The following is a 72,089-nucleotide window of genomic DNA, read 5'->3' on the forward strand; positions in this document are numbered from 1 at the left end:
AGAGCGAGACTCCGTCTCAAAACAAAAACAAAAACAAAAACAAACAAATAAATAAAAACACAGTAATATAAGCATGGGAGTAATATCCTGTCATATGCACAGTTTCCACCCCAACTCAATGGAAGGGGACTCGAAAATTTAAGGGTCAATGGGAGTCATCATAGAATGCTGACTACCACACAATCCAAGTATATATGCAACAGAAATCCATAAGCATCTTCTCCATAAGTCATGAATGAAGACATTCTCAGCATCATCACTGAAGAGACACAACCAGGAAACAATCTGAAGGTCTCATCACAGTTGAATCGATCAATAGATTGTGATATATTCATACAACAGACCATTATACAACAATAACACAAGCAAACATCTCTACATGCACCAGCACGGGTAGACCTCAAAATAAGAGTATTAAGCAGCAAAACAAGCCAGGCATAAAAATGCCCATGATATATAATTCTGTTTGTGTAGGGTTTTAAAACAGACAAAAAAATAACCACACTGACAGAGATCAGAAACCTGGATACTTTCAGGGGTGATGACTAGATAGGAATATAATACAAGTTTCTGGGGTGCCACCAATGTTCTATATACTACTACACATCTAAAATCCCGAATGTTGTGTAAATCAATTATTTTTCCTGACTCGTTTGTCCATAAAACATGACCTGAGCTGATATGATGTTGTTTGTGGTCTTTTGGGGTCTTATACTTCTGGGTAAAAATATCTACATTTCTCAGTGGAAATATTGTTTTATCAGGTTCAGCTCGCTAGTCCAGACCCTGCCATGGTTCTTATGTAAAGTATGGTTTATGAATTCCAAAACATCTGGTCCCAAGACTTTCAGGTAAGGGATTGTGGATAGGTGGTATTAGAGGATTTTAACGTAATTCTGCCAACCAAAGACAGATTTAGTAGACAAGAGCTAAGAAAGACTGAACAGACCTTATCGAAGACAGACTGAATTTTAGCCTGTTTTTTTCTTTTTTTTCCAGCAACATTTCAGATGATATGTTTTTTCTCCTTGGACCTATCAATATAATGGACTAACAATATATTTCTAAATATGACATCATCTTCTCATGAGTAAAAAACCTACCAGATGTGTGGTAGGTTTTCTACATATCATCGCTATTTATCCACTGAAACTTTATGGATACAAAATGAAATTTATTAGTGATAGATTTCATAAGTGATATAGATCCATATTTTTATCTGCGTGTACATGCCTGTGAGTGTGTGTGTGTGTGTGTGTGTGTGTGTGTGCGTGTGTGCCTGTGCGCACCTGGGGTCCCTTGTGCATGTACTGTCTTTTCCAGATTTTGGTATCAGGCTACTTTCAGTAAATAAATTTGGAAGATTTTTATCTTTGTTTCCAGCTTCTAAGTCAATTTAATGAGGCTTATGGGTTTGTCTTTTCTAAAAGGTATCAGATGATTGTATTCATCTCTACTTGTGTATTTGTGAGTACTTTTTTTCCAAGCTCAGATGAAAAGAAAACAAAAAAAAAAGAACACCGTTATCCGATAAAGGTGTGACAATTCAAAATGCTGCCCACCCTTGGATAGGCAGATAAGTATACCAGAAAGGACATGGGTGCTGATGTCAGACACAGCTTGGGAGACTGTCCCAGCTCCACCACTTACTTAGTGCATGACTTTCAGCAAGTTACCTAGTCTCTTTTAGCCTTAGTTTCTCCATTTGTGAAATGGGGATAAGGTCCCCTTCTACGTCATTGCCTCCTCATGATTTGGCAGAGGCCGATTTTCACATCATCGCCCTGGCCAATTAGTGCGCAAAGCTGCTGTGATCCTAGGCAATGCATGCATAGTGAGGAGGTAATACTGACAACTGACATCAACCAGCAAGCAAGAGGTAATAACAGTTTTAGTAATTGTATGCATTTGAGGGCATTTATTTAATCTTCAAATTATGTTTACAATTTCTGTGCATTCTTTCACGCAAAATTTCTAGACAATTTCTACATAAAATGCATTGTCCATTATTTAATTTTCTCAAATCATATATATATATATATATATATATATAGGATTTTAAGAGTTAAACAGTCACACCTTTTAGTAATTACATTACTAAATAATGTAATAGTAATTTGCATTCAATGAAAACAGAAGTCATTTGGTTCTGAAAACCTCCCACCCCCACCACACACACCTACTTCTCCTGCTGGCTCCCTGCGACAACTATTTTCAACTCTCATCGGCTTCTCCTAGTACTTGGCAAGATATTTGCAAACCATAGACTTATTCTGATTGTGACATGTTTAAAAAATGGCCACAAATGAGACTTCCACTTTCAGCTCTACGTGTAAATAGACAAATGACCAATCCCATCCTTACAACAAGAAAACGCTGGAAAACAGATTCAGGTATCTTTTGGACTCATCAGAGAACCAAGAGGGGACAGCAAGACACCACCCTGGAATCTTGAGAGACTGTCAAATCCAGTGTCACAGCTGAGATCTGCTTACCTGAATCAGCAGCTTCTGCAGACAGAAGCCTGTAGGAGTGCTTCAGTAGTAAGTACGATGAAGTGCTTGAGGCTGTGTGTGGACTAGCATTAGTGTGAGAATACATGGGGGCCCACAGTCTCAGGGGCATCCACATGTTCATGGCCTTTGGCTCAACACATGGGTTTTCATGGTGAAGATCTGAAAAAGACGCCGTGGTTTTTCTGGCTGGGAGAGAGGAAGAGTAATCATTGTCAAATACTCCCAGTGCCTTCTCCAAGATAAAGGCCCAGTCTTCAGAGCAAAAGACTTGACCAAAGCCTTATCTTAGGTGCAGGAAGGGTATTCCTCCAACCTCTGCCCCTCCAGGCTTCCAGTGTCACCTGTAGGGGAAAAACAAATCAAGAGGGCTCAAGTGTGTAAAGGTATTATTTGGGAATGCTGAAGCCAGGGAAAGGACCGCGGACATGGGGAGAGGGTAAAACCACTGGAGAAACACTTGTCAAGGTCACAGCCCAGAGACACAGTCCCACTGAAAGAGAGAGATCCAGTCATAAAGCTGTGGAATGCTTTCCTGCCCCTACACCTTACCACCACTACAACCAGGCTCCAGGGAAATAACGGCGGGTTACAGCTGAACGTGCTGCAAGACACAGGCTCTCCCTGAGCAGGAGCACTCTGTGAGCCTCAGATTCAAGTGGGAGGACAAAGGGAGAGAGAGATGGGAATTCTGAGAAAGAATTAAAAGGAAATACTAGAAATCAAAAACACTAACAGAAATGACGAATGTCTTCCAGAAGCTCATCAGTAGAGTCAGCACAACAAAGGTAAGAATTGGAAAGCATGCAGAAAGGTCAGAGGACAACAGACACTTTCTAAAACGGAATGCAAAGAGGAAAAAGAGGGGAAGAAATGGAATTGAACATCTTACTGTGTGAAAATTGCAAAAGGTTTGACCTATTAATCTGAATCCCAGACAGAGAAAGAAGACAGAGAGAACAGAGCAGAATAAACGTTGGAAGCAATAAGGGCCTAGCACTGTCAAAATTAATAACAGACACCAAAGCACAGAGTCAGGAATCTCTCAGCATATATCAAGGAGCATATATGCCAAATACACACACACACACACACACACACACACACACACGCACACACACAAAACACAAACTAACGTCTAGACATAGTGAAACTGCAGAAAACTAAAGAGGAAGAGAAAGTCTGAAAACCTCAATAAAAACACCTTACTGGTAGAGGAACATGGAAGAGAATTATGGCCAACTTCTCGTCAGAACCCATGAAAAAAGAAGAGCGTAGACTGAAATATTAAAGTGTTGAGTGAAGAAAAATATCACCATTAACAAGTGAACAGGAAAGAAAGACTTTCTCAGACAAATTAAAATCAAGCAAATTAACCTTCAGAAACTCTGTTCTGGGAGAAATGTTAAAAGACAGAAGGAAAATAAGATAGATGAGACACTTGAATCTACATAAAGGCAGGGCCAGAATCAGTGAAGGAACAAGTGGAGGCAAAATCGCACCTTTTCTGTTGCTTATTCTTGCAAGGTCTAAAGGAATACGGTTTGTTTAAAATAATACTGACAATGTATTTTGTGACTATATAGCATATGGATAAGTTCATGAGGGGTTAATTGGGAATTCTGTCGGGTTAGGTACCTGCACTACACATTAAGCGATGTACCGTTACTAGACGGTGGACTGGGATAGGTAAATATGTATATTGTAAAGCCTAGGGCAAAAAGCAGTTCTAAAAGCCATATGATCCATATGCTAAGAGAGGCTACCAATGCCCAAGTAAAACCTGAAGAGACAACAACATAAAGAAAGAGGGACTTTTTACCTACAGGGGATATGGTTATCTATGTAGAAAACTCCAAAGAATTGCAACAAACTGCTGAATTAATACATGAGGTTCTCAAGGTCACAGGACACAATCAATATATTGATGATGACTCTTTAGCTGTATATGACCAGTGAACAATGAGAATTTGATTTTTTTAAAGGGCAACTTAAGTACCTATTAAGTACTTAGGTCTAAATCTAAATGTCAGGCATAGGATCTGCTTGCAGAGACTACAAATATTGATGAGAAAAAAAACAAAAAAAACAAAGAATATCTGAATAAGTGGAGAGAGACGTCATATATCTGGACTGGAAGATTTGTAATTCTTAGAAGATTTCAAATCCTCAGGGACTGATCTATTGTAACATCAGAATCCCAATCAAAATTACAGCACTCACTTTGTAGATATCAACATGTTGACTCGAAATTTCGTATTGAAGCACAAATATGCTAGAATAGAAAAGCCATTCTAAAAACAGGAGAACGGAGTTGCAAAAGTCACAAGATGCGATTCTAAGACCTACTATAAAACTACAGTAATCAAGACAGGGTGGCATTTACTAAGAATACACACACAGTTCAATGCAACAGACTAGCAAGCCCAATAATCGAACTGCAGAAATATTTCTCAACTGATCCTTGAGAAAGGCACGTGCACAATACAATGGGAAAAGGATAGTCTTTTCAATAAATGGTGGTGGGAGATTTTGGGCCCATATGGAAAAAACATTAACCTAGACCAAGAACTTACACTTTAACAAAAATTAACTCAAAAAGGACCAAAGTCCCGTATGTAAAATTCAAATTATAAAGCACAGGAAATATAAAAATATAAAATATAGGCCGGGCGCGGTGGCTCACGCCTGTAATCCCAGCACTTTGGGAGGCTGAGGCGGGTGGATCACGAGGTCAATCATTCGAGACCAACCTGGCCAACATAGTGAAACCCCGTCTCTACTAAAAATACAAAAAAAAAATTAGCCGGGCATGGTGGCAGACGCCTGTAATCCCAGCTTCTCGGGAGGCTGAGGCAGGAGAATCGCTTGAACCTGGGAGTCAGAGGTTGCAGTGAGCCGAGATCGCGCCACCGCACTCCAGCCTGGACGACAGAACGAGACTCCGTCTCAAAACAAAACAAAACAAGCAAACAAACAATATATATATAATATAAAAAGAAATATAGAAATATAAAACACAGGGAAGAAAACACAGGGAAAACATCAACATGTCTTTGTGTTTCCTGATGGGGTTTTAGTCACAAACCCTACCACAGAGTCTGTGAACAAAAAGCAATAATTTGGAGTTTGTTAAAACTTAAAACTTCTGCTGTGTGGAAGACATTACTGTTAAGGAAGAAAGATAACCTAAGGACTGAAAGAAAATATTTTCAAAGAGATAGTTGAGGAAAGACTTAATTCCAAATATTCAAAAAACTGTGGACATTCAAAAACCAAACAACCACAAATAACCCAATTTAAAAATGAGCTAAAGGTCTGAGCAGACACCTCACCAAAGATTTGGAAGTGATAAATGAGCATGTGAAAGAATGCTTACTCTTATTTGGCATTGATAGATAAATGCAAATTCAAATAATAATTACATGACACTACACATCTAACAGAACGGCCAAGACCCCCAAACTGACAAACCAACTGCTGCCAAGGATGCAGAACAGGAACGTCCATTCATGTAAAGTGGGAAGTCTCTATCTTCCAGCAAATTTGGAAGGCAGTCTGCTTGGTCCTTAACAAGGCTCGATAGTCTTGCCACACCGGTGGTCCAGCATTCTCGCTATTAAGTATTTGCCCAGTCTGCTTCAAAACGTATGTGTTGTCAAACAAAATACCAATCCAGGATTAGTAAAGAGAAACTTTATTCAAAAGGATGAGTAGAAGGAGGCAAGGTATGTGGAGGGGACTTTTGCAGGAGGACATGAGTAGGTAAAGCACAGGTAATGCTTTAGGGCCGTGAAACTATCATGTGCGTTATAGACGGAATGTTTGCTTCCCGCCCAAATTCACGTGTTGAAGTCCCGACTCCCGGTGTGATGGTATTTGCAAGTGAGGCCTCTGGGAGGTAATGGGGTTTGAGGTTATGAGGTGATGAGGGTGGAGTCTTTATGATAGGGTTCGTGTCCTCCGAAGAAGAGGAAATAAAAATAGCTCTCTCTGTGTGAGGACAGGGTATCTCAATACCCTAATGGTGGTTGTATGAGACAAAGCATTTGTCAGAATCCGTGGAAACTGACAGGATACAGAACGAAACTCAACGTGTTTAATCTTTTAAAACATCATTAGGGAGGTAGGGAACTATCAGGCTGAAATGCAGAATGTGACAAAAGGTTCTAACCTTACCAATGGATGAAAAGCTTCCCTGAAGGCTGTGAAGTACAAAGTGCCGATCTAAGCAACTTTGGAAACGAAAGAAGTGTTTAAGGCTAAGGACAAAGGGAGTTGTACATATGCAGCATACTCGACTAGACAAACCTGTTGCCGGTATGGACACAGGTTGAAAAATCTGACACCGTTCTCCATGTGTACTGGAACCGAACAATTAGTAAATGGATGGTGGAGGGTGAGAGGCAGGTTTTTCACTGCTGGAGAGGGAGGTGCAGATCATAATGTGGCAGTGGCAAGAATGATTCGTGCTGCAATGGAATAGAGTTGCAGACATGGGTAGGAACTCATATTCAGCTTATTATAGATCCTCATGGTCATGTATCAAAATATTTATAGAAATGTGTACATACATGGGTTAGTATACATACATACGTATTTCCTTTCTGTTTCAGCAGAGAGGGCCTAGAAACCACTAGACTCTGGTAGCTACGAGCACACCTAGTTGCCAGACGTTGGTCTCTGATACCATTTTCTAATAAAAGGAAACAGAAATCCTTGGAGAATTGGCTGATCCTAGGAGCTAGTAAATAGGCCAGACCAGCCTAGAACGTATGCAAGACAGAAGTTGCAGGATGAGCCACAAAGCAAGGAATTACACAAAATGGAACCCCAAATAATGGGAGCATACCACCGGGACCTAGGGGTGAACTGAACGTGCACCCAGTGGCCACAACTGCAAAAATGATAATAATGAAAAAGAAATAGCAAAGTATTGGATTATAATCTAAAGTATCAAGTAAATATCCATGAAAGTATCATGATATACGTAAATGATTGAATAAGGAAATAAATGCAGGAGCATAGATAGCTGTGCCATGAAGGAGAATTCCAAAGACTGTATGTAGATACTCCGCCTCAAAGAAAGGATTTAAAGCTTAGCACCAGTTAGGTGTGAACTTCGCTTAATGACTTCCTTCCAAAGAGTAGCATGTGGACAGGGGTTAAAAGAGCAACTTTTCATGGGAGCACTCTGTCCAACACTGCTTCTGCCAGGTGACCAAGGTCAACTTACACAATCAAAACTGATGTTGATATTATGTACCCTTGATGCAATCAGACGAAAACAGCTCTTTACCTTTGTGGTGATTCTCTGGTAGCTCACAACATCAGTCTAATCATGAGACAAGCATTAGAAAAACTTGAGTTGAAAAATATTCTAGGGAGGCCGGTGCAGGCAGATCACTTGAGTCCAGGAGTTCGAGACCAGCCTGGGCAACATGGCCAAACCTTGTCTCTATAAAACACACACACTCACACACACACACACACACACACACACACACACACACAGAAATCACAAATTAGCCGGGCATGGTGGTGCATGCCTGTAGTCCCTTGTACTTTGGGAGGCTGAGGGAGGAGGATCGTTTGAACCTGGGATGTGGAGGTTGCAGTGAGCTGAGATCCCACTATTGCCGTTGCATACTCCAGCCTGGGTGACAAAGCAGGGAACCCTGTATTAAAAAATAAAAATAAAAAAAAGAAAGAAAGAAAGAAAGAAAAAGAAAAAAAAAAAAAAGATATTCTAGAAAATACCTCACCAGTGACCCTGAAAACTCTCAAGGTCATGGAAACAAGCAAAGTCTGAGAAGTTGTCCCAGCCAAGAGGAACCTAAGGCAGCATGATGATTAAATGTAGTGTGGTAGGCTGCATGGTATCTTGGAACAGAAAAAAAAAAATGATATTAGGTAGGAAGTAGGAAATCTGGAATAAAGTGTGGACTTTAGTTTTTTCTGCCTCTCAGATGCCACCAGTAGGGAGCAGTTGGGGCTGCTGTGTCGGCAGGTAAGCCAAACACACAAAAATAGCATCGCAAATGCTCTGAAAATAAACTTTTTAAAAATCCCAGAACCTAAAAATGGACACCAGAATCTACATGCTAAACCTAAAGAAAGTAGCTGACTTCTAACATCAAATATTTGTCTCCTGTCCAGAGACTCCTAAAGTAACAAGCAAAATACATTGTATGCCGTAGAGCATAGCCCACCATGTCAAGAACCAGGAATAACACAGCTTGAATGAGGAAACAGAATCCAGTGGTACCAACATACAGACGTCGCAGATGTTGCCATTATCTGACAAACATTTTACAGCAACCATCATAAAAATGCTTCATTATGTAATTGCAAATAGTCTGGAACCAGACTAGAAAATGGAAAAATCTCAGCAATGAGTAGAAGATGTATAAAAAAGAAATGATGGAACAAAAAACGAAAACAATAACAGAATTTGGAAACATTGCTGGATGCACTCGGTAAGAGACCTGTGATGACAAAAGATACCATCATCGTAATGGAGGCCCAATCAATAAGATTGACGGCCGGGCATGGTGGCTTACACCTGTGATCCCAGCACTTTGGGAGGCCGAGGCGGGCAGATCACCACGGGCCAACGTGGGGAAACCCCGTCTCTACTAAAAATACAAAAATTAGCTTGACGTGGTGGCGGGCACCTGTAATCCCAGCTACTTGGGAGGCTGAGGCAGGAGAATCGTTTGAACCCGGGAGGCAGAGGTTGCAGTGAACGGATATTGCGCCATTGCACTCCAACCTAGGTGACAGAGCGAGACTCTTCCTCAAGAAACAAAACAAACAAACAGAAAATAGTATTGACTACGCCTGAGCGAGAGGGAGAGATCGTGGACTGATTAAAAGCTGAATGGATCCTCAGCGAAGTTAGGACAATAACAAAGTTCCAATATCCCTACGACTGGAGTACCAAAAGTAGAGAGTGGACTGAAAGAGGAGTGTAAGAAAAGAAGGCTGAAAATATCCAAATTTTAGTGAAAACCATAAACCCATAGATTCTGGAAAACGAGCAAACTTCAGATAAGACAACCACAAAGCAATTCACACCAACACACACATCATAGTCAGTTTTTGAAGCTGATAAAATCACTGAAAGCAGCAAGACCGAAGTGGTTCATTGATTATAGGAGAACACCAGTTTTAATGAGGGCAAATGTCTCCTCTGACCAGTGGGGGTCATCAGGAAGTGTCCTGAAAAGTTTCAGATGTTGAACAAAAGTCCTGTCAGCTGTGAATTTTGTATCCAGTGATACCATCCTTCATGGATGAAGGGGAAATCAAGACATTCTCAGGTAAAGGAAAGCATTTTGTCTCGAGCAGACCCACGGTGAAAGAATGGCTAGAGTAGGTGCTTGAAACAAAAGAGGAAAGAATAAAAGGTGGCCTCTGGAAGTATCTATCAGAAAGGAGTCAAGACCAGAAGAAAAAACACCCTTAGGGGACAAACACTAAGCCACCGTTTTCCTTGTGAATTGTGGAAGTCATGTTTGATGATTAAAGCAAAAACTATGAAACCATCCCATACTCCAGACAACGTTGTCTATAAGCAGGAAGGCAGAGGGGCTAAAAGGGGCTGATGCTTCTACACTTCAATGGAAGTGATGAGAACTGGATACCAGGAGCCTGTGGTAAGTCACATATGCACATTGAAAATCCCAGAGCAACCACTGAGACAATTTTACAAAGCCAAACACTCGAAAACACTTTCGGAAATCAGCATAAATCCTGCAAAGTGTACACGTAAGCCACAGAAGGGCAAAAAAAGGAGGTCTTGGTTAGCCGAGACACGGAGGAAACAAAAGAAAACAAACAATAAATCTGTGGACTTAAACACTAGCCCAGAGATCATGGAAATGAACTAGAAACATGTATGAAAAGGTAGATATTGGCAGAGTCAGTGAGAAACACGGTCTGACTATCCCATGTTTATATGAAACTCAGTTCCACTTCGGTTGCCCTGGGTAAATGAAAAGGATACAACGGGTGGGAAAAGTCACATCAGATAAACATTAATTAAAACAGCAGAAGTAGGTATGTCAACATTAGGTAAAGAGGACTTCATCGCAACGAAAATTACGAGAAAAATAAAACGCTACAGCCGAATAAAAGAATCAAGCCCCCAAGAAGACTTTAGAAGAGTCTTTCCGTGCCCCTCCCACACGCCCCTCCAATTACAGTGTGTGGGCGTTCCTCTCTGTTCCCAGAGCCCCTGGTTCTTATTTCTGTCAGAGCAAAGTGTCCCAAGGTGTTGGGGACTGTATTTGCATACACCTGATCCTAAATGAATGTGAGTGCTTTGGAAAGCCTGACGCATCTCCACATCCCAGCGCCCAGGTGGGGTATCTGGTGCCCGGCAGGTGTTTGTTGAATGCCTCATGACTGCCTTTCAGGCCAGCGAAGGCTGTTGTGATAGGGTCAAGGGAAGGGTCTCTTTACACCGCATTCAACAAGGGGCCAATCCTACTGGCGCAGGCAAGGAGGCTGCTCAGCGACTGACGGGGAAATGAGGGTGGGGTGTGGGCACGCGCTCCGGAGGCTGCAGGCGCCATGGGCAGAGTGAGGAACCGCGCCACTGCTCAGCGGCGGAGGCGAAAGCGGCCCGGGGATCCTCCCGCCGCCTGCGCGGCCATCGCGGTCACGGGCGCCAGCCGCGCGCAGTACCCCCGGGTCCAAGTCGGGGTCGGGAGCCACGCGGCGGCCAAGAGGTGGCTGGGTAGGTGGCGACGGAAGCGCCGCTGGCGGCGGGTCCGGAAGGCGGGCCCCAGAGACCTGCTGCCCTCCGCGCCACCCCCGGACCCGCCGGGGCCCGCCCCGTCCCCCAAGGATCTGGACCTGGGCGCACAGCGGGAGCGCTGGGAGACGTTCAGGAAGCTGCGGGGCCTCAGCTGCGAGGGCGCCGCCAAGGTCCTGCTGGACACCTTCGAGTACCCGGGCCTCGTGCATCACACCGGGGGCTGCCACTGCGGCGCGGTCCGCTTTGCGGTCTGGGCCCCTGCAGATCTGCGCGTCGTGGATTGCAGCTGCAGGCTGTGCAGGAAGAAGCAGCACCGCCACTTCGTCGTCCCGGCCTCGCGCTTCACGCTGCTCCAGGGCGCAGAAAGCATCGTCACCTATCGGTCCAACACGCACCCGGCGCTGCACAGCTTCTGCAGCAGGTGCGGGGTGCAGAGTTTCCACGCAGCTGTCTCTGACCCCCGCGTGTACGGCGTCGCCCCGCACTGCCTGGACGAGGGCACCGTGCGCAGCGTGGTCATCGAGGAGGTCGGCGGTGGCGACCCGGGGGAGGAGGCCGCCGAGGAGCACAAGGCCATCCACAAGACGTCCTCCCAGTCAGCCCCTGCCTGTCGCCGCGAACAGGAGCAGTGACTGGGGCCGCAAGCCCGCCTGAAACCGGCCCGGGCGGCCCTGCGGGGAGCGTCCGAGTACCTGCACAGATCCCATGCTGTGAAAGAGGTGTTTCTGGCCTGGTCAAACCGTGGATTCCCTTCCAGTATTTGCCCTTCCCCTCCGCTAGTTTTCAGTGAACTCGCTTACGATCCAAATCTTGAACACACTTTTGTCTGTGTAGTACAACGTTAATCTTGCAATTCGATAAGGAAGAAGAGTGTCTCTGATTTTTCAAACCATCCATTGTATCTCTCGCTTTTACTGTTCTGCCTACAGTTGTCACAAATCACCTGCAGATGATTCCTGTGTACTGTACCTTCCTGGTGCTATTGTGAACAGGCTTGCTGTTTTCAGCGCTTTGCGTCTGGTGTGTAGGACGGCAACACACAACCAGTTTGTAAACATGTGCTAGGACGCCTTCCATTGATTATGGTGTGCGTGCGCTCCCGCACCTGTGAGTTTTAGGTAGACGTTCATATTTTCACTGCTTAGATTCGAGTTACGCTATTTACTGGTTTTTTAATGATATATTTCAAGATTTGGTCGTGTTACATACCTCATTACTCTTAATCACCAAAAGCTGTTACTATTTCGCTTGTTGTTTGGAAAGTGTCTCTGGGTAAGGAAATGGGGATACAGGAATGAGAAAGACATCTGTGCACACAGGAATGAGAAAGACATCTGCGCACTGTATGCCCTCTTTAATCTTTTGAAATACCTGTCTTGTACATGTGTTAAGTATATAGAAATCAGTAAATACCTTCTAGGAAACTATGTGTGTTGGTGTGTCTATAAAGTCCGGCTTGGCTATGGCAAGGCTTGGTTTTTGAAGCTACTTGGTCTCAGATTACTTCAGAAGGTGGTGGTGACTCTGGCTTTTGTAGTAGAGAAAACTTCCCCAGGGTCCCCTACCTTTTGATGAGGGGAATTAGCAGAGGGTTTACACGTTTGGCCTCTGGGGACACACTACCTGTGTTTGAATCCTGGACCTGCTGCCTGCTCGCTGTATAACCGGTATCGAGTAGATTAAACCCGATTCCTCAACTTGCTCTTTCCTCAAGAATGTTAACAGCTAACAGAGTGTTTGTTCTCAGGGTAAACACAGTGCCTTGCCTTGACTACCTGATCCATGAATGCTTGTTTTCTCAATTTCAGGCCCCCAAAACTCCTCCTATCAAGGCACCCAGACAATATGAAACTGCATTGTTTAGGGGCGTCCATACACATGGGAAAACCATGAAGAATTGGCAGTGAAATAATTTAAGCCAGCATCAGATTAGGGTTTAACTCTATGGAGAAGGAATGGCTTTGAGTGGGGGTGGGGGGAGGGGAGGGTGTCCTGCATTCCTGTTCCTCTTGCTGTGTAACAAATGGCCCCCCAGTGAGTCCATAAAATGACGAGCGTCGTATCATATGCATGGAATTTCAGAGGCAGGAATTCAGAAAGGGCACGGTGGATATGGCCAGCTTCACATGAGTCTGGGACCTCAGCTGCAGAAACCTGACTGGCTGGGGACTGGAACCATCTGAAGGCTCATTCACTGACATCCCTGGTGCCCGCACGGAGAGGACTGGAAGACTAGGCCTGGCGAGTGGAGGGCCTCCGTATTACCACTCCATGGCCTTTGGCTTCCTCACAGCAGGGTGGGCCTCCCAGTAGTCAGGCTTCCGACCTCATGACTCAGGCTCCAAGCAGCACTTTTCCGTATCCAAGGTGAATGTTGCATCACCTCTCACAGGCAAGACTCAGAAGTCATGTTGAGTCAACTGTGTCATACTCTATTGATTAGAGGTGAGTCACAGCCTTTTCAGATTCAAGCGTGGGAGGGAGATTAAATCTCAGGTCTCGGTGTGAACGGGGCAACTTTCATCACAGCACGAGAGATGGGAGATATTGTTGTGGCCATACAGTCTGGCACAGTGGGCTCCTAGGGAGCTGGTTATGTTTCATTCCGTTCTCCCACATGGTGGCCACTCAGATGTGTTTAACGGGTCACATATTGTTTGTGTACAGCTGTGTATGATTGAAGACATAATAAGGAAACAAAATAGGTGACTGACTCCTATATCTGAGCAAGACCAAGAGCAGACTAAATGAATGACTGGAGGTATGGAGGGAAGACGACAGTCAGAAGGGGGCTGGCTGGTTAGTCCTGGAGCCGACCTTGGCCATGCCCACGCACACACACCCCAGGGTAGAAGTCTTATTATCTTCGGGACCACAGGTGTTTCTGACCCCACCAGAAATCGTTAACTTCCTGCTAGTTGCATATGCTGGATTGCCTTAGCCCCATGCCACTGACTGCCCCTTCCCCTATCCTTTTTAAGCCCTTTGTTCACTTGTTCATCCATTCCACAAGCATTTACAGTGGGTTTGGAATGTGTCAAACAGAATGTAAGAAGGACTTAAGGCTATGGACAAAAAGTGGAGTTGGGTAAAGATGCTCAAGCAAGGTTCTTAGAATGCAGCTCAGCTCTTCCATAGAATACCACAGGGAAGGGAATGGAAACATCCCCCTCTCAGTAGAATGGAAGAGCACATCTGGCACCGATCCACAAAGGCCGCTTGTTTGTATGCTGGCTCTTCAGACGACATCTTAGGATGAACTCCAGACTAGAAGGTGAGTTTCCTTTCTGACAAGCGTCAAGGAAAGACTTGGAAATGTGTTTAAAAGGAAAATTCCCATCATGAAACCAAATGGAAGACAATATCACTGGTCATAAAACATAACTAGAAATAGATGTAATGAAAATGTTTATTATTATACATAATTTCTACTATTTTGTTTTATTTTTTGAGACAGATATTCACTCTGGTGCCCAGGCTGGAGTGCAGTGGCTCCATCTCGGCTCACTACAGCCCCCACCTCCCCTGCTCAAGTGATCCTTTCACCTCAGCCTCCCAAGCAGCTGGGATTACAGGCACGTGCCACCACAGCCCGCTAATCTCTTGTATTATTTGTAGAGACGCGGTTTCGCCATGTGAACCAGGCTGGTCTCAAACTCCTTAGCTCAAGCTTCCCGACTGCCTCGGCCTCCCAGAGTGCTGAGATTACAGGTGTGACACATAATTTGTACATGTACCTTTGAAAATGAAAAACATGAAAGAGACCTAAGGACTCTGTCTCTCTCACAAATACTTCACGTGTGTTCCTTTATTTACTTCTCACTAAAATCCTTCAGAACACCTATTGTTAATCTCAACTGGTGGAGGAAGAAACTGAGACGCTGATAATGGAAGGACCAAGCCCATGGATGCCAAGGGGGCAGGTGGCAGGAAGAAGTTGGAAAGCCAGGGTGATTGGATACCATGGTCAGTAAGGACTGGGGAAAAAGTAGCTCTCAGGCACTTCTGCCCCATTCATCCTGGCCCCTCTCTGTTTTCATTCATCCAACTCTGTACGCATTTCACCCTATCTCCTCCTCACATCAAAAGCAGCTCTTCGTCCCTGGCCGAGATCCTGTGGCCAGCTGCCCAGTGCACGCCACCATGATGCGGGCCTCCTGTAAAAATCTGAAACGACCGCAGATTAGATGTTCTGCTATTTCATGAGCCCCCACGTTGTTTCTTTATGTGCCAATACACTTGTGCCTATGGCCACAAACGACCTGCATATCACAGTTTGGAAAACACTTATTTTGAGGACAGAGGCTTTGAACGGATATCCACCTGGGCTTGTGTCCCAACTCTGCTACTTGTTCCTGCCTGAAATGGCAACAAGTTTTAAAAGTTGCATTCACCTTCTCTGTGAGGCTTCAGTGAGAGCATGCCCATGAAGGAATGATGGAGCCTAGCCTATATAAGCACTTACTGCATATGAGCCCTTTTTATTCTTCTTGTTGTTGTTTGAGCAAAAATCCAAATGCAGCTTTTGTCTTAACTGCACACAGCCTGAGGTGTAGGCAGTACTTCCAGGACCACTATCTCAGGAGCCGACATCCACATTTCTCTGATGTAAAAACTGAGCATAAAAGCAATTCAGCTACAAAAAAAGTAGGAGGAGGGAAGAACATAGGCCTTCCAGTTCCTTATTAAGTTCCAACTTTCCCTGGACACTGTCATCTCCCAATGTATGGCGTGAGGAACAGAGATAGCCTTTTCCATTCAAAACTGTGTGACGGGGGCACAGGTCAGCAAAGTACACGGTCCTGCAGGAGCACAGCGATAGGGCACCCTTTGTCAGACAAGTCAGTATACTGTTCTGGGCCTTGGTTTCCTCATCTGTACAACGGCGACAGAACTACATATATCTTAATTTACTGAGTATTTTAAGTGAAGTGCTGGAAGGAGAATATAGAGCTCCATGCCCTGATGCGTCAAATTGTCAAGAAATGTCACCCACTGTTCCTAATATAACTTATGTTATTATACCCCGATATTTGGACCAAAGGGACCTAGACCCTATCACTTTTGCCTGGGACTCCGCAGTAAATGCCTCAATGAGTTACCCTAATACCTTTCCCCTCCTCCATTATGACCAGGATCAAGGTTTTTCTGGGAATGGCACCACAATTTCTGTGACTCCACCACAATTCCTGACACTTGACTCTGAGCCACTATCACAGTCTGCATGCTCTTCCCAATGTGAGGTGTGCGGTTGGTGGGGTTGATGCCATCACTGTCTCTCACTTAAATAGTAGACTTGAAGTGAGTGAAGGCCATTCTCATGGGTCAGGCTGTAAAAGATGCAAGCAACAGTGACTTCGGACCCACGAGTGGACATTGGAGAAATTGTTAACAGCTGGGAGGAGCTGCAGATACCAGCTGGGGAAAACCAAATTATAGCCGCATGGTCTCTGAGATAAACTCTCATCATCACAAGGTGGCAAATTCCTGCCTCTAGAAGACCCAGGGAGCTTGCTCCCGGCATCCCGGAGATAGTTGGTTAGCATTCGCATCTCTAAACTAAGTGTTTCCAGTATCACATGCAGGCACAAGGGTGTCCACCGGAAAACCCGTCTGGCCTGAGTATATCTTCTTGCACATTGGAAAATCTTTCCTAGAGACACTTTGACGAACATTCTCTTTCCCATTTTCTTTCTGCCAACCTGAATAAGATCTTGCTAAATATGGGATATTAAAAATTATGTTTCAGGAGATTGCATTTCTGGCTACATTGGAGGAAAAAACACCACATTGATCCTTCCCCTGCAAAGCAACGAAAGAACCGAGATGACAATGGTTTCCAAGATATTGGACCTAATGCAATGGAAGAGAGCTATCTGCAAGACAGAAGAAAGAGACATGTCGAGCCACACGCCTGTCTCAGCCTACTGGCAGGAGGAGGAACTCAGGCGGAGCCTCGTTGTCTCCCCGAGTTGTGGGGTACGTGGTAGGAACATGAGTCCTCCTTAAAAAGGAAAGAAATCCTGCCATTTGTGGTAACATGAATGAACCGGAGCATGTTAGGTCAAGTGAAATAAGCCAGGCACAGAGAGACAAATAGCAAGTGATCTCACTTATATGTGGAGTCTCAAAATTGGAACTCACAGAAGCAGAGAGTACAGATGGTGGCTACCGGAGGTTAAGGGTTGGGGGGCATAGGGAGTGTTGGCAATGGATAGAAAATTTCTGTTAGACAGGGGGAATAAGTTCAAGGGAGCTATTATAAGTCATAGTGGTTATACTCAATAGCAATAGATTGGTTATTTGAAAATTCGTGAGACAGTAGCTTTTAGGTCTTTCTACCCACAAAAAAAAAAAAAAAAAAAAAAAAACTAATAAATATGTGAAGGGTGGAATACGTTAATTAGTTTGATTTGGCCATTCCACAACATATACAGATATCAAGCATCCTGAGGTACACCATAAATATATACAATGTTTACTTGTCAATTGAAAAAGAAAGAAAGAAAGTAATTTCACAAAATGATGAGGGACCGCTAGACACAAAAGAATGGATTGGACCTTACCTCACACTACATACAAAAGTTAACTCAAAGCAGATCGGAGACCTAAATATAAGAGCTACAGTGATAAAACTCTTATAAGGAAATATAAGACTAAATCTTACGTTTCTCTTCCGTAAGTCTTACGTTGTGACCTTCCTTTAGGCAAAGGCTTTTGTGTGTGTCTGCATTCAACACCAAAGTACAAGCAACAAAACAAAAAAGTAGATAATGTGGACTTTTAGACAACCCGTAGAAAATACATCTGATGGTAGATGTATCCAGGATATATAAAGAACTCTGATGAATCAACAGTCAAATGATGACCTAATTCAAAAAGGAGCAAAGAATCTGAATAGACATTTTGCCGAAGAAAGTATACAAATGGCCAATAGGCACACGAAAAGCCACCTACCATCATCATTAGCCAGTAGGGGAATGCAAATCAAAACCACAATGAGCTACCACTTCACACTCAGTAGGATGACAAGAATAAAAAAGACAGGCGATAACAACTGCTGACAAGGATGTGGAGAGATTGGAGTCCTCATACATTGCTAGTGGGACTATAACATAGGGCAGCCTGGTTTGAAAGAATTTGGCTGTTCCTCAGTACCAGAAACAGAATTTCCATATGGCCCAGGAGGTCCACTCTTAGCTTTCTACAAAAGAGAAATGAAACTCTATGTCCAAACAAAAACCTGTACACAGACATACACGGTATCATTATTCCTAGTGGTCAAAGATTGTGAGTGGCGCAGGCGTCCATCAGTTGATGAACTGACGGATGGAATTTAGTTTCTCCATTCAGGGGAGTGTGGCTTGGCAACAACAAGGGATGAAATACTGATACATGCCATAACACGCATGAGCCTAGAACATGTGATGCCCCATGAAAGAAAATCACGAAAGACCACATATTATGTGATTCCATTTGGAAAAACGTCCAGTATATGTAAACTTACGGGCTAAGAAATTTGATTTCCATTTGCTTGGAGAAGGAGAACAGGGTGGGAAGTGACTGTTAATGTGTATGGGGCTTCTTTCCAAGGTGATTATAAGGTTCTAAAATGAGATTGTGGTGATGGTTGCAGAACCTTGTGAATATGCAGAATGAAAAAAAAAAAAAAAAAAACCACCTGAATTGTACACTTGAAATGGGTGAAGTTTATGGCATGTGGATTATATGCCAACAAAGTCTTTTTTCAAAACTACCATTTATCGTCCACTTTATGTACACTTACCTCTATTTATTTCCAAATGTACATGAGTAACATTCATGTCCACTAATTGGTTGAGACTTTTGACAAGCACTGATAACCTGATGTATTTTTGGGAGATGAGAAGCAGAAATCAATGGTTAACGGGTAGTTTGGCAAGAGCTGTGACCACTGTGAAACTTCATTTCCTCATCTTCGAGGTAATTACTTCTACTTTGACATGACATCGTGGGAATGAAATAACAATGAATATGAAACATTCAACTGAGTGCCTGGGATTAACAGACACTCCAGGAAGGGTGAAACACATATTACTTACTAGAGTACGGGGAGGATTCTTTAAGAAGGTAAATGTTTAAACAATGTACTGAGTCTAGTATGTCAATTTCTTTTTTTTTTTTTTTTCTTCCAAGAAAGAACAAGGTTCGAGGTATCTGTGACAAGTTACCCTGGTGAGTGCAACCATTTTGGAGTTATAACTGTGTTCAAGTCCCGGATCCCACTTACTAGCTGTGTGACCACAGGCAAGTGACTGAAATTCTCCCTTGCAGTTGTCTCACCTCTGCCAACTGCATCGCTGCCACAGCGATACTACTACCTTCCCTGGAGGGTTGCTCTGAGAATAAGAGATTAGAATGATAAAAATGGAGTTTGTCACTCCTGTGTTTTCACTTTCTCCCTTTTTAAGGTCTCCTTCTCCTGATTCTAAAAATGTATTCAAGTATCCTTCAACCTAAATAACCTTCCTTTGTCTTCCGCTCTACCTACCAAACTCTTCCTCATTTCCTTTTAAATGAAGTACCCTGGACTTCTCTTCCTCACTCTTCAATTTCATGTAGTCTGTCTTCATTCATGTGGGCCCCCGAGCTGTCCCAACTGATAGGTATCCATAAGGTAACAAGGATGTCCTAACTAATGAATCCCAATGGACTCCTCTCTCCCTTATGATCTGGCCTTACATCTCCACAGCATCACCCTCCCTCCTTCCTTCACGTCTGTGGTTCTACTTTTTCTCCTAGTTACTATCCTGTTCCTCAGAGATTTCGTTCTCCATCTCCTTCCTGGACTTCTGTTTCCCTGTGTTCTTCAGTGTTCCTATTCCCTAGGTTTGGTCCTCGGCCAGCTCTTTACAGGCTATCTTGCCTACATCCTGGGGTGAATTAACTCACACTCATGGCTTCGTCTGACTGATTGTTGAGAGGATTCACAAACGTGTATTCCTGGTCTGAAAGTAATTGCTGAGCACCACACTGAAACATCCAGTTGCCTTCTGTACATCCTGGATGTCTTCACAAGCACCTCAAATGCAGATCTATCTCAGTGCACTCCCCTCACCTGCAAATGTGTGCACGCCCCTGTATTTAGTGCTTCAACTGAGTACGCTAGCATTGCTCAGTCATCCAACCCAGAAACGTTCCCTTATCAAAGACCGGATGAACTTAGGCCTGAAGTCAAGAAACAGCAGAGGACTGGGGAAAAGTCAGATGAGTCCGGAGACCAGTACCATGGACAATCGTAGACATCAACCCCAACCAAGCCCTATATGGGGGTCAGTTAGTCTACTGTATTTTCCCAACCAGCTCTCTCTCCAACTACCTGTAATGACCGTTTATTATACAACTGTACGACTCTGGAAACCCCTGCTCTCCTTTCCCTCACTCTCAGAAGCTGGCCGCACCTCCTATTTTCCTGAGAAAATCCAAGACCTCAGGAAGGACTCTCTCCATTTCCTACCAGCAATTGTAAACACCTACCTGCATGTACAGGTACAAGTTGTTGCCTTTCCTCCATTTATGACAGAACGTCCCTCCTGCTCTTTCCGGGTAATCCTTCAATGTGTGCTTTGAATCTCACTGTTCCTATCTTCCCAGGAATCTTATAGTATCCATCATACATTTACTCTCCTGATTGCCCCTGTCAACTTCAACCTGTCCTTCCAAATACATCTTTCCAATAGCACTAAATCACGCACTGGTCATGAAAACCTTGTAATGATAAAAATCAACAATCAAACGCTCAAAGCACCCTCCGTCTTCTCCATATTACCCTGCACCCACTACCTTATCTCCTTCCATTCACAATGAAACTTGGAGTTCTCCACACTTGTCATTACTTCATCACCTATTCATCCTAAAACTCATTCTTGTCCCCCAAATCCCAATGAAATGGCTGTCTCAAAGGTCACCATGGTGTTCATAATGTTGAGCACAATGGAATGTTCTCTCCTCATATCATTTTATAGCTCCAACTCTATGAACAGGAGGAAACACTCTTCTTTTTGAGAAACTACCATTGAGTTGTCAGTTCGCAATTTTCCTTTGAATGGGCCATACTTTCAAGTTTCCTTGTAGGCTTTTGGATTCTTTTGTTGCTGCTGAAAACTAGGTCTTTGAATGTGGTAATGTGGTGACACCGAAAATTAGATCCTCTACCTTCTCCAGGATTTGCAGTTGCTGATTTCTGAAAGCTGCAGTCATTGATTTGTCTAGAGGGTTTTCCAAACTCTTTTGGGAGAGCCTGCATTCGTTGTCACGTGTGGCCACTGAACTCTCTGTTCCTTTAGTTTGTTTTCGGCTTGTATTTTGACAGCAATTTCCTTGACAGCCCAGAGCTTAAAAAAAAAAAGCAAAAAGTTCCTCTGTCAGCCTTTGTGGATTCGCTCTGGGCTGCAGCACTCCTTCAAACCTCAGCCAGGCCACTTACCCCTCTGTCTTGGCTGTCACTTCCTGTTTAGACTGAGTCCAGAGATCAGCTGGTGAAAGCTCAGGGTCTTCTCGGGTCTTTTCTGAGCATGCATCCAATCCTGGGCACGCACCTGGCTTTTGACAATCCCCAGGGTACAGGACTGCTTCCGAATGATCTAATTTCCCAAATGGCCTGTCCGCCAGCCTATCCCCCAGGTTTTGGGTTATCTGCTACAGGTTTCAACTGTAGTTTCTGCCTCACGCAGTTGCAGTTTTTTGATTTGCCTTATAAGGTTTTCAGGAGCTGCCCAAGATTTTTCTGCCCTGACTTCCCTGTTAGGTCAAACAGAGAGGAGCATTTTGCTTCTGTCCTTCAGGAAGCCCCTAGACGGGTTAGAACCAATGAAAACCATGATTTTTGAATGAGCTCTGCTCTGCCTCTTCCGGAACCAGGTACCAGGGTTCCACACGGGGGATGCAGGCTGCTGGGTGCAATGCCGCCACCAGGTCAGGGAGAAGGTGGAACAAGGGCAAATGAAAATGCTACAATGTTTTCCTATGATTTTTTTCTTTATGGCAACTTTTTTTATTGTGGTAAAATATGCACACCATGACATTTCGCATTTTAACCCTTTTTAGTTTACATGTCACTGACACATAAGTACATTCACATTGTTGTGCAACCCTCACCATTATCCATTTCCAGAAGTTTTCATCTTCTCGAACAGAAACTTTGTGTCCCTCACACTGTAACTCCCTTTCTCACCTTTCCCACAGCCCCTGGTGATCTCTAGTCTACCTTCCGTCTCTAAGCATTTGCCTCTTCTCAGTACCTCACAGAGGTGAAATCTTACAGTTTATGTACTTTGGAGCCCAGCTCACTTTCCCTAGCATAAAACCTTCGAGGTTCATCCATGTGGTCCCACATGGCAGGGTTTCATTCCTTAAAGCTGCATCATGTGTATGCCACATCTTCTTAATCCATTCATCCAGTGACAGACTATATTTTCTTTTTTCTTTCTTTGTTTCTTTTTTTTTTTTTTTTTTTAAGATAGGGCCAAGTGGGAGTGCAATGGCGTGATCACGGCTTACTGCAACCTCCACCTCCCGGTTTCAAGCGATTCTCGTGCCTCAGCCTCCTGAGTAGCTGGGACTACAGGCGTGCACCACCAAACCTGGCTAATTTTTGTAGTTTTACTAGAGATGGGTGTCGCCATGTTGGCCAGGGTGATCTTGAACTCCAGACCTCAAGTGATCTGCCCTCCTTGGCCTCCTAAATTGCTGGGATTACAGGTATGAGCCATCCGGCCCGGCCCAGTAATAGACATTTAACATGTTTGTATGCCCTGGCTATTGTGAATAGTGCCCTAGAAATGAGCCACTCACAGACAGACAAATACTAGGTGATTCCACTGAAGCGAGGACTATACAACAGTCAGCTCATAGAAGCAGAGAGTAGAATGGTGGTTACCTGCGGCTGAATGGGGTAGGGGAAATGGGGAGTTGCTCATCAGTGGGCGTCAAGTTTCAGTTATGCCAGAAACATAAGCTCTGGAGACTTCCGTACAAGATTGTGCTCACAGTTAACACTGTCTTGTACACTTAAGGGTTTGGTAAGAGGGTAGATCTCACGTTAAGTGTTTTTGCACAATATCGTAAATGACACTCTCCGGGCAGTCTTCTCTGACCCCTCAAACTAGGTCAGGTCGCCATGTTACAGCAGCCTAGGTGCCTTTTCTTCATATCACATGCCACAGTGAAAGAATTCATACGAACACGCAGAAGAGTGTTTGCCACACAGCAAACACTGAATAAATTTAGCTAGTAGTAGAATTTCAACATAAAATTGTGTCATGTTTTCAGCTCTTATTACCTACATTGATTAAAATTTGAGGTGGATGTGAAACAGTTACTTTGTTCATTCATAAAGTTAGCTCTGTTCTGGGTGTTAGAGAAGTGAGAAGGAGACACAAACATAATTTTTGATGAACGTGCATGTCCCCTCAAGGCTATGAGGTAACACGAAGGCAGAGACAGACACTGTTTTCCTGCAGGTCCGCAGAGACCAGCAGAGAGGCTTTGCTTAGGGTGGGCTGAAGGGGCACTGCCAGATCCCTTCCGGAAGGCGCCTTTGACAACAGGAAACCCACCTGCACAGGTGGCTGCACTTCTGTCCAAGGCTCAAAAAGGCCTGGTGCTGGGATTTCAAACAGCGTCCATCCCTCCTGTCCCTGTCACTCTTCTCCTTTGATGTGAGTCCTAGGAGGCAATCTCCCTGTTGTACAAAAGAGTTCCTGTCTGTCCCTGAGCTCAGTGCCTGCTTCTCAGGAGTCAGTCAGAGCAGCCAGAGAAAACATCTAGCCTATCCTGTACTCAGTCTCCAGACAATTGGTCATCGTCCACCCCCACCCCCCGTGCTTGAAAACATGCTGAAGAAAGCCACCCCTACAACTCAACAGAGCCAGAGACAAAGCTCAGGGGTATCCCAGAAGCATTCCCCCACCTTCCCATTCCTGCCTTCAAGAAACTTCCCCTCTCCCTCTAGGAGGCTGGGAAATCTGGTTTGGTTCTGTCAGATGTCGCACACTGAAGGAATCCGGGAGCAGCAGCCAAAACTCAAGGGCAACATGATAGGGTACTGCAGTGGTGAGGTGCCTAGTCTTCCTGTCACACTGGTACGTACCTTGCCACTTAAGTGTAGTCACATAACCTCTCCAACCCTGGGTTTTCATCTGTCGAATGTGGTAATAACCCCATACTGTTGGAATCCTGAGAGGCTTCAATGCCCTAATGGATGTAAAGTGCTGAGCACACAGCCTGGACCCAGAGAAAACTCATAATGTTGAAAATTTAAACTTGGCACGTTATCTTGTTTTCCTTTATTTTTTCGAAAATCACCCTTCCTTTCACTAATGAACTCCTCCACAAAGCGTCTTTTCTCTCTCCGTCCCTTCACGGCCCAGTGTCTTGAAGAATGTGTGGGTGCTCTGCAGCCATTCCTCCACCTCTTTCTCACCTGTCAGCCTGCACCTGACCTTCACTCTGGCACCCACCCCCACGCATTGTCTTTCATTGACTAATATCTCCTGTGACCTCTGGGTTGCTATGCGTAATGAAAATTGTCCAGTCTTCAATTGCATGACCTTCCTTCCTCCTCTGATACCACAGAGTACTGTTTCCTCCTAGAAACACTCTTATCTTTTCAATTCTGTGCCACTGCTTTCCCGATGTTGTTGTCCCTTTCTGGCCATTCATGTAGCTCCTCCATAAGCTCATCCTCCACTACCTGGGCATTGCGTATTTGGCTTCCTCTGGGCTTGGTCCTAGGGCCACTTATTATCAATCTATGCTCTCTCCCTAAGGTGACCCCAATCTGACCCTCACCTTTAACTAGCCATCTATAAGTCACCAAGGATAGTTCTTTATTGGGCCACACCGTCGGCACAGCTCCAGACTAGAATGACCAACTCTCTGTGCAATATATCCGATTGAGTGTGTTAAAGGCAACTCCGACTCCACAGGACCAACGACAAATGTGTGCTCGTCCCCCTGTATTTGGTTCCTTTTCAGTGTTGTCATCCCATTCAATGGAATCAGACTCTATTCAGTGGCACACACCAGCAATTTAAGCATCATCCTTGTCACCCCTTTCTCCCTTACCTGTTGCATGGTATTCTTGCCAACTCTTACAGATTTTTATCCTAGATATCCATCAAACTTCTCCCTTTTTTTCCATCTTCACTACCACTATTCTTGCCCAAGTTCTCATCATGTCATACTTTGACAATTGGAAGTGTTTCCTAACTGGCCATTACCCATATTCACTCTGGCCTCTCTCCAATCCAAATTTGTCCAAATGATATTTACAAGAAGATGATGTCACATACACACACACACATGCACATCCCACTCACTCCAGCTGCTTACAACCGTAAGAGCTCTTCCATGCTCTTAGGGTAAAAGCCAAAATCTTTATCATGGCCTAAGTGTTCTGACCTCTCCCTGAGGTTCAGGACTAGAGTGCGACAAGAGAGGCACTTGGGATGCAAAATTTAAGGGAATGTTCACAACCAAAGTCGTGCCAGTGGAGTGTCAGCAACAGGGAATGGGTGTATGTTGCAGTTTTGCACCCGTGATGCCACTCTTGATTCAGCCCTGCCATCCTAGCCCATCCATTCGTAGTCACAGTAATAACTGCTCACAAGCACTGAATGACTGCCACTGGTCATCAGAGTTGATGGTTCTGTGTGCTTTACAGTCACGATGTCACCAAATTCTCACAAGAACCTTGTAAGGTAGCTTTTTTCGTCCTCCCATGGGATACAGGTAAGGCCCCACGAGGTTCAATTACCTGCCCCCTGTTGCAGAGCTACTCATTGAGAGAGCCTGGGGCCAAATGCAGCCCATCTGATTACATAGACTCAGTTATCAGGCTGAGTGGCCCTCAGCCACTTTCCTTCTTTGCCTCCCCATCTCATACCACTCTCCTACTTGTGCTTTTCACTCGTCACATTAAATCTCTTCAGTTCCTTGGACTTGTTACAGTTATGCTGACCACAAGGCCTTTGTACATGCTGTTGCCCTCAGTCAGGACTGAATGACCATCACTGTTTTTTGTTTTTTGTTTTTTTTTGATACAGGGTCGCTGTCACCCAGGCTGGAGTGCTGTGGCGCGATCTTGGCTCACTGCAACCTCCGCCTCCCGGGTCCAGGAGATTCTCCCGCTTCAGCCTCCAGAGTAGCTGGAATTACAGGCGCCCGCCACCAGGACCTGTTAATTTTTTGTATTTTTAGTAGAAATGGGGTTTTACCATGTAGGCCAGGTTGGTCTCGAACTCGTGACCACAAGTGACCCGGCAGCCTCAGCCTCCCAAAGTGCTAGCATTACACTTGTGAGCCACCACGCCCAGCCTGACCACGGCTTTTTAAGGATGTGCCATTCCTCCTTCAGATTTCAGCTCTGGTGCCACTCAATTGTGCCCCACATCAAGTCTAGGTTAGGGCCCTGTTATTATGACCCCACATAGAAATTTGCTTCTTGTTATCAGGGCACTGTCATTACCGATTGTATGCTCATTAATGTGATGTTTGGTTAATATTATCTCATCTGCAGACCTGTAAGCAAGAGGACAGATAGCACCATGTCTGGTTTTGCTCCTCACTGAATTGCCTGTAACTCACACAGTGCTTGGCACTTGGCAAATGTTAGATGCTTATCGTGGAATAAATTATTTAAGTAGTAAATAAATTGGAGAAATTTCACCCAGGGCAACTGGATGAGGAGAACAGTTTTCTAGGCAGAGGGAACTGTATGTGCAAAGGCTATAGGGCAGTAAAGAAATCGGCATGTTTGATAAACTGAAACAAGGCCAGCATGAGTATTGTCAATGCCTTCCAGTCAAAGAGGACCAGGAATACACAGGCAGTTAAATAAATTGGGTTTATTACTCATTGCAATGAAGGAGAATAGAATGCATGCCATAAGGAAGCCTGGAGCATTTCAGAAATACTGCGTTAAAAAGAACCTATTACAGGATTTGCGTTTTTGTTGGGCAATTGTGTTACTTATGCCCATCAGGAGAACAACATGGACCAGCTGTGGGTGAAAGGCCAGATTCTTAGCAGCGCAGAGGCCTAGTTATAAGTGTGGGCAAGTGTCTGGATGTCTGAGACTAATTTTTCCCCAATCAAAAACAGAGAGTTTGGGACACAATTGGCACAAGAGCCTGGAGAGGTAGGCCAGGCCAGGCTCTGCGGGGCCTGGAAGACCATGAATACCATGTTAGTGGAGTTGTGGGGAAGGGAACATACCCTGGAGTATCTCTGATGAGCAGAGCATGGACAGGGATGATGGCACTGTGGTGAATGAAAAGTAGAGCTACCCAAACCCATGAGGAAGGCAGGGCAGGTAGAGGCAAAGAGGTTGGTGTTCTGGACTGGGGACAGGAAAGATGGCTGGACCTATGAGCCCTGCTGTCCTATGGAAGCATGAAAATGGCACACCAACAGGCATTCTTAGTTTGAAGACAGGGCGTGGGTGTGGTGCAAACCGGACAATACCTAGAAGATAGGCACCAACTCTTCCCACCAACTTTCAGGACTGACCCTTAGGGAAAGCCTCACCCTGCGTTTCCCAAGGGAGATGGATCTCCCTGATAAATTTGGTTGCCTTGGGGACTCAGGCCCTTGACCCCACTTCTGGGAACTACAGGTGCTTCACCGGGACCAACTTCTTCCCAGTTGGATTCATAACGTTCAGATACTTTGTTGTGAACTGGCTGAGACGATCTGCAGGTGGGTGAACAGCTAGCCTAGTTGGACTCTAGGGATGGATAGGACAATTCATAGTTTATATTTCACATGTAACATTCAGTAGTTGTTAATTGATCAAGTAATACCAACCATAGTCTAATTTTCAATTAATAGTGTCGATGAAAAGAGTCAGACTCTGTAAAATATTTGAAGAGTTGTATGCTGAGCCAAATATGAGTGACCATGGCCTGTGACACAGCCCTCAGGAGGGTGGTCGGGATGCAGCTTGGTTTTCTACATTTTAGGGAGACATGAGACCTCAATCAAATACATTTAAGAAATACGTTGGTTTGGTCCAGAAAGGTGGGACAACTCAAATTGGGGGTGGGGGTGGGTTACAGGTTACAGGTTACAGGTAGATTTAAAATTTCCTGGTTGACAACTGGTTGAGTTGAGTTTATTTAACGACGTGAAATCAAGAGAAAGAAAACATATGGGTTAAGATAGAGAACTGTGGAGACCAAAGTTCTTCCTGCACAGAGGAAGCCTTCTGTCAGGTAGCAGGCTTCAGAGAGAATAGACTGTCGATGTTTCTTATCAGACATTAGGTCTCTGTTGATGTGAATGCCAGAGAGGTACAATGAAGCATGTCCGAACCCCACTTCCTGTCATGGCCTGAACTAGTCCTTCAGGTTAAATTTTAAGAGTGTCCTGGCTGAGACGGAAGTCCACTCAGATGGTTGGGAGCCTTAGAATTTTATTTTTGGCTTACAATAATTTTACTTAACATGTCGAGACTTACACCATGCCACACGCTTTGCTAAGTACTTAGCACGTAGTAGGTTATTTGAGTCTTACAAAAACCCTATATGGTTTTTTCAATAGTCATATCACTGATAAGGAAACTGAGGCCACAGAGAAGTTAGGTCATTGCACACAAGTAACATGTGGTAGCAGGGCCAGTTTCACGAAGCTGCAACTAAAGTGGTCCCACATGGCTCCACGCTCAGAATGGGTCCCTGGGCTTGAGGTTTACTGCGGCTGTCTTGAAACTCTTAACTACTTTTTTCCTTGAATTTGTGCTTTGTAGGTGAGGTGTGATGAAACAGTGCAGTGTGTGCTGGGGTCCTGGAGCCTCAGCTGTCATGTGGTCCAGCTTCCACCACCTCCAGGCCTCACTGGGACAGGTTCTCTGCTGCCCAATCACCCACCCACCCTCTCAGACTCCCCTTCCCTCTGCCACCCCAGCGACTGCTGCTGCACTTCGCCCTCAGGAGAGGGCCTGGGTGTGGGTGCAGGGAGGGGCAGGGTGGGAATGCCAAGCCACAAGGCCGGGCTCTGGACACCTGGGAGGATCTCCACTCACCCTATGCGTGTCCCCTTAACTGAGGGAGCACCTCATTAAATTGCAACTACAAAAATCCTGAGAGGTCAAAACAGATTGAGTCAGAAAGGAAAGTGAGATTTTGCTGCTTCTGAACAGTGGACCCCACATGCTCCTTTTATATGAGGTCCCTCCTTATATCGTTTGACCTGCTTAGCAGAGAAGGGTCACAAATTCAGGCTTGCATAGCTCCAAAGCCTGTTATGTTTTTTTTTTCTTTTCTGTTCTTTCCTTTAACAAACATTAAGAAATGGAATAGGTGATACATGCACACTTGGTATAAAATTCCAAAGTTTCTAAACTACATGCAGGCAACGGATTCTTCTCACCTCCATTGCTGAACCATCCAGAACTCTTTCCCAAAGGCCACTCCTCTTTTCCACCAGGCTTTTAGATACCCTTCTGGAGGAGCATCACTGGTATTCAGGCATATACATCATCCAAACTCCTCTTTCTATATTAAGGCGTGTACCAAACGGTGTGTTGACCTGGCATTTTTTCCATCTCGGAACGTATCCTGGAGCTGAGCGCGGTGGCTCACGCCTGTAATCCCAGCACTTTGGGAGGCCGAGGTGGGTGGATCACCTGAGGTCGGGAGTTCGAGACCAGCCTGACCAACATGGAGAAACCCCGTCTCTACTAAAAATACAAAATTAGCCTTGCATGGTGGCACACGCCTGCAATCCCAGCTACTCGGGAGGCTGAGGCAGGAGAATCACTTGAACCCGGGAGGCAGAGGTTGTGGTGACCTGAGATCGTGCCATTGCACTCCATCCTGGGCAACAAGAGCAAAACTCCGTCAAAAAAAAAAAAAAAAAAAGAAAAGAAAAGAAAAAGATTGTATCCTGGAGTACTTTCTGTGCTTAATACAGGCAAAAGTTACAGCGTGCTTGCTATGCCATTGCTGTAAATGCTTCAAATCAATTAAGCACATCCTCACCAAAACCTAGGGAAGTAAGTGCTTTCCTCATTTTGTGCATGAGGAGTGAAGAGCACATGCAATTGACATTACTTGCCATAGGTAATACTTCTAAACGAGGGAAGAACCAGGATTTGCACCCTTGCAGTGGAGCTCCACAGAGGTAAAAGCATTCTGCTCTATGTCATGCCTGCATGGTATCCTTTGATACGGATATATCCTTTTCTTTATTTAGCCAGTGCCCTGTTGACACAGGGGTTTGCCCAGGCTTAGGCTATTACAGACAACACCGCATTGAGTAAACTAACATGTTATATCATTCCATACAAGTGCAAGTACATCCAAAGGACAAATTCATAGCAGCAGGATTTCTGGAGGAGGGGGATAAAGCACACACAATGTGGACAGATATTGCTAAATTGCTTTCTCTAGGTGTTATATCAAGTTACACCCATACTAACAATGCAGGAATGTGACTCTTCCCATACCCTCACCAAATCAGTCTGTTTCAAACATTTGCATATCTGTCCACAGGACAGATCATGGACAGTATTTTATTGTGGTTCAGATACCCATTTCTCTTATTAGGAGTGAGGCTGGGAAGTTTTATATACATTTGGGAGCTTTTTGTGTTTTTCTTTCTGTGAACTGTTCAGGCATACATATACAGAGACTACCTGTCCTCCAAACCTGTTTTCTTTTCCTCCTGGGGTTTCCCAGCCTCCTGGCAGGTAACTGTGGCTGGTGGACTGAGGCCTGGGCAATGGATGGTGGGCCCGAGTGGCAATTCTCCCAAGCATGATTCATAAAAACCTCTTGTGAGATCCTCCTACTCTTTCTTCCCCATCTGCTGGAAAGATGTTGACACCCAGAGCGACCTATGAAGCCAAGTGTTGAAGATGGCAGAGCTTCTGTCAGCCTGGTCCTAGATTGTTTTCAAAAAGAAGAGCCAACCCTCCCAGTCCTGTTTCCTTTGGGAAAAATGTAGGCAAGAAAAATGTTCATAGTGTTAGGCCACTAAGAGGTTGGAGTTCATCTGTTACAGCAGCTAGCGTTATCAATGACGATAGAGTAGGCTTAGTTCCCTTTTTCAAAAAATGAATCCACTGATGGTATTTACTTATTAGGGAAATCAACCCTTTGTCTGCGATATGATTGGCAAGCACTTTTCAAGTTTGCTTCTGGAATTTTAACTTTACTTTAGGTGGATTTAGCTTGCAGTATCTTCTTTTAGTCTTCATGCACTTAAACTTATTACCTTTTCCTAGTAGGAATTCCGGTGTTGTGACATACCTCCAAAGACTGTCAACTGCAACATTGCATCTGAAACTCTCTCGGAGAGGCTCGTAGATTTCGTCATTTCCACAGGTTGTTTCATCATGAATGAATGATGACTTTTACCAAGTTATTTTCTTGTGTCTATTGAGGTGATCACATTTAGTTTTGTTCTTCCCTTTAATCTGTTCAAGTGGTGAATTACATTCATTTCTCTTTTAATGTTAAACCAACCTTGCTTTGCTAGAATAAATATAACTTGGTCATAATATAGCACATTAGTCTGTTCTCACACTGCTACAAAGAAATACCTGAGACTGGGTAATTTCTAAAAGAAAGAGGTTTAACTGGCTCATGGTTTTACAGGCTGTACAAGAAGCATAGGGGCTTCTGTTTCTGGGGACGCCTCAGAAAACTTACAATCATAGCCCAAGGCCAAGAGGAAGCAGGCAACTCTTATAAGGCTGGAGCAGGAGGAAGACAGATTAGGGGGTGGTGCTACACACTTAAAGGACCAGGTCTCCTGATAACTCACTATCAGGAGAAAAGCACCATGGGGATGTTGCTACACCATTTATGAGAACTCGGTCCCCACGATCCAGTCACCTCCCACCAGGCCCCACCTTCACATTGTGGATTACAATTGAACATGAGATTTGGATGGGGACACACATCCAAACCATATCATATACTATCTTTTTTTTAAAAAAAAGGACTTCTGGCTTTTATAGTATCTTTTTAAAAGATATTGCTAGCCTTTTTAACAAGTACGTTGCATGTGATATTTTCATGTATTTTTCTGAGACAAATTGCTTTGAAATTTGCCATTCTCAAATTATCCTTGTCTAGTTTCCATGTCAAGGTTCGCTTAGTAAAACACAAGGGGTATTGTACTTGCTAGCTCTATTCTCTGAAAAAGTTGTGCAGTATTGGAATGATCTCTTACATAAACATTGACAGAACTCATTTGTGAACCATCTGGGACGAGAGATTTTTTGTCAAAATTATTTAATTACTGATTGCATCTATTTCACATTTACATTTCAAATCATGTTTTTACATCTTCTCTCAGGTTTCAGTATTTTAAATATTTTACCGTTTGTCGAATTCCTCTAAATTTTCAATTTATTGGCATGATGGTCTCTAATGGTGTGCCTCCCAGTTTTGATTCCTGATATTACAAATTTGTGTGTTTATTTCTTTTATCTTCACAAGTCTCACCCGTGGTTTATGAGTTTTACAGACTTTTTGTTTTTTGCTTCTTGCTTTTGAGACAGAGTCTTGCCCTGTTGCCCAGGCTGGAATGCAGTGACGCAATCTCAGCTCGCTGCAACATCCGCTTCTGGAGTACAAGCGATTTTCCTATCTTACCCTCCCATGTAGCTGGGACAACAGGCATGTACCACCACACCTGGCTAATTTTTGTGTTTTTAGTAGAGATGGGGTTTCACCAGGTTGACCAGAGATGGGGTTTCACCATGTTGAACTGTGCTCAGGTGAGCCACCCGCCTCAGCATCCCAAAGAACTGGGATTACAGGAGTGAGCCACTGCACCCAGCCGAGTTTTTACAGACTTTTAAAGGACTGGTGAAGCCCTTTGTTAAAACTCTGTATTGAGTATTTGGTTTCTTTCTCATTTATTTCTGTCTTTAATGATTCTTTGTATTTCTTTGTGTTTATTTTGTTGTTATTTTTGTAATTTCTCTAGATGGATGCGTAAGTAATTTTCAGCTGTTCTTCCTTTACAATTATATGCCTTTAAGGATATATGTTTCCACCTAGGTTAACTGTATTCCCTAGCTCTATCTGTGATATTTGCATTGCCATCCAGTTTAATGTATTTTATAATTTGCACACAGGTGATGCAAAGTCAGGCTACAAGTGACAGCTGATTTACTTATGATTTCTTCCTCCTGACTCAGAAAGTGATGGCCATTGGGGTCTCAGCTAAAAGTGAGGAGGTGGTTTACCAGCATCACCACCTTTGCTCAGCTCTGAGATATGGCTTTCATCTCTAGCGGTGTCACCAAAGCACAGCTTAGTTTTACAGCTGTTTCTTTTCAGGTAGGCATTCTGAGTAAAAGCAGTTTGAAGTCCTAGGTTTAATCTGCAGGTCCTGCCTTCCCTTAAGAGATCCTCACTGTCCTCTGAGTACTGTATTTGTTTTTGATTTTTTTTTTTTTTTGAGCCTGTTGCCCAGGCTGGAGTACAGTGGCACAATCTTGGCTCACTGCAACCTCCACCTCCCGGGTTCAAGCAGTTCTCTGCCTCAGCCTCCTGAGTAGCTGGGATTATAGGTGCCCACCACCACGCCCAGCTAATTTTCATATTTTTAGTAGAGACGGGTTTCACCATCTTGGCCAAGCTGGTCTTGAACTCCTGACCTCATGATCCACCCGCCTGGGCCTCCCAAAGTGCTGGGATTACAGGTGTGAGCCACCGTGCCTAGGCTGTTTTTGAATTTTTAAACATGATTTCACCCAGGCTTCGTTCAGTTACTATTGCCGGAACATTGGCCCTTATGACCTACTTCCCATTTATGAGAGTTAAAGCCTGAGATCTTGGTGCAGGTGCAGATTACAATATGGAGCAGTCAGACCTGTCTTATTTGTTATTTATGTAGTTCTATGTTCTTATTAATTGCGTCCCTTTGATCTGAGAGAGCCTATTTAAAATCCTGTATTGCTAATTTATGTCTGTTTTTCCTTGAGTGTTCTGTATCTTTTTCTTTAGGAATGTTGGTGATACGTTGCTGGTGCACAGTAATCATAAGTGTTATATCTCCCTTGGAAATTGTACTCTTTTGCAATAAAATGTGCCCTTCTTTGTCTGTTTTATTGCATTCTAATCTTACTTCATTCTGGTTAGATTTTAAGATTGTGAATCACTTTTAAAAAATTATCTGCACTTGGCCGGGCGCGGTGGCTCAAGCATCTCAAACTCCTGGTTGAGATGGTGAAACCCTGTCTCTACTAAAAATACAAAAAAAAAAAAAAAAAAAAAAATTAGCGGGCATGGTGGCGGGCGCCTGTAGTTCCAGCTACTCAGGAGACTGAGGCAGGAGAATCGCTTGAACCCGGGAGGTGGAGGTTGCAGTGAGCCAAGATCACGCCACTGCACTCCAGCCTGGGCAACAGAGCAAGACTCCATCTAAAAAAAAAAAAGTAATTAATTAATTAATTAACTCTGCCAATCTCTGCCTTTAATTTGTGTATTTAGGCAATTTACATTTAAAGTAAATATTGATATGGTAGGGCCTCAGTCTGCCACTTTATTATTTGTTTTCTGTTCCCTGTGTTTCTCATTCCTGTGCTTCTTTGTTTGCATTTGTTTGGTCTAGTTGAATATGTTTTAAAATTCAATTTTCACTCTTCTGCAATACTTCTGAGCATATCGCCTTGTATATTTTTTTGAACACACCTGTTCTTAAATTTTTGTGGATACGTAGTAGGTGTATTTATTTATGGGTTACATGAGATATTTTGATACAGGCATGCAAAACATAGTAATCACATCAGGGTTAATGGGATATCCATCAAATCAAGCATTTATCCTTTATGTTACAAACAATTCAATTATACTGTTTTACTGATTTTTAAATGTACAATTAAATCATTTTTGACTATGTCAACCTGTTATGCTCCCCTTGTACCTTTTTTTAGTGGTTGCTCTAGGCATTACAATATACATATGTAACCACCATCTTTGTTATTTAAAGATTTGGCATGAAGTGTTTGCATAACCTTACTTACGAAGTTTGCATAATCTTACTTATGTTAATATAGATAGGAGTTAGGCTTTGTTTAAAGTTTGCTGTAGCACTAGGATTCAAAGGCTACAATTTCCTCCAGTGTAGTTGTTTTTGTATCCTTTTTTCACTATGGGCTTCTCTAAGTATTCCTTCTCTGAGAGAGTTTTCTATCTTGCAGTTCTTTCAGCTATAATTTAATATTATTTTACTGATGCCTTGTTGTGTTGGAAAGATGTGGGGGAAAGAGGGCATTCTGTAATATCCCATTTAAATCTCAGTGGCTTTAGTGAGCCTATTTCTCTGGCTTCTGTTTTTATTTTTTCTTTTCTTCTTTTTTGATATAGGGTCTCATTCTGTCATCCAGGCTGGAGTGCAGTGGCGCGATCACAGTTCACTGCAGCCTCAACCTCCCAGACCAAAGTGATCCTCCCACCTCAGCTTCCCAAGGAGAGTAGCTGAGACTACAGGCATGGGCCATCATGCCCAGCTAATTCTTTTGTATTTTTTGCAGAGACAGGCTTTCGCTATGTTGCCCAGGCTGGTCTCAAACTCCTGGCCTTAAGTGATCCTCCTGCCTCAGCCTCCCAAAGTGCTAGGATTACAGGCATGAGCCACCACACCTGGCCCACAAGTGTCTTCTGGTATATCTTCATTCACTCCTTAGGTGAGAATGTAAAGCTAGAGGCCGTTTGAGTAAGAATATCCTCTCCCATGGCTCTGGACAAGGCTCTGTAAAGTGTTCCCCACGAACACTTAGCCTTTATTATGGAGAAGGTGTTACTGGAAAGGGATCCCAATCCAGACCACAAGAGAGGGTTCTTGTATCTCATGCAAGAAACAATTAGGGGACAGTCTATATAGTAAAGTGAAAGCAAGTTTATTTAAAAAGTAAAGAAGTCTGGGCACAGTGGCTCACACCTGTAATCCCAGCACTTTGGGAGGCTGAGGTGGGTGGATCACCTGAGGTCAGGAGTTCAAGACCAGCCTGGCCAACATTGCGAAACCCCATCTCCATTAAAAATACAAAAAATTAGCCGGGCATGGTGGCAGACACCTGTAATCCCAGCTATTTGAGAGACTGAGACAGGAGAATCACTTGAACCCAGGAGGTGGACATTGCAGTGAGCTTAGAAGGCACCACTGCACTCCAGCCTGGGCGACAGAACGAGACTCTCTCTCAAAACAAACAAACAAACAAACCGTAAAGAAATAAAAGAATGGCTACTCCAAAGGCAGAGCAGCCCCAAGGGCTGCGGGTTGCCAATTTTTATGGCTATTTCTTGATTACATGGTAAACAAGGGGTAGATTATTCATGGCTCCCCCTTTTAGACCATATAGGGTAACTTCCTGACGTTGTAAACTGTTATGGCACTGGCGGGAGTGTAGCAGAGAGGACAACCGGAGGTCACTCTCATCACCATCTTGGTTTTGGTGGGTTTTAGCTGGCTTCTTTACTGCAACCTGTTTTATCAGCAAGGTCTTTAAGACCTGTATCTTGTGCCGACCTCTATCTCATCCTGTGACTAAGAATGCCTTAACTTACTGGGAATGCAGCCCAGTAGGTCTCAGCCTTTTTTTACCCAGCCCTTATTCAACCAAAATTGCTTTGTTTCAAATGCCTGGGATAAAGGCTCTGGGCATATTCCAGAATGACTATTCTTTCCTGTCAAAACCATAAAGGAATCATTCTGAAATCACTGTCAGAACCTGGTGGGATTCCTAGTGATAAGACCATGATAGTGTGGACCCCACATCTCCAAGAATGCAGCTCTCCAAAGTTAATTCACCCTCATACTAATCCACACTCAACCTCAAGCTATTTGTCAAAATTACAGTTTAAATTTTCTACCAGCTGTGGTTCAACCAGTTTCTGTTCCTGTTAAGTAGATCTTAGCTGTGATCTACTTAGCTGAGATCTACTTAGCTGTGACTCTCTGGATTCACCTGCTTTTCAAATTTCAGGATGGTGGTTTGTCCTGACAACTCAGTTGTCTGCTGGGACCTAGAAAAATTATTGACTTTTAATTTTGTCCAATTTTATTCTGTTTGAAGGATGAGTTTGACAAATTCCAAGCACATTACATGTCAGAATAGCTCCCTGGTTCCTCAGCAATACTTGAGTATTGTCTTTCGCTCCCAAATACTTATTCTCTCTTTCTGAAGCTCTGGTGATTCAAATGTTAGATCTTTTGTTTTAATCCCACAGTTCTGTTCATTTTTGTTTACTTGTTTTTCCCTGTTGTCAGATTGAGTATATCCTATTAATCTGTACTAATGTACAGATTAATGTACATGAGTACAGTATGCTGCATTACTATACATGAGTACAGTACTTATATAAGATTAATAGGATATACTCAATCTAAAAACAAGGAAAAACAAGATATAATCAGGTTCACTGATTATATAAAATATAAAACAGGGAAACACAGATATAATCAGGTTCACTGATTATATCTTCCATCATCTCCATTCTACTGTAGAGCCTGTCCAGCAAGTTTTTAATTTTGTTTATCATATTTTTTAGTTTTATAATTTCCATTTGGTCCTTTTCTATAATTTCTATAACTTGCCAGGGATTTTCTTGTTTTCATTTACTTCACAGTAATCCATACTTACTTCTTCAAGTAATTTTACATTGGCTACTTTAAAATCTTTGTGTGATACTCCCAAAATCTGACTCATTTTTGTTGGTGTCAGTTGATTGACTTTTCTCGTTTGAGTTGTGATTTCCCAGTTCTAGGTATGATGAATGATTTTTTTATTGTGTCCTGTATATTGCAAAGAGATCCTTAATCCTTTCATAGCTTCTACTTTTGCATGAAGTTGCTCTGTTAAGGTTTGGCCTGTTGGTTCTGGCATATTTTCATGGGCTGTAGTTCCAATGGCATTTAGTTTAATGAGCCTTTTCAATGCATTTCTGGGCTTCATTGTTTTACTAACCCCACTTGAGTTCCCGATGAATTACTGGGAGCTGCCTATAGGGGCAGAAGGTGCTTTCCTGGGCCACCCAGTGTCATTAAGTAGGAGGTGTGGGATTCAGGATCCATAGAATATAGAATATTTCCCTGGTCTCTTTTTCAGTCATCTAGTACTACTGGCCTTCCTAATCAATATCGACCAGTTTCCCCAGGAGAGGGAAGTATGTACCTGGGCCATCTGCTGCTGCTGGTTGGAGGGCCAGGAGCTACAGACCTGGCTCTCTTCTACTGGGGGAAGCGTTGGATATCTCTCTTCCACTGGGGGAAGCGTCGGGAGATTCTGCAACTGGTTCACCTTCTGTTGCAGAATAGATGTCTGGAAAATGCCAGGCCTAGTTGCTTTCTGCCATTGGGTGGAAGGGCCACAGATACCTGGCCTGGATCTTCTGCTGCCAAGTCTATTGATACAAACAGGAGGCAGAGAAATACTGGGTAGAAGATGGCAGTTCCCCAGCAAATGCCCCACCCTCAAGCCTGGAAACCGCAGCCCTAAATGAGAACAGTTATCCCTGTTTTCCCGCCCGAATGCTGCTTTTTCCAAAACCACCCTTGCTCGCCATGCCCCCCATCCTGTACCCATTAAAACCCCAAACTCCACTGGCAGAAGAGCAGAGCAGTGCAGCAGAGAAGGAGAGAAGAGAACAAACGGCCGAATGTCTAGAGGAGAAGAGGCAACTGAGCATCAGAGACTACAATAGATGTGGCTTGACTTCAGATGGCAGGACTTTGGGGAGGAGCCCGGCCAGAGATGACCAGGCTTCAGGGAAGATCACCTTCTCAGCTCCCCTTCAGCTGAGAGCCACTTCCACCGCTTAATAAAGTCTCCATGTTCACCTTCCTTGAAGTCCCTGTGACCTGATTCTTCCTGGACACTGTAGAAAAACCCGGGTACCAAGAGGGCAGGGTGTAACAGACTGTCACCCTGACTCCCCACTGAGCTGGTTAACATTTAGCCATCCACAGATGGCAACTGCTAAAAGAGCATTAATTGTAGCACACCCCTAGTCACTGCCATGGGGCCAGGGCTCAAAAGTGCTCACCCCAGCCTGGCACCCGCTTGCCTATGTGTTCTCTCCCCTACTACAAGTGGTTTGAGCTTGGAGGCAGAGCAAAATGAGCCACCCCACCCCCACACCCCATCACAAGGCCCAGAAGGGGGTCAGGAGGGAACTGTCCAGTCTCACTATGTCTAGATGGTTCTTTTCCCTTGGATGAAGACTAGGGAGACAATAGCCTTGGATTACTTTCTGCCACTGAAGGGAGGGCCCAGAGGAAATGAGGCCTGTTGGCACTACCTGTGCGTGTGGAACCACCCACCTGTAATCAGCCTGTGAAGGTCACTGGGTGAGTTGGCCCTCTGGGGATTAGCTGTAGCTGCAGGGAAATAAGACATGCTGTTTCCTTCATTTTGGGATGCAGAGTGGGTTATCCTGCCCACCAGGCCATGAATACCTGTTGCAACTGCTGCTGATTGGTTGATTAACTGAATATTTATTTTTTTGAAATAGAAAAACTTATCTGTGGGCCATTTTCACATCCAGTCACGACTGTGATGAAATAACTTGTTACAATCCTACTCACCACAGGGAAAAAGTAAAAAAGCTCGATGAAAGAAAAAAATGGTCCAGGTGTGGTGGCTCGTGCCTGTCATCCCAGCAGTTTGGGAGGCCAAGGCGGGAAGATCATTTCAGGTCAGGAGTTCGAGACCAGCCTGGCCAACAGGTGAAACCCTGTCTCTACTAAAAATACAAACAATTAGCCGGGCGTGGTGGCAGGAGCCTATAATCCCAGCTACTCTGGAGGCTGAGACAGGAGAATCACTTGAACCCAGGAGGTGGACGTTGCAGTGAGCTTAGATGGCACCACTGTGCTCCAGCCTGGGTGACAGAAAGTGGCTCTGTCTCTAAAAAAATAAAAAGAAAAGAAAAGAAAATGTTACTGGAAGGCATCAGAGAACTTATTTTGTGTCCAGGACATCAGAGTGGAAGAATCTGGAGGTTAGGGAAACCCGCTGCGGGGAATTCAACAATCTTGTGCTGCTTTTTCCCTCAGATAACTTGCTGAATCCCAAACTGCCTGTGTGAGAGGACATCATTCTATATGCAAAACATTAGCTAAGAGGTAGAGAAGACATCAGCTCTTCAGGAAACTCACGAGGCTATGGAAACAAAACTTAGAGTTCAGACAACCAAACTTGTGAATATTTGAGAAGTCAAGATCTCAGGAAAAAGAAAAGCAGACAAAAGTGAGACCAATATGGGGTGGTTTTCTTCCTACGGGCATTTGTCCACACTTAAGCTACAGAAAACATGTGACTAAGAAGCTCAGCAGACAGCACTTAAAAGTCTCAACAGATTTCTCAGAAGTCCCCAGGCATCAGAGAACTTATTTTGTGTCCAGGACATCCCCTTTGACCTTCCCCATGATATGACACAGTATAAAAGCCGTCACCAGAAGCCAAGCAGATTCCAGCACCATGCCCCTTGAGCTTCCCAGCCTGCAGAGCTATGAGCTAAGTAAGCCTCTTTTCTTTATAAATTACCCAGTCTCAGATATTCTGCTATACAGAATGGACTAAGACATCAATCAAATGGATACACTGAAACATGGAGTAATGAAAATTTTAAACCTGAAACTAAGAACTCAATATTTGAGTTTAACTGAGTACTGGAAACAGAAGAATAGAAGGAGAGGGAAAGGCCAAACAGAAATCACACATATGTGTAAAGTTTGTTCCTGAGACATCATAGATACACCACCTGCATAGAAGGGGCAAGGACAAATAATGGTGAACATGGTAGCTAATATCTATGGCAACTAATACCAATACCAGCACTGTGTGATGGACACTGTCTGGACTCCATTATCCAGAGACAGAATATAGGTGTCACATACGTTCAAATCATTACATGAAATATGCCTCACACTGTGCTGAGCAAACAATAGACCTCTTTCCCTTCCTCTGTTGATGTGTCCCATGGTGATTTTGGGAATCTTCAGAAGTGGTTATGACCTGTGGCACAGGGAAAAAGTAATATCCCATGAAGTCACCAATCAGAATGCTGAGTAAACCACGTGGCCCCTCCTATTTGAGCTCCTAGTCCCTCATACATAACATGGATATAATGCCAAATTCTTGCTTTGCAGAACTGTTGTGAGTACTGAACAATGTAGCAGATTAAAAGAAAAGGTTGCCTGAACACAGTATGTGGCTCAATTACTGTGAATTTATTCCCTTCAGTCCATATTCAATCCTTGTCCCTGACTGTGTTTTTGATTCTAGGAGTTCTACTCCTCTCTCACTGGCTTTGTTGATTGCTGACCCAATAGCCTTTCCCACCAATATCAGGTGGTAAAAACACTGATTTTGTTCAAGGAAGCAATGTGTCCAATCCTGGGGGGCCCCCTTAAGATTCTTCTGGTCATGGATATCACAATCCCCTTTGTCCAATAATGGTTTTCAACCTCCCTTGCAGCTAGTAGTGGATATGGGACCCAGTTCTGCCCAGTGAGGTATACAGGGAATGTCTGGGAGGCTTCTGTAGAAAAAGACTGTTTCTTAAAAAGGACAGATGTGAAAGAAGAGAATCGTAATACTTGGAATGTAACAGAGATGCCTGGAGCCATGCTATGACAAGCATGAAATCATAGAGTCAACTTGTTGAAAATGGTGAAGCAGTATGGAAGCCTTGATGTTTTGTGGGTCTCTGAGCAGCTGAATCAGGACACGTGTACTTTCAGCCTTCTTATCACATAAAGTAAAAGAATGAGGCCCTGTTGATCATTGGCTTTAAACTTTAGTTTAAACTCATTTGAAGGTAGTTTTAGAAATACTAATGCTCTGGCCCCATATCCAGAAACTCTGATTTAAGCAGTCTATATTGTGATGGCTTTGGACATTATAAAAAAACATTCTGTTTTAAACACTGTCAAGCAGACACATGACAAGCTATTATGTGATGAAGAACCTGCATATAGATCACACTCCACTTCAACAGTCATAAACTCTTGGTCAATCTTATTCATCTATACCCACTAACTTCCCCCACCCCCCCAGCTTAGCTTCAGGGAAATTCCAGACATCCTTTCAGTTAACCCATATATACTGCTGGATATATCTGTCAGAGGAAAAGACAACTTAAAAACACTACTTAAAAATATAATGTATGCCATTATCATGCCTAAACAATAATGAAGTGCCAAATATCTTCAATATTTATTCACAGATAATATTTCCCTTATTGTGTCATAAATGCTAATTTTTTCCTTTGAGTTTTTCAACTCCAGACCCCATTTAGTCTCACGCGTTGTAATTGGTTGTTATATCTGTTAATCTTTGGTAAAGTCCACTCTCTCCCTCTCTTTCTTTTGAGAAATGAGTGCTTTATTCTATAATGTCTCCCACATGCTGGGTTTTGCTGATTTCTTTTCATTGACATTGTTTAACACACTGCTGTTTCCTGTCTTTCCAGTAAATTCAGAGTTAGATCTAGAGTCTCCATCATATTTAGCTTGATATTTTAGCAAAACTACCTCAGAAGCAGAGTTGCATAAATCCATCAGGGGACGCATACTAAATGGTTTTCTGTCCTTTGCAATGGGAGCAGATATTGGTGGTTATTGCCTAGATCACTTGTGTCATTTGAGGCTTACTATGAAGATTATTTACTTCTGTCTATCCTTTGTTAGACAAAAATCTTCTCTGATAAGAAACTTCTCTCATCCCCTACTTGGTAATCAAGTATTATAGTTTATATGCCAAACACAGTTAATTGTTCCAATTTTTGCCTCTGTTTACCCAGTTTCAAAATAATGAATTTATTCCCTGGCATCTAATATTTTTTAGATATTTTTCTTTATTTTTAATTGCCTAATAAAAATTGTATTGTGTACAACATGTTGTTCTAATTATGTATTCATTGTGGAATGGCTAAACTGGATAATTAACATATGAATTACCTCACTACTTATCATTTTTTTGTGGTGAAAATACTTATAATCTATTGTCTCTTTTTTTTTTTTTTTTTTTTGAGATGAAGTCTTGCTCTGTCGCCCAGGCTGGAGTGCAGTGGTGCGATCTCAGCTCACTGCAACCTCTGCCTCCCGGATTCAAGTGTTTCTCCTACCTCGGCCTCCTGAGTAGCTGGGATTACAGGCGCATGCTGCCATGCCAGCTAATTTTTGTATTTTTAGTAGAGACGGGGTTTCACTATGTTAGCCAGGCTTGTCTTGAACTCCTGACCTCGTGATCCGCCCACCTCGGCCTCCCAAAGTGTTGGGATTACAGGCGTGAGCCACCACGCCCAGCCATAATCTATTCTCTTAGCAATTTTCAAGACCTAGAATTTTATGATGGAGGTAATGATATTTTCCTTTAGAGCTAACTATGCACTCAAAATGTAATTGTATTTGAATGCATGTCAGTTATTATTTTTATTGACACTAAAATTTTCCCCACATGATGCAAACGTCCCATCTGAATCTGCCTACTAGAACACAGGGGCAGTCACAAAGCAGGTGCTTAGTAAATGTGTGTTCAAAGTATATCAAATGACTTAGTGAGGTATGTTGACATCATACTTGATTGTTTTATTATAACATTACTGTTCTGGTCTTTCCACCAGATGTTTAAAACTGATATTACCACTTTGCTGTGTTTGGCATTATTCAAGTATTACTGCATTTGGAGACAGAAAAACTAAGACTCACTCTCCTTTACTGGATCTTCCTACTTATTAGGGAACAAGTAACCTCCACTAGGCTCACAGATTTGATTATCTTTTAGCTTGTAAAATTCATTTCTTCACATTACCATTAATTATAATTCACGCTGTTTGCTCTATGCTAGTCTATGAAGTCATCTGCTATTGCTCTACTTCCCAGAGACTTGTACAGCTCAAATTAGCTTGTTCCCTAACATACTTCCTCTTTACTGTAGTACCAGAGCTCCTATGGTTGTAGTTTGTCAATAAATCACCAAGTTCCTCTTCTCTGCTTCTTAATCTCTATGTTTTTTATTTTCCATTATGGGTGTACCTTTTGAGGACTAATGAGTGTTTGGGCCTTGGCCACATCAAAGAATATTTTGTGACCAGCCTTCTTTTTCCTCAAACTTCAATTTACTGATTCCTAACATGGATCTAGGATCTTGCTCTCCTGTGTTATTGTATGCAAATTCTGGGATGTGTAAGACATATGTGCACATGTTTACTTGGTGACTTAGTCCATTAGTACTACTATAACAAAATACCTGAGACCACATAATTTATAAAGAGCAAAAATTTGTTTTTCACAGTTCTGGAAGCTGAAAGTCCAAGATCAAGGTGTGGGCATTGCAAGAATTGGGGACTGCCTCAGAATGGATAATATGGTTTGGCTCTGTGTCCCCACCCAAATCTCATCTTGAATTATAATAATCTCCATGTGTCGCGGGAGGGACCCAGTAGGAGGTAATTGAATCATGGGGTGGGAATCTTCCCATGCTGTTCTCGTGATGGTGAATAAATCTCACAAGATCTGATGGTTTTATAAAGGGCACTTTCCCTACACACGCTGTTTCTCTTGCCTGCCACCATGTAAGACGTGTCTTGCTTTCCTTTCACCTTCTGCCATAATTGTGAGGCCTCCCCAGCCGTGTAGAACTGTGAGTCAATTAAACTTCTTTCCTTTATAAATTACCCAGTTTTGGGCATGTCTTTATTAGCAGCATGAGAACAGAGTAATACAATGGAGATACATTTTCCCTTTTAACCTCAAACTTGAGCTGTATTTGGGTAAGGTATTCTCATGCTTGGATATTAGACATTTCAGCCCTAGCTAAGATTTCTGTCCCATACTTTCCTGTGGTAGTAGTAGGTACCGGTATTTGAAAATGATAAAGTTTCTTAAGTGACATATAATTCCCATCTCTGTGGTTCTTTGTAGCTTCCACACATCCTTGCATCTAGCACCCCAGGGCCATACCTATGAATGTGGGTTCACCTCTTAGATCAGAAAATTGAGGCAGATAGTGGTTAAGAAAATTAAACAAAAGACAAGATTATATATGGTAAGTCTTGCATTTGAACCCCAGCCATGTGACACTTGTACAAGTCAGTGTTTGTTTGATGTTAACAGAATGTACTCTGTTAATTAGCACAGGGACTAACATGAGGAGTTAGGGGTTTATAAATACTGTACTTCTAGGATTTGGAGAAACAGATTGGTTTTTTTTTTTTTTTTTCCCGACCTCTCAGAATAATTACCACAATCATACAGCACAATTGACTCTCAAGTAGGGCTGCCGCCTCTTTCACAGTTGAAGAGTTGGGGAATCAGGAGGCTTCCACTGCAACTGCAGGTTCTTGGCATACAGTACCTTAGTTGATCTCCTGGAAACAGGAAACTCCACCAGAACTGTTGGCCCAAGGGAGATATTTTTCCCAGCTAGGTCTATACCTCCAAGTTATGCTTGCCTTACCTCACATTTCTCTACACTTAGATTGGCTTTAAGTGGAATCTGTCTAAGGTGCATCAGATTGGCAGAAGGTAAAACGCATTTGGAATCCCAGCAGCAAAACTCTAGGAAATGGAGGCTTAAGCTTTCTAGCCTTTTCAGTACAGAGAAGCTTATTTGTGAATGGGGCTGGAACACACGCCAAGAGAACCAATATAAGGCACAGTGTTCTTAACTCTATGTTCACTAGCTCCTCAATATTTTTCTGTTCTCCTCCTTTCAGCCTACCATACACCACTGTTACCTAAACCTGGATGAAGCTTAAGACTCTGCTTGTGCCCCAAGTTGCTCAATGATGCTAGATGTAAGATGGGGAAAGAGAGGGATCTCAAAACCTAAAGATGTTATGTTCTCCAGTCTAGTGCTGTTTTGGTTTACCTAAATTCTTTAAAAAATAATTTTATTACTCCCAAATCAGCCACCTCCCCCATACCATAAGGGCCTATTATAAATCTTTCCCTATTCATCATTTTTCTTATTTCAGTCTTCCTTCACAATTTCTAATCTCCTACTTCAGGAAAGAAACACAAATCCTCATGAAAGAACTGCAGTGAATTATCCTTTCTCTCTTAAATTTATTATATTTCCATTCTTTCCAGATAATCTAAGATTTTACCTTCTTCCTCTATTTGTGATTTAACCCTGCCAAATCTCCCTATTCCTTTCTTTATATATATATATAATAGATGATACAAGCCAGTGTGGTCTTAGAATCACATTGTCTGTGTTTGAACTCCAAGTCCGCTATTTACTAGCTATGTGACGTTGAGTAATCCCTGGCCTCTCTGAATGTTATTTTCTTATCTGTAAAACAGAGTGATAAGATTACCTTCTTCAAAGGATGATAGGGAAAATTAAATGAGAGAACCCATATAAAATAATTGAAGTATGATCTACACTTAGGAAGCACTCAATAAAAGTGACTATCAGATACAATTCAACTATGAAATACAGGCAGAGAATAGAGAGAGTATTTACGCAAAGAAAAAATCTGTTTATTTTAAATCATATTGATGGTGGTGGTACTGAGACTACTATATGTGTAGGTGGGATAAATCAAATGAGTAATTATTTTATTTTCTAATTCTATCTATCGTTCCATGTTATCATTGAGAACCAGTATTCCTGGTTTGGCAAACATTTGTATAATTGGTCTGGTATATCTTGTCAAACCATATAATAAATAAACCATCAAGGACTACTAGCATAGTCTCAGAAGTGTTCAGAACTCAACCAGAAGAGGCACTGTCAAATGATCATCAATAAGTATAGTAAGTAAAATTTATCAAAATGCCTCAAATATATGTAAATCTGATAATTCACAATTATACCTTTTAAAATCCTTATTTGTCATGTGTGTAGGATTCTAAGGAACCAACTCATTATTTTTTAAAACTCCTAAATAACACGAAAGAATCAAGCACTTTTCCTGCATTTCCTTTGCAATCTATATCTGAAAGTAACAAAACTGTTGAAGGTAAATTTTTTGGAACAGCACTCCAGTTAATAAAAAAAGAAAGAATGACAGAAGTGCAATATCACAATTTTGCAACCTCTAATGATATGTCTCTTCACAAGTATCAATAATTGTGGCTAACTGTAAAAAGAGTCACAACCCGACCTCATGTGCCTCTTGATGGAAATAATCAAAATTCCCTCGAAGTATTCTTGTCAAAAAATTGCACCAGAATCTGATCAAGCTCATAGATTTAATTATTGATAAACAGGAAATACAGAGAACAAAGGAATATTCTAAACTCTACCATAGAGATACAGTCAGCAAAGCTGAGAATGTGAAAAAACGAAAAAACAAACAAACAAAACCCCTCTACCAGTCACATCACCCACTTTCCTCAATAAGTAAATGACATGAAAAAGGGGAAGATAGGTTGGGTATCCAGAGATAAAAAAGACTTAAAAGAAATATCAAAAAAGCAGGCCAAATTGAACTGTAGTGTCTGAGTATACACATTTGTGTAATAAAACTATACAGAAAATCGTATAGGTTATTACCATAAATGTCACAATAGCGGTTACATTGAGAGGTGGAGGAAGTCATTTGTGATTGAACAGGGCACAAGGAAGCCTTCTGGGCTGGCTGGCAAATTTCTCTTGACTTGGATGGTTGTTACAAGTGTGTTTCCTTTCTCATAAGTCAATAACCTATAATTTTTAATGTGACTTTCTGTGTTTGTGCTATATTTTACAATAAAAAAGATTTTTAAAGAAGGAAAAAGATTGAATTAAGCAATGGTTGGATATCACCTACACTCTTTTTAAAATTTTCCTCTTTGGTGAGGAAAATTCTCTCATTTACTGATGAACTCTTAGGCAGAAAGACTGGAGACAAGCATCCCATCACACAAACCAAAAGATTTTTGTCCAAGGCCAATCTCTCTGGATACAATCTGGTCAGTGCTTCTCTCTCTTGCGTTGAACTGCCTCCCCTCAAACCTCATGAATGATGGATTATGAGGACACTCACAGACTATTTCTGATTTCTCCTTTATGGTTCTAACAGTGAAATATCCTCTGTTCTCTGAGATATCACTAAGTAGCAGTCATGCCAATATGCTCATGACCAATGCATTCGACCCAGGTGAAGGAAAAATCCCAGATGTCTCCTGCTTCCTTGCATGAATTACCTTATGTGAACACGGCTGCCAAAACCTTGACAAGTTCTCCCGGAAGTGTCCATTCTAGGTTCACACAATGTCCAAGAAGGCTCCAGCACTTGTGTGGAGGGTCTCTCTGCACATTCTACCTCTCAGTTCTTCCTGTTTATTGTGAATAGGTGTGCACATTCTCTTTATGTCACTGTAAATAATTAATCCATAACGGGAGGCAAACAGAATGAAGGTGTGGAAACAGCACAGAGCTAGTATAATAGTGGCAGCCCCAGAGTGAAAACATCAAGGGTCCAAGTCTGTCTTTTTTCCTACCCCTAAAGTCTGGAGAACACAATTCTCAAGTTATAATCAGGTACGTGGTTTTATAATATTTTGCTTTGTTGTTGGATTTATTTAATATCCAACTATGAGGCCGGGCATGGTGGCTTATGCCTGTAATCCCAGCACTTTGGGAGGCCGAGGCAGGTGGATCACCTGAGGTCAGGAGTTCAAGACCAGTCTGGCCAACATGGTGAAACCCTGTCTCTACTAAAAATATATATTAAAAAAAATTAGCTGAGCTTGGTGGCGGACGCCTGTAATCCCAGCTACTCAGGAAGCTGAGGCAGGAGAATTGCTTGAACCTGGGAGGCAGAAGTTGCAGTGAGCTGAGATCATGCCACTGCACTCCAGCCTGGGCAACAAAAGTGAAACTTTGTCTCAAAATAAAAAAATAAATCCAACTATGTGACACCATCTTGTACTAAGCAGATTGTTTGGACTGAATAGTCTTTCTAGGTATGTCACAAAACCTGAATTCATAAAAGCAAAAGGTGACAGATTTGAGTACATGAAGACTAAAAACAGATTCAGAGGAATAAGTTTGTGTTTTCTATGTCAGTTTGCACTAAATTAATTTACAAACAAGGTCGCTGAGGCTTTGGCTCAACTGTTAACACTTTCTGAGAGTGAGATTCTTTTCATTAGGGTCTTAAGGTCTTTGTTCATCTCAGAAGTCCTAATTGGTTTAATTAGGCTGACACCTACAGCCCTGTCTCATTACCATAAACTGTAGAGGGGTTCAACATGACACTGATTGCTTCTTAGAGCAAAGCCAGTGCAGTGAGTAGGATTCCAGGCCCCCCGGAATGAAGCAGGAAAACCCGAGGCTTGTGGACGCAGGATGTACTAGGGAGGTGCTGGGGAGTAGTGCAGATAAACCCGGAATACAGTTGGTTGGTAAAACAAGAGTGATCTGAGTCCTGTGCTTGTCTACGTGATCCACCATTGAATGGCAGGCCAGCCATTGTGCAGGCATCTGCATATGAAGTGACTAGAAGCTTCACTGGAACAAGGATCTCCTTGGAAATTCTCTCCCCTCAGACAGCCAGGGTGCTTAACATGAAAAGAAGTTGTAACCCTATCCTTAAACTATAGAAGCCATCAGGAGAAGTTACAGGCTTATGGGGGCCCACTGGAAAGGGAAAATCAAAAGCCCTCTGGATTTCAAATTAATGAGTGATCTTAAGTTGCATTTCCTGAGTTCGGCTACAGACTCATATACTTCATGAGTCCCTCCCTACCCATTCCTTGCCTCTCCCTTCAGTTGCTGGGTTTCTGAATTTCTGTATAGTTAACCCTTATCCTGCCTCCCATTTGTTCAATAGGAATGTTCACTTTTACTTGAATCTTTTAGTAGAATTGTATATCATGTGTTCCTGTCTAGGTTTAATCATCAGACTGTGGTCAAATTGCTCTGCCAGACTGTGAGAACAAAAAAGTGAATGGAAATTTTCGTTTTAAAAAATAGTACTTTTGGACTTAGCCCCTGGCTAAGAAGAAGTAAGGAAGCCAAGCGTACGGATGGCAGCGAGGGGTCAATCCACGCCCGGCGTTGGGTCGGGGGTGGAGGAGTCGGAAGTGGTTGGGGTTTGGGGGAGGAGATCCGCTCACACACAAGAGGAGAGTGTTGAGCCGCCATATCTGCTGCTGCCGCCGCAGTTGCGAATGCAGCATCGGCGCTTAGCTGCCTCCGCGGTGCTGCTAAGGTTCGTGTCGCTGCCCCTTGGCCCTTCGCTCTTGCTGCCCTAACCCTGCCGGCGGAGCCCGCTCTTTCTGGCCTGTTGAGCCCGCTCCCTCACTGCCACACAGCAAGTTCTGAGACCATGGATTCGGGCAGCAGCAGCAGCGACTCGGCGCCCGATTGCTGGGACCAGGTGGACATGGAAGCCCCGGGGTCGGCCCCGAGCGGGGATGGAGTCTCCTCTGCGGTGGCCGAGGCCCAGCGCGAGCCCCTCAGCTCGGCCTTCAGCCGTCAGCTCAACGTCAACGCCAAGCCCTTCGTGCCTAACGTACACGCCGCGGAGTTCGTGCCGTCCTTCCTGCGGGGCCCGAGTCAGCCGCCCACCCTCCCGGCCGGCTCCGGCAGCAACGATGAAACCTGCACCGGCGCGGGATACCCTCAAGGTAAAAGGATGGGACGGGGGGCACCTGTGGAACCTTCCCGAGAGGAACCGTTAGTGTCGCTTGAAGGTTCCAATTCAGCCGTTACCATGGAACTTTCAGAACCTGTTGTAGAAAATGGAGAGGTGGAAATGGCCCTAGAAGAATCATGGGAGCACAGTAAAGAAGTAAGTGAAGCCGAGCCTGGGGGTGGTTCCTCGGGAGATTCAGGGCCCCCAGAAGAAAGTGGCCAGGAAATGATGGAGGAAAAAGAGGAAATAAGAAAATCCAAATCTGTGATCGTACCTTCAGGTGCACCTAAGAAAGAACACGTAAATGTAGTATTCATTGGCCATGTAGACGCTGGCAAGTCAACCATCGGAGGACAGATAATGTTTTTGACTGGAATGGTTGACAAAAGAACACTGGAGAAATATGAAAGAGAAGCTAAGGAAAAAAACAGAGAAACCTGGTATTTGTCCTGGGCCTTAGATACAAATCAGGAGGAACGAGACAAGGGTAAAACAGTCGAAGTGGGTCGTGCCTATTTTGAAACAGAAAGGAAACATTTCACAATTTTAGATGCCCCTGGCCACAAGAGTTTTGTCCCAAATATGATTGGTGGTGCTTCTCAAGCTGATTTGGCTGTGCTGGTCATCTCTGCCAGGAAAGGAGAGTTTGAAACTGGATTTGAAAAAGGTGGACAGACAAGAGAACATGCGATGTTGGCAAAAACGGCAGGGGTGAAACATTTAATAGTGCTTATTAATAAGATGGATGATCCCACAGTAAATTGGAGCATCGAGAGATATGAAGAATGTAAAGAAAAACTGGTACCCTTTTTGAAAAAAGTAGGCTTCAGTCCAAAAAAGGACATTCACTTTATGCCCTGCTCAGGACTGACCGGAGCAAATATTAAAGAGCAGTCAGATTTCTGCCCTTGGTACACTGGATTACCATTTATTCCGTATTTGGATAACTTGCCAAACTTCAACAGATCAATTGATGGACCAATAAGACTGCCAATTGTGGATAAGTACAAAGATATGGGCACTGTGGTCCTGGGAAAGCTGGAATCTGGGTCCATTTTTAAAGGCCAGCAGCTCGTGATGATGCCAAACAAGCACAATGTAGAAGTTCTTGGAATACTTTCTGATGATACTGAAACTGATTTTGTAGCCCCAGGTGAAAACCTCAAAATCAGACTGAAGGGAATTGAAGAAGAAGAGATTCTTCCAGGATTCATACTTTGTGATCCTAGTAACCTCTGCCATTCTGGACGCACGTTTGATGTTCAGATAGTGATTATTGAGCACAAATCCATCATCTGCCCAGGTTATAATGCGGTGCTGCACATTCATACTTGTATTGAGGAAGTTGAGATAACAGCCTTAATCTCCTTGGTAGACAAAAAATCAGGAGAAAAAAGTAAGACACGACCCCGCTTCGTGAAACAAGATCAAGTATGCATTGCTCGTTTAAGGACAGCAGGAACCATCTGCCTCGAGACGTTCAAAGATTTTCCTCAGATGGGTCGTTTTACTTTAAGAGATGAGGGTAAGACCATTGCAATTGGAAAAGTTCTGAAACTGGTCCCGGAGAAGGACTAAGCAATTTTCTTGATGCCTCTGCAAGATACTGTGAGGAGAATTGACAGCAAAAGTTCACCACCTACGCTTATTTACTGCCCATTGATTGACTTTTCTTCATATTTTGCAAAGAGAAATTTCACAGCAAAAATTCATGTTTTGTCAGCTTTCTCATGTTGAGATCTGTTATGTCAGTGATGAATTTACCCTCAAGTTTCCTTCCTCTGTACCACTCTGCTTCCTTGGACAATATCAGTAATAGCTTTGTAAGTGATGTGGACGTAATTGCCTACAGTAATGAAAAATTAATGTACTTTAATTTTTCATTTTCTTTTAGGATATTTAGACCACCTTGTTCCACGCAAACCAGAGTGTGTCAGTGTTTGTGTGTATGTTAAAATGATAACTAACATGTGAATAAAATACTCCATTTGAAACTCTTCGGTTATTTGAAATGCTTTTGAATAATGTTTAAATGTCATTATGTAATGCTATTCAATTAGCTTTATTACTTTCTCAAATAGTTGAATATGTTCTATCACTTAAAAACTTAAAAACTCTTCACCACTTACTGTTTTAAATGAGGAATTTACAAACAATGCATAAGTGTGTATTAAAGGAATAATTTTAATTTTGAGAAAAAAACGTATGTTAAGGCTCTTCCCAGTGGGCTTTGTTTTCTCTGTCCAAGTCCAGTCAATAAAGGAGCTCTTCTGCTTCCCCACTTGTGATTTGAAAATGAAAGGCTCAGGCCGTCTTTATTTGTATAGCAATAGTTCACGTAACATTATCCATAGGTTCTTGAAGACTACAACATTAAGCAAAACGATGTACAGCAGGTGTACATCGTACAACAATGCACAATGTATGACATTGTTCAATGTTGTTATGACATTGTTCAATGTTGTTTAGTTATGACATTGATAAGGGGAAAAATTCATTTTGTTAGATGTTATTTCACTTGAAGTCACAATTTCCAAGAACCAGTGGACCATGTTAAGTGAGGACTTACTGTATTCCATCAGGTCCCATCATGTTAAGCATGGCCAAATTATAAATACGCCTGGAGATTTGGACCATAGGTTTACAAGACTCTTTATTTTTTTTAAAGACAGGGGCTCACTCTGTCACCCAAGCTGGAGTGCAGTGGTGCAGTCATGGCTCACTGCAGCCTCAACCTCCCAGGCTCAAGCAGTCCTCCCATCTCAGCCTCCCAAAGTGGTGGGATTACAGGCGTGAGCCACTGTGCCCAGCCTTGGCTAGACTCTTATCTGTACTCCATCATCTTAACAAACCCAGCTCTTGGTTTTGTTCACCATGAAACTTGTGATATGGGACACAACCCAATAAGGGGTATGGCTATTGAGAAGATAAATGCTTGCAATGGGGCCTTTGGTCATTGAGTAAAAACTAAGGATTAGTGACTCCTGGGCTGGGAAATGAGATGATGTCACCTTTGTCTCTTTCGTGCTTGGGTTGATAGGAAAGGTGGGAAGTCATTTTTATATTCAGATCATGACCTACACTTGGGGTTAGAGGCACTGGATATTTCTCTGAACAACTTCTTGAGGAAAACACCAATTATGGATTCTGAGGTGGCTACATTTATTGGCAAGAGAAGGGCCTTATAACCTGCATATAACTGTCAACAACTAAAGAACCTTCTGTCTTGTTAAGTGGGTAGTGCCTTAGGCACAGCAGTTTACCTGGAGAGAGAGACAGTTTGCTTTGCTGTCAAACCTCATACTCATGAGCTAGTTGAATAGGTGTGGAGACTACTGGCACAACACCCTGGGCTCATTCATGTTCAGGTAAAGGCAATGTATCCTTCTACATTGTCCCTTTGTGTGAACATGTACCTCCAGGGTGTCTAACCTGTCAGAGATAGCCACACTGGTCTTGTTGGAGCATCAGTATCTTGGCTGTACTGCCCATAGGTCTTCAGGGCACCCGTGTGGGAAATGAGGATTTTTATTTTGTCATACATAGGCTAACCTAATCCACACGGATGTGCCTCATACGTCTTGGACCCAGTTTTTTAATCATTAGAATGTCAATGGCAAGAGTTTTATTTTAATCATAAGAGCTCTATGCACTGAGCCTCATACAAAATACAAACCATCCAGTACTTGGTAAGTTTTGCCCTGGAAGCCACTTTATAAACAATTATTTTTGCTGCTGCATCAATCTCATTGTTTTGTAATTTTAGTGATTTACCGATAGTATTTTGTGGCTGTCTTCCACTGATAGGCCAAAACCACAAGCCAGGACAGAACTCTTTGTCTCCATCCAATTTGGATGATTTCCCATCAAAAACTGGCTCCTAAATGTCTTTCTCATTAGCCAATTGTTTAGCAGTTTCCCTACCAGACATTCTGAACTGTTTATATATAAATACAAAAACCTTCAGAGAAAAAGATAATTTTTGGAAACAGATTTTAGAAACCAATTCTTTGCATTTCAGTGAGAAGCAGATCATCTAGGTGCTTGGAGATACTAGACTGTCTCTTTAACAAAGTAGATACAAACTCGTGGTAACATTTATTTCTAACTTCCTGGATACATTTCTTTATAGTTGTTAATATCTGATGGTGTTCTCCAATACTCCAAATTGGGGCCATTCACAGAGTACTAGTTTCCCTAGGGCATCCAACTATTTATAAAAACCACTTTCAGGGCAGTTTCCTTTCAGAGATCCCCTATTTCCTCTAATTCAGGTCAGTTTGATTTAACTGTTCTCAGAGTTTCATCTCCAATTCCTAGCAGCCAAGATAATATGGAATCTTCTCAAATCTGGTTGCATACTGTAAGTACTTTATGAGCTTCCTACTTCAGGCTTTCTCAGTGTCTACCCATTTGTTCTTGGCAATTTTTCTCCCAATTTTCCTTGCTTATTCCTCTGGTCATTATGGGACAAGTCTGAGGAGATTTAAGGAAAGGGGCCATCTTATTCTGTACTTCAGCAAAGACCTGAAAAGGAAAAAAGGGGGAATGTTTGGGCTGGATAGACGGTAGTAGACCTCCACATTGCTCACTTTGAGCATCTTTCCCTAGTACCTAGGAAAAACAGCCAGTGCTTTTACTGTCCACTAAGGCCTCTGTTCCTGTCCTCAAAAGACAAATCCTCTCTCAAAATAGACCCTCCTTTCACAATATCATGATTTTGATTCATTGCAGTGCAAGAACTTGCCCTTTTTATCATTTACTTATAAACATTTTGTGGTATACATACTCATTTTAGTAAAATGGGGCTGTAAACAAACTATCCAACAACCACATAAGTTCTGTCAAAACCTGAGCATTTGAGTTGCTCCAGTGCCTGTTTTCATGTCCAGTATTACTCTTTCTATATTTTCTGTTAAGACAATTGCCATTTTTTTTTTTATTTTTCTAGTTTTCAGTTACAGCATCTACTCATTGGCCATTGAGAGGAAGGAGAATTTGAACCAAGGCTTCTCCCCAGGGACACCACTGGTTACTTCCACAGAATGGGGGAAGTGAACTTACCTTAGAATTTGGGAGAGGCTTTTTCAGAGCACCTCGTGTGTGTGTGTGTGTGTGTGTGTGTGTGTGTGTGTGTGTGTGTGTGTGTTCAGCAAATAACCAAAATCAGCAAGGGAAAGGGAAAAAGAAAAGAAGAACCTGCTGAATGAACATGCCGTGTATCAGAAAAAACAGAAGGGAACAAAAGCTCTACCTAAATACAGAAGACACAGCTTACAACGCTACACTACAGATCTTGTAAAATACTGAATATTGGCCCCCCACACAGTTCAATCCTGCACTAGACTATGCCAGATTGTTTTAGAGAAAATTTGTCTAAATTCTGGAGAGATTCTCTTTTCCCACACTTAGCCTTTAAAAATTGTATGATTTCTTTTTATAAATCAGTGTTGATAAAACCTTCAGGCTTTAAGACTCAGACATCAAACAAAAGGGATTTTTGCAAAGCGCCTTGTTTTCTACTTAGATTAATATTAAACACTAATACTAAATTTGCATAAACATAATTTGCAGACATTTCTCAGCCCTCTAAAGAAGATGTTTCTCTCTTTGATTGCTGAACTTTTTCCAAAGTCCAAGCAGATAATATTGAAACTTGGCCTTGGTTTTGGCATACAAGTACAGAAAAAGATTTGTTCATAGTCAGGCTGCTGTACACAATCATGTCATTACGTCTCTCACCTGGTAAGATATATATACAAAATATATGCAATTATAGCCCTTCTTTCACATTTGGGGCATTGAGTAAAGGGCCTCCTCTATTCTCTAACAGAAACTTAGATGAATTATCTCCTCCTGAGACTGCTTTTACTTGTTCTATGGCAGTGTAACAGTGACCTTTTGCCAAACCAATAAATTCACAAAAGAAGGACACTTTGTCACACGGCAAGTGACCAAAAAATACCCCAAGTAGCTTCTGCAGGTTTAGCTGGCAGTTCCTGGATTCAATTTTAGTGTTTGATCTCCACCCTTGAATCTTTTTTCTCTCTTCTTTAATTGATGCTTCTATCACTTTCTAAACTGTCTTTTATTTTGCCAGTTTGGTAGTGTATAAACGAACGGTAAAATAAAATGTATCATTACTTTTTTTTTTTTTTTTTGAGACAGAGTTTGGCTCTTGTTACCCAGGCTGGAATGCAATGGCACAATCTCAGCTCACTGCAACCTCCACCTCCCAGGTTCAAGCGATTGCGATTCTCGTGCCTCAGCTCCCCAAGTAGCTGGGATTATGGGCATGTGCCAGCACACTCGGCTAATTTTGTATTTTGAGTAGAGACGGGGTTTCACCATGTTGATCAGGCTGGTCTCGAACACCTACCTCAGCCTCCCAATCATTAAATTTTTTAAACATCCAAAGACTTAGATCCTGAGTGATGTTGATGACAGAATGCTCCATCCCCAACCACATTCTTCAATGCATGCTAAATTAAAAAGAACTCTTGTGTGAGAGGGTCTGAGAGGGTAGGTGGTCCACAAGCATAAATTTGACACATTTAAGAAGTGAGTGAGGGTTTGAAGGTCAGGAGATATATTTGAGGAAGCCCTAACCTTAAAGGATGATGATTGCAGCCAGACGAAATGTGGCTTCACAAGATCTTCGTGGGGAGTAAAACATCATAGTGACCAAATGTTAAGTCAGGAAGAACTGTTTGCCTCCATGGATGGCACACTATTCAAGGCCTGGAGGAAAACTAGGGGCATGAGAAAAATAATACTGATTTGCTAGCAGAATCTGAGCTGAGCTTGGAGGTGGCTAGGGAATTAATGTATATCAGATTCATTCCATAAGACAAAGAAGTCAAAGCTGCTGGCAATACAGACAGCATGGCAGCCAACTCTGAGGGTGGTGAGATTGCCAAGCCTCACAGACTTCCATGTACGAGTATTAGACCCCACATATCTACCAATGCCTGACTAAGTTAGTGGCACCCAAGATACTACATACGACCTGAGTGTGCAGCCTGTCAGTAGCTACAATGAAGGGCAAGTTCTGCTCTGGGCCACCCTTGGGCCCTCAACTCTGCCAACAGTTCCCACCATCAGACTGGGGGCCAAAATCAAAATACATTCTCCTCCCAACATGAAATATGCCTAGCTAGCATTGTGCTGAGCAAACAATTGACCTTTTCCCTTTCCCTGCTGGTATTTCTCATGGTGCACTTGGTATCCACAGAAGTGGCTATGATCCATGGCAGAGAGAAAAAGTAATGAATGCCCTGTGGAACCACCAATTAGAATTCTGAGCAAAGCATCTAGCCCCTCCCCATGAGCCTCTTGTCCCTCCTGCATAACAGTGATATAATGCCAGTTACTTGGTTTGTAGAACTCTTGTGAGGACCGAACAAGGTAGCAAATACAAAAATTGCCTGGATGCAGTATGTGGCTCAATCGCTTTGAGTTTATTCCCTTCAGTCCATATTCAGTCCTTACTCCTGACTGTATTTTTGACTCTAAGAGCTCTGCTTCTCCTTTCTCACTGGATTTGCTAATTGCTTACCCAACAGCCTTTTCTACCAATGCCCAGTGATAACAAAAACTGATTTTGTGCAAAGAAGGAATATGTTCAGTTGCAGGGCAAGGGTGGGGAGGCTCAGAAACTCTCCAATCCAAGCATGGCTATCCTATTCTCCTTGGTTATATGATGGTTTTTCCAGCCTCCCCTACAGCTAGGGGTGAACATGTGACCCAGTTCTGCCCAATGAGGTGTACAGGGAATACTTTAGGACTTCTGTAGAAGAGGCTGTTTCTTAATAAGAAGGACAGATGTGAGAGAATGGTGGTACTTGGAATGTGATAGAGATGTCTGGAGCTGTTGCAGCCACATTGTAACAAACATGAGGTCCCAGAGTAAACCTCATGAAAATAGTCGAGCTGGAATATGGAAGCTGTGGTGTCCTTCAGGTATATTTGAGCAACTGAACCAGTGCAAGCATACTTCCAGACTTCTTATGGAGAGGGGAAAATTAAGGTCCTGTTTCTTTATACCATTTGCTCTAAACTTTAGCTGCACAGTAAATTTATTTGAAGGTAGCATTTAGAAGTGCTAATGCCTTAGCCCCATATCTAGAAATTCTGATTTCATTAGTCTATATGGTGACTCTGTATACTTTTTAAAACTTTCTGTTATAAATAGTGTGAGATACATGACAAGATATAACATTATGAAGAATGCATGTAGATTTTACACAGCTTCATTAGTTAATAACTCTTGGTCAATATGATTTTATCTAAACCCTCACCAACTTCTCTCCACCCAAAGATTAGTTTGAAGCTAATCTTAAACATCATATCACTTAATAAAAGATTATTTCAGTATGTATCTGTAAAAGATGTAGACACTTTAAAAAATATAAACAGAGTAATATTATCATATGTAAAAAATTAGTTACAGGCTGAGTGTGGTGCCTCATGCCTGTAATCCCAGCACTTGGGGAGGCTGAGGTGGGTGGATCACTTGAGCTCAGGAGTTCAAGACCATCCTGGCCTACATGATGGAACCTCGTGTCTACAAAAAATACAAAAATTAGCTGGGTGTGGTGGCATGTGCCTGTAGTCCCAGCAACTTGGGAGGCTGAGTGGGGAGGATGGCTTAAGCCCAGAAGGTGGAGGTTGCGGTGAGCCGAGATTGTACCACTGCACTCCAGCCTGGGCAATAGAGCCAGATCCTGTCTAAAAAATATTAATTATAATTCCTAAATATCTTCATATACTCATTCCTAGTTCAAATTGTCCAATTGCTTATAAATATTTACTTTTTGAAATTTGATTTTCAACTCAGGATTCAATTTACTCTCATGCATTATAATTTGTTGAATCTCTTTTAATCTATAGGTTGTCCCTTCTCTTTTTTTTTTTTCTTGTAATTTATTTGTTGAAGAATTTGGGTCCTATATTCTCTAGAGTTTCTTACAGTCTGGCTTTTGCTGACATCCTTCCTTTGTTACTGTTTAACATGTCCCTCTGTGTCCTGTCTTCTCTGTAAATTAGTTGTTAGAGCTAGAGGCTTCACTAGATTCAAGTTTGCTTTTTTTCCTTTTTCTTTTTTTTTTTTTTTTTTAGCGAGAATATGTACTTCCATCTGTCCATCTGGAAACAGATAGAAATACATAGCACTACCTGGGAAGTGTCTGGTTATCTCCTTTTTTAGCAGACATTGATGATTATTGGCTAGATCCAATATTTCATCACAGATTGTAGAATGAAGATGTTCCATTTATCTTTCTACATTTATTAGCTAAGATATTTCTTTAAGAAGAATCTTCCCCTCATTTACTATTTGGTGACACAGTAAATAGTATATATGCAAATAGAAGGCTAATTATTTGATTCTTTCCTTTTATTTACTAGTTTTCAAATAATGAATTTATTCCGTAGCACTTTTAGAGATGACCACAAAGTATATTTTAGAGTCATTATGAACCCAATATTTAAACACACTTAATGTGTTTAAGTCTGTTTAGTTGTTATTCTTACATATGCTCAAACTATTCCATTTTTAGGCATTCAGGCTCTTCAGGTTGGCTCTTGAATTCTTTTTACATGACCCCAGTAGTCTGTGATAGCTTCCTGTTTTCTTGTACATCAGGTTGTTCAAGTCTCATGTTATACATTTCCCAAAATCAGCTCATTCATTATGTACTGATTTTTTTTTTTTTTTTTTTGGTGAGAAATGCTTTTTCAGAGAGTAAAATCATCAGGCTTAACTGCGTGTCACTGGGTTCATCATGGTTTCTGGTGCTTTGTAGAGTACTGAACTAAGAAATACATATTTAAGCAAAATACATCATGAGTTTATACTCATAATTCCCATTCAAATTTAGGGCTCCAGCATATGTACTTTATGTCATTAATTTTACTTCAGTATATCCTTTCTATGAAGCCACAAGTACTGACTCCCAGTGATGCCAACAAAAGTACTCATTAGTATTATCCCCCAATTTATACCTGACAATATCTGAAAAACATGCCGACACTACCATTAAAAATGCTAATTCTGAAAACAGTTTAAATATTTTGTGTGGTTCTTTTGGTCCTCAGGTTGTATCTCACTAGGAATAGAATGTACAGAACAAATGACTATGTTTATAAACCATTCGAAATAGTTTCTCTCTGTATGATAATGCCACCAGTTAAATGTACAATAAAATCAATTTTGCTTTTCATTGATAGGAATTATTTTATATTATTTAATTAGTTTTTATAAATATGTGGAAAGTTTACATAGTACCAAAGTCAAACCTACAAAACAACACATTTGAGCAAAGTCCCCCTTGTATTCTTATCCCTCTCACTCTGAACCTTCTTTCCCCTGGGTACTTTTTTTCTAGTTTGTTGATTATAATTCCATATATGGATTTATTCACCATTTTTGCTAAATAATAATACACTATGCAGTTTTCTCCGACTTGATTTTTTTTGTTTACCAATATATCCTGGAGACTGCTCCAAATCAACATACGGAAATAGTTATTTTTTATAGTTGCATAATATTCAATTATTTTATTTGTCAAGTCTTCTATTAATGGTTATTTAATCATCCCAATTTTACACATACTTCCATAATCAGCAACATTTTCATATTTCCCCAGTGTTTCTTTGATTTTGAGAATTGGGATTTATAGGCCAACATGTATTCATATATGCTAGATCTTGCCAAATTCCCCTCCATAAGAATTTTGCCATTTGGTAGGGAGTTTAGTCTTTTTAAAAAGTTTCTCAGGTGATTTTGTGACTTAAACCACTGGTTTAAGTCATTGTTACTGGGTTTTTGTTGCTTGTTTTGTTATTGATGCTAAACACATAATAACCTAGGGTAAACTACATAATTGGAATCTTCCTACTAGATCCAATACTAGCAGAGATCAGGGACTGTGCTGTGTGCTCAATACCCACAGTGGCTAGAGAACACTGTGCTGTGTTCTCAATACCCACAGGGACTAGAACAAAGCTTATTAAATGTATGTTGAGTGTTAAATGAGGCAGTGAAATGTAGTGACATCGCCGTTAATCTATTTCTTATAAAAAATATATTACTGTGCCTGCCTCTACATCAGATGTTTCATTCTCTGAAGGCATGAAGTGGGTATTATTGATACATTAATGTAGCAAACATTTATTTAGAGTGTACCATGTGACAGTAGTATTCTAGATGATGTACATAGAATAAAAACAAAACAGACAAAAATCTATGCCCCTGTGGAGTATTACATTTTGGCAGAATTTAAAGAATTTAAGAATTGAATATAAGCAGAATAGTACTTAGTGTTAATAAGAAAATTATAACAGTGTGACCATGGGACTGACAGGGATTTTAAGCTGTGGCTAGACCTGCCCATGCCTTTTAAGCAGAAACCTGAATTAAGTGAAAGATGGCTTGGCATAGAGGGCATCTTTGAACATTCATTGAATAAATGAATATGACTGCCAAGAGAATCTTCTGCCTCTGGCTAGGTACCAGTCACCAGATTAGGGCATCTCTCCCTATTCCGGTATGCTAAGTTCCTCCCTTTCCATCCCCTAAAATGTCCCATAAGAAATCCACTTGGGACAAACTGGACCTCCGGATCCTGAGTGATAAGCTGGGATTACAGGCATGAGCCACCGTGCCTGGCCGTAATTGACTTAGATTTAAATTAAATCTTTTTACTTCCACTTATTAATTATGCAACAGATAGTTTTTTCTTGCTCTCCTTTTCCTTGTTCCTTTTTCTTCTCTTTTAATGCTCTCTTTCTGTCTCAAAATCTATAACGTTTTCATATTCTTTCACCCTAGTCCCCAAACTTTTAGTCTTTGTAAATGCTGAAAGTCACAATTCCCAATGAAGACAAAACAGTTATGAATATTTATGCACAAGATAACACATACATATTTTCATAAAGCACAGATTATAGGAGATGCAGGGAGGAATATACAGGAACAAGCCAATAACAGATTATAACACAACTGTCCAAGACAGGCCAAATGGACAAAAAATAAGCAAGGATATAGAAGACCTATTTCACATAATCAATAAGGTAGATCTTCTGGATATATATCAAACTTTACAACTAGATAATTGAAAAACACTTTCTCAAGCACCCAAGGAATATTCATAAAACTGTACCATATTCCAGGTCACAAAGAAAGTATCATCAAATTCAATAATGTAGAAATAACACAGCCAGCATTCATTTGTCATAATGTATAGCTAAAAAAATAGGTCTTTCCCAGGTTAAATTTTAAAACTCTCTACTTAAAGCAAAATAAAATAAAAACTCCTGAGTGAAAGGGGAAATACAAATCAAAATTGCAGTATTAAAAAACAAAACAATAATAACAGAAAGTCTACATAGCATAATATGTGTGATACGTATTTCAACCTTAAAGTTAGGCAAAGATCAACAAAGTAAACCAAAAGAAAACACAAGGAAGTAATAATAAAGATAAAAGGAAGCACTAATGAGACAAGAAATGGAAGAGCAATATAACTAAATTAATCAACATTCTCTTTCCTTAAAATAAATTAACGTCATGCTTAATACCTAATATATTACTTAATATAATAAACCACTATTACTACTTAATATAATAAAAACCACTACTTAATATAATAAAAAAGAGAAAACAGAGATACACAAAATAAGAAATGAAAAGGAATAACTATTAAAACAGAAAAAAATTTAAAAACTAATAATAAAAGACTTTTTTCACAATAAATTGAAAACCCAAAGGATAAGCACAATTTCCTAGGAAAAAATAATTCATCAAAATTGACACCAATAGTGATGAAACTCTTAAGGACCAATTTTAATGGAAGAAATCGAGAGAGTTATTAAAGCACTTCCTCAAAAACAAGCATCAGGCTTTAATATTTCCACAGGGTGATTTTACCAAAATTTAAGCACCAACTAATCATAACGCTACATATATTATTACTCTCAATGCTACACAACATTTTCCAAAGCATAGAAAACAAAGAAAAATTCAAATTACTATTATAAAGCAAATACAACATTGACACCAAAACCTGATGAAGACAGTATAACAAAAGAAGTTACAGATCAATTTCAATTTTGAATATTGATACAAATCTCCTAAATTAAATATCAGTGGACAGAATCTAACACCACATTAAGAAAATAATACATCAGGAACAAGTAGGATTTATTCCAGGTAATCAGGGGTGATTCAATAATTAAGGAATCAATTAATATAATTCATCTATGATAGGTCTAAGGAGCAAAAGCGTATGAAAATTTCCAGAAATTCTTATAAATCCTTATAAATGTTCATTCCAACAAACCAAACCAAAACAAAACAAAATGAAAAAATGCTCAATAAAATGATGTATGCTTCATATATATTATGTATGTGTGTATATAACAAGTATATGATATATACACACATGCACATAAAGAAGTACCCACCGTATGTCTGAATAACTACAAATGTAAATACTAAAATTTCTAATGGAAAACACAAGAGGCATTCCTGCTAAGGTTAAAAGCAGGGAAAGAGTTGCCCAGTCTCTCAGCTATTCAATTTGTTGGTGATATTAGCCAACACAATTAAAAAACAAACCCTACAAAAACAATTATAGGCATAAGAATTACAAACATATTGTAATTCTATTTGTACATTATGTGGTATTTTACTTGGCCAACTTGAGAAGTGTAAAGATTAAACTAACACAAACAATAAAAGATTTGATAAATTTAGAAGGATATAAATTAATATACAAATTCAATGACTTTACATACTTATAAACAATAACAAGAAACAAAATATAATGAAAGACAAAATCCCTATAATAGCAATAAAGAAGATAACAACCTTAGGAATAACTCTGACAACTAATGTGGAAAACCTGTATGAGGAAAGATTTAAAGACTCCTGAATGCTCTAATTCTTATTTAGGAAGGTTAACATTATTAAGATGTCAGCTAGTTTATAAACTTAATGAAATCTTAATTAAAAATATGCCAGCAAGTTTTATTTTCTCTAGAGAAAGACAAATTGATTCTAAAGTTCCTCTTGAGGGTGAGGGAAACACCATGCAGGAACAGCTACAACAATCTCTGAAAAAATAACAGAAATGAGGAAAGACTAACCCAACCAGGAATAAAACATGCTATTAAGTCTCAATAATTAAAATTGTATGGTACTGGCACTCCAATGAACAGAATAGAAATGTATGAAATACACCCATACACATATGGAAAACTCATATATAATAAATGTGACAACATATAACTAGGGAACAGAAAAACATTTTTAATGAATGCTGTTAGGACAATTGGGTAGCCATTTGGTAAAAGATAAAATTTGATCCATAACTCATAGAAAGAATAATCTCCATGTGGTTTAGAGATCCGCATGTAAAAAATGAAGTTCTTTAATACTAAAAGGGAATACAGATAGATTCTGTAACAACCTGGGAGTGTGGAAAGGACTTCTATCAAGGAATCCAAATCCAGACACAATCAAATAAAAAATTGATAAATAGCCCCTCCAGAATAAAGAAGAAGACACATTTTGGCCTAGCAAAAAATGAAAACAGAAACAGAGAAACAAGCAAATAAAAAATAATAAAGTTGGAGAAAATATTTTCAAAATATATTTTAAAAAAGCTAATATCCTCAATAAACGTAAAGCACTCTTTAAAATCAAATAAAAAAGGTCATAAATTGGCAAAAGACCTAAACAAATAGTTTATAGAAAAAGCCCACACAAATGGCCCTGAACTATATCAAAAGATGGTCAAATCTACTCATAATTACAGAAATGTAAATTAAAGCTACTTTGAAATGCCATTTCTCACCTATCAGGTTGTCTGTTCTCTGTTTCTGTCTGTTGCAGTTCAGGCACCGTTATTTCAAACATTTATTATTTTAGGTTTATTATACAGTACACTGAATAATAAGCTACTGCTAATCAAGCTACCTATAAAGAACAAGGAGTAGAATCTACTAGATAGAAAGTGCTCAAATAAGCACTAACTATCTTTATTTCAGTTCATCCCAGTCATGAATAATATATCACCTGGGTGCTCCTCCAACAGTTTGGGAAACAACTGGTGTCCTCCATCCAGTACACCCCCATCATGCAAGCACTCCACATGTGCACACACCTGCTAACAATAATAAAATTTCCAGATTTGCATAATCATCTCCCAATTATGGAGTCAAATAACTTATAAGGTAGTGAGTATCTTTGGGAAAAGAATTTTGTTGGCTCTATTTTCTCACTGAGCTCACAAAGAAGAGGATGCTGGCAGCTCAGGAAAAGCTGCCTTTGGTGTGTCAAGTCTGAATGAGACTGGGTCAAGTGTATGAGTTACCATGACAACGACACGATCAGGATGCATCATCTCCCATAGCAACTGCATTGAGGGGGCCTAGTGTCTGAGTCGAAGCTTTCTCTCAGCATCAGACCTTATTTGAATCCACATCTAAAGCTACACCCTGGGGTGCTAGCTAAAAGGATACATGGAGAATATAAAGAACCACAGAGGCTAGAATTATATAACTAATTTCAGCAGCTTCATCATTTTAAACCCGTCACTACTATAGTAAACCCACCACTACTATAGTAAAGTATGGGACAGCAGTCTAAACGAGGGCTGAAATGCCTGAAATAGCCAAGCATGGGAATATCCCACCCAGTAAATAGTCCAGTTTTGAGGTTAAAAGCAAAAAAAAATGCATCTCCATTGTAAGGCAGTCTCCATTGCCTGCAATGTCCACACCACACTCATCTAATGCCTCCAATCCTAGGTGACAATGGAACTACAAAATCAAAGCTGACTCTATAATCCCTGCTGTTTTCAGACTAATTCACACACAATTAACGTGGAGAATATGAAAAATTTCCCCAAGTGGGATTATTAGTCATGCAGCCCTTTTCAATTTCTACCAGTACCCAAAACTGCTACAATAAAATTTAGTGAAACACCCTCAAGAACAGAATTGCCTGATAGCCAAATGCTGGACTGGCCCACCAGAAAGTAGTCTACTTTTGGAGTTAAAAGGTGGAAAGAGTATCTTTATAGGTTAACATGATGGCAAGCCAATCCCTGCATATATCCTGGCAAACCCTGAAGAAAGTATTGTTCTGTTTTCTCAGAGTAATAGGGTAAATGCAGGGGATTGTGTAATTCCCCTACGTTTAATCCAGCACTTATTATGTAACAACCTATATCCAAGCAATCATAGGTACAAATGTCTTACATATCTCATAATTTGTGTGCTTCATAATGTGCTCGCATCTTTTGTAGAGCTCGTTTCACAATGACACAGAAGAATAAGCTCCTAGCCTCATGTCAAAAATCAGAAAATTGAAGTTTGAGAAAAAAGAGGCTGATCACCAAAGGGTCTTTGATATGACAAACACCCAACACCCAAACACTCATTAGTTCTCAAAATGCACACCCATAATTGGGGAAAAATATCATGGAAAAGCAGAGAAGAGACACTTGGTGATTTACTGACAAACTACAGTAGTCCCTCCATAATCATGGGGAAACGGTTCCAGGACTCCCTCCACGAATACCAAAATTCTCAGATGTTCAAGTCCCTGATATAAAGTGCTTAGTATTTGCATATAACCTACACACATCCTCCCCTATACTTTAAAGTATCTTCCGATTGCTTATAATACCTAATATATGCCAAAACATCACTCATTCATGTGGATTCAACATAGTATTCAGCATGTAGCAAATTCAAGTTTTGTTTTTTTGAACTTTGTAGAATTTTATTTTTTTTCAAGTGCAGTTGATTGAGCCCACAAATACTGCATAACCCATGGATACCGAGGGCTGACTGTACTTCCATAAGAACACTTGTTCTATGGTAAGAAGGAAATGTACTAGGGAATGAGGAAATTTGAGTTATGCAAGGCTCAGCAATAGCAGATGACTGCACAGACTAGCACAGAGCAAACAGCGTGAATGAGAATTAATGGTAATGTGAGGAAATGAATTTTGCAAGCCAAAAGATAAACCCATAAGTCTAGTTGAGGTCACTTGTTCCCTACTAAGTAGAAAGATCTAGTAAAGGAGAGTGAGCCTTATGCAGTCTCCAAATGCAGTAATACTTTAATAACACCAAAGACAGCAAAGTGGTGATGTCAGTTTTAAACATGTGGTGAAGGACAGGCACAGTAATGTAATGTTATAATAAAACAATTAAATATGATGCCAATACATCTCATTAAGTCGTGTGACATACTTCAAGCACACATTTACTAACCACCTGCTTTGTGATTGCCCCTGTGTTCTAGTAGGCAGATTCAGATGTGAAGTTTGCATCACATGGGGAAAATTTTAGTGTCAATAAGAATAATTGACACGCATTCAAATGCATCAAATATGATTACATCTTTAGTCCATAGTAACTCTAAAGGAGCAATGACCTCATGTCTACCATTATAAAATGCTAGAGAATGAATTCACTATGCCAAATTGGGTAAAGAGAGGCAAATAAGGAAACAATTGTCCTGTGTTTGGCGTATGAATTGTATCTCTTGGTTACCAAATATTAGATGAAGTTAGTTCTCATTATTGAAGAATTCCAGCTAATAAAAAAAAACAGAATTAAAATATCTCAATTTTAAGTCTCAAATGACATGAATGATCTAGGCAAAGACGGTCAATATCTGCTCTCATTACAAAAAGAGGGACAACCATCCAGTTTGTGACTCCTGAAAGGCTAATGTGACACTGTCTCTGAAGTATTCATGCCAAATTATGAAGCCAATAGATAGATATAACTTCCAATTTACAAGAAAGGCAGGGGACGAAAGAGAGTGTTAAACAACATCAATGAAAAGAAATTAGCAAAATCCAGCATGTGGAAGACTGTAGAATAAAGGATTCATTTCTCACAAGAAAGGGATTTTACCAAGGATTAACAGGCATATCAACCAATTGCATGAGACCAGATGGAGTTTAAAAAAAAACTAAGTGAAAACATTAATGATACAATACAGGAAATATTATCTGTAAATGAATATTGAAGAATTAAGCAACTACTCATTATTGTTTAGGCATGATAATGGTATTATCATATTTTAAAGTAGTATTTTTTAAATGTCTTTCCCTTTGAGAGATATATTCTGCAGTATATATAGATTAACTAATATGTCTGGATTTTCCTGAAGCTGTGCTGGAGTGGTGGGGGGAAGTTAATGGGTGTAAAAGAAATAATATTGACAGGCCGGTCGTGGTGGCTCATGCCTGTAATCCCGGCACTTTGGGAGGCCGAGGTGGGTGGATCACAAGTTCAGGAGTTCGAGACCAGCCTAGTCAACATGGTGAAACCCCATCTCTACTTAAAAAAAAAAAAAAAAAAACCTAGGTGGGTATGGTGGTGTGTGCCTGTAGTCCCAGCTACTTGGGAGGCTGAGGTAGGAGAATCACTTGAACCCAGGAGGTGGAGGTTGCAGTGGGCAGAGATTGTGCCATTGCACTCCAGCCTGGGCAATAGAGGGAGACTCCATCTAAAAAAAAAAAAAAAAAAAAGATTTAGAAAGAATTTATGATTGTTGAGGTAAGGTGCGATCTACATGTGGGTTCTTTATTTATTTTTTTGTTTTTTTGAGATGGAGTCTCGCTCTGTTGCCAGGCTGGAGTGCAGTGGCGTGATCTCGGCTCACTGCAATGTCTGCCTCCCAGGTTCAAGCAATTCTTCTGCCTAGCCTTCCGAGTAGCTGGGATTACAGGCATGCACCACCACACCCAGATAATTTTTGTATTTTTAATAGACACGGGGTTTCACCTTGTTAGCCAGGATGGTCTCGATCTCCTGACCTCGTGATCCTCCCGCCTCAGCCTCCCAAAGTCCTGGGATTACAGGCGTGAGCCACCGCGCCCAGCAGTGGGTTCTTTATCATATAATAGCTTGTCATGTATCTGCTTGACAGAATTTATAACAAAATGTTTTTTTTTTTTAATGTCCAAAGCCATCACAAAATAGACTACTGAAATCAAAATTTCTGGATATGGGCCAGGGTTTTAGTACTTCTAAAAGCTACCTTCAAATGAGTTTAGAGCCAATGATTAACAAGGCCTCATATTTTGTTTCTTGTAATAAGAATCAGAGGTTAAAATACAAGGAGATACACCAGGGGCATACATTCACAGAGGGATAACCCTGTGAAGATATAACAGAGGGGAATCATCTGCAAGCTAAGGAGGGACGCCTCAGAGGAAACCAACCAGGCTGGCACCTTGATCTTGGCTTCCAGCCTCCAGAACTGTGAGAAAATAAACTGTTTTTAAGCCAGCCAGTCTGTGGATTCTATGATGGCAGCCCAAGCAAACTAATACGCTTCCCCATACTATCCTTGCTGCCCATTCTGTAGAGCTGACTCACACATGATAAGTAGGATTGCAGGAACTCAGTTGTGCACTGACACAGGAGCTGAAGGCCTAACACTCTTCCTGGGAGGCTGTGAGGCTTGACGATTTTACCATACTCAGAGGTGCTACCATGCTGGTCATGTTGCCACAGGTCTGGCCATAATCGCAAGGAACGAATCTGACAAACATTTGGTTCCATGAGCTCCAGAAGAGCCCAGCTTACACCCTGCCAGAACATCAAAGAAAGTTCCTAGAAGGCCTTTCTTATGCTCCACAACTTCCCTTCATGCCAACAAAACATTGCCATTCATAGAGGCAAATAGCTGCTATTTATTGTGTTGATCCCTTACCATGTATTTTATTTTTACTTATTTTTTTTTGAGACACAGCCTCGCTCTGTTGCCCAGGCTAGAGTGCAGTGCCATGATCTTGGCTCACTGCAACCTCCGCCCCCCAGGTTTGAGCAATTCTCCTGCCTCAGCCTCCCGAGTAGCTGGGACCACAGGTGCCCGCCACCACGCCCGGCTAATTTTTTTGTATTTTTAGTAGAGACGGGATTTCACCATGTTAGCCAGGATGGTCTCGATCTCCTGACCTCGTGATCTGCCCGCCTCGGCCTCCCAAAGTGCTGGGATTACAGGCGTGAGCCACCGCGCCCGGCCCCAACATGTGACCCTTTTGCTTCCTCTGGAACCTACTGTAGACTTACTAACCTTTCTAAATAGGAAATCAAAGCACAGCAAGCTGAAAACATTTCTGTTCACAGTAGATAATGTAGGTAAGAGCAAAGGAAGCAGAACGGATCATAGGATGTCCCTTGTTTATTAATTTGATTATATCTTGTCGATATTTACATGCTTACCTATTAGTTATAAAATCTGTTTAGCAATAGATGAAGTGAACCACTCAGATCTGAAAATGAGAAAAGTAGTGGAGTGTCAATCATCTTGGCGTGTAAATAAGAAAGGTGTTGGCCGGGGGCGGTGATTCACGCCTGTAATCCCAGCACTTTGGGAGGCCGAGGGAGGCGGATTGCCTGAGGTCAGGAGATCGAGACCAGTCTGGCCAACATGGTAAAACCCTGTCTCTACTAAAAATACAAAAAAATTAGCTGGGTGTCATGGCGTGTGCCTGCAATCCCAGCTACTCGAGAGGCTGAGGCAGGGGAATTGCTTGAACCAGGGAGGTGGAGGTTGCAGTGAGCCGAGATCGTGCCATTGCACTCCAGCCTGGGTGACAGAGGGACACTCTGACTCAAAAAAAAGAAAGAAAAGAAAAGAAAAATATCACCTAAATGAATAGAAACAGTGAACAGGTTGTGTCCACAGGGTTTGACCTTGGGGCAAACCTCTTTTTTTCTCTGCCCCATTTAAGGTGACTAAGCTTCCCTGGAAATGGTTGGGAGGTGTCAAACATCTCTGCTCTTATCTTGAAATAATTCATCCACTAAGGAGAGAAATTTACCACCAAAGTTCTGAGAAATTAGTGTAGATAATATATTATTTCATCTAATTCAATCTTTAGTAGAAAATAAATGATCTATGATGAAAAACCCTCTTAACTCTTTTCTGTCTGGTAGAATTCAGAACATCTCACTCCCTCATTTATTGAAACACCACATCTATTATTTGGCAGGCTTGTCAGTGGGAGAAGAATCTTACTTAATCTTTGCCTCAACACTCTAAAATACCCAAGATGTGACTGAAAATGCATACAATAAATTATGCACATGCCTATAGTGGGTTACTAAAGGTTGGTTCTAAATTATTCATACCAGCTCAAATGAAAATGGAAAACTAGTTATTTCTATCCTTTCAAA

General features: G+C 41.7%; 2 protein-coding genes across 2 annotated transcripts; both read left to right on the forward strand.

Moving 5' to 3' along the window:
- The first annotated feature begins 11,078 nt into the window (after window positions 1-11,078).
- LOC112130999 (centromere protein V-like protein 1) lies at window positions 11,079-12,694 on the forward strand. Its single transcript, XM_054544217.2, has one exon. It carries the CDS (start codon window positions 11,094-11,096, stop codon window positions 11,910-11,912), a length of 819 nt encoding a protein of 272 aa, XP_054400192.1. The 5' UTR covers window positions 11,079-11,093; the 3' UTR covers window positions 11,913-12,694.
- Window positions 12,695-50,344: 37,650 nt separating this feature from the next.
- On the forward strand, window positions 50,345-52,859 carry GSPT2 (G1 to S phase transition 2). Its single transcript, NM_001133525.1, is given in 1 exon segment — window positions 50,345-52,859. A coding segment is annotated over 1 exon segment (1,887 nt). The 5' UTR covers window positions 50,345-50,558; the 3' UTR covers window positions 52,446-52,859.
- The last annotated feature ends 19,230 nt before the right edge of the window (window positions 52,860-72,089 follow it).

Source organism: Pongo abelii, chromosome X (assembly GCF_028885655.2).
Source record: "Pongo abelii isolate AG06213 chromosome X, NHGRI_mPonAbe1-v2.0_pri, whole genome shotgun sequence".
In the NCBI taxonomy this organism is placed as follows: Eukaryota; Metazoa; Chordata; class Mammalia; order Primates; family Hominidae; genus Pongo; species Pongo abelii.

What these genes read in the sequence shown, in the direction of transcription:
- LOC112130999 (XM_054544217.2), top strand. Translation starts at nt 11,094, where the DNA reads ATGGGCAGAGTGAGGAACCGCGCCACTGCTCAGCGGCGGAGGCGAAAG.